This window comes from Phoenix dactylifera, chromosome 10 (genome assembly GCF_009389715.1).
Source record: "Phoenix dactylifera cultivar Barhee BC4 chromosome 10, palm_55x_up_171113_PBpolish2nd_filt_p, whole genome shotgun sequence".
Lineage (NCBI taxonomy): Eukaryota > Viridiplantae > Streptophyta > Magnoliopsida > Arecales > Arecaceae > Phoenix > Phoenix dactylifera.
In genome coordinates, this window is record NC_052401.1 from 4,130,266 (window position 1) to 4,201,472 (window position 71,207).

The window sequence follows — 71,207 nt, forward strand, 5'->3', positions numbered from 1 at the left end:
TAAAAGAATATGCAAGCATGGTAATTTTAGCCGACCAATCAAATATCTAACCCAACCTAACCCTAATGGTGCAGGTTTTATCTGTCCTATTTAAACTTGGGTGCAGATATAGGTTTTAGATATAATACCTGAAGCAAGTTTAGGCCGGATATAGGTATGCTCTGCCCCAAACTTGACCCGATATAAGATAACCTTAATCCAACCCCTCCACCCCTTGGTTCACTTGATAAATGATAGCCATCACGACCCCGTTCACCTCGGTCGTCCCTCCTCTCTTTACTTACAAAATTATTATTGTTTAAAACTTAGAAAACATATGTATTATATGAAGATCACAATAGTCAATTTTTTTGTTTGTTTTATTTTTAAGCCCTCAATAAATTGGAGTTATATATGAATTATTTTTTATTAGAATATTTTATAGTTATTGATATGCACTAAGATTCTCTCTGTTTGAATCAAAAATTGGGTAATAAGCGACTAAGCTATAAGCTTTTCCCATTTATATAACTGTTATAAGAGCACACATATAAATAGTAAATTTGTATGGATATATAGATAAAAGAGAAATCGTTTATAAGTATATACATACAAATAGTAAATTTGTAAGGATATTCATATAATTTTAGACATTTATAAGAGTATACATGCAAAAAATCTAAAACAAAAATAATGGTAAAAAAAGACGTATACTACAAATGTAACTAATAAATTTTATTGCATTTATTGGGATATTACTTTACTGCTTCTCTTAGTCTTCCTCTAACCTTCTAATTGATTCTCTATTATTTTGTCCTTTAGAACTTAAAAATTATATCTTGAAGTTCAATAGGCCATTTTTAACTACAGTTTGTTCTACCAATCTATCTAATATCAAAATATCATGCAAAAACAAGTCTAAACACAAAAAGTAATAGAAGAAAATTATTATTGCACGAAGTTGTTAGGTTAGGACAAGGGAGTGTATCAAAAATTGGGCAGAAAAAGGTGGAGTTAAGGGTTGCAATTTATGATCCAACTCAGGAACAACTCACTTTAAGCAAGTTCAGACTTAATAAATATAGATTTGGGTCATAATAGGTCAGCCTATCTAAACCTATTTATTAAATGATTTTGATTTTTGTTTAGACCTTTAACTTATTTAACCCATTTAATAATTAAATAGAATCATGACACACCCATTTAGCCTATTTGTGATATGTTTAATTAAGCTGTTAAAAATTTGCTTAACTTGTTTGTCCTATCTATTTCGACCCGTTTAATATGTCTAATTCATTTAAATTCATTTAATCTATTTAAAATCTATTTAACCTATTTAATTTAACTTAACTTATTTAATAAAAAGGTTTTGGGTTACTTGGTTAATCCAAAAATTAAGGGCACTGAAAATGGTTAAGAACTTGTGGTGCAGGTTTAAGAACATTAACGCAACTTCCCCGTCCAAGTGAAACCCGCAATGGGTGCCACCTTCGCTATGATGGCTGATGTGATATGAGCCAATCCAGGCCGTCCAATCAGTACTCCTTTTCCATTCCCAATGCTGTATACCCATTTTTAACGGAATTCACCCCGAAGCCGGCCGAAGCGGGATGTCCTGGTCTAGCCAAATAGGTCACGAGGCCCAGCTGTACGGCTCTGATGCACCCTCTCATCAGACTTTGATCGGTGCCGGTTAATCCCAACGAAGATCCTGAGGAACACCAGAACATACCATGGCACGTGCTCGCGGTCGTTTTCCGTCTCCGCGCCCCTTTCACGCTTATTAGCTGGTTGGTGTTCCATAGGAACGATCTAACACAACAACCGGATCCAATAAAGACAAATAAAATATCGGATGGAATTGTTTCCATTGGAGGTTAAAAGAGGGTGCCGGATAAGTTAAAGCGTGATGGGAGGTATAGGAGAACTGAGGGTGGGGGTGATTAAAAGGAGAACACCGGCCATCTGGTCTGATGGCAGCGGCCATGCAGTGGCTTTTCCTCTCCCACTTCCTCCCCTCGGAATTCACGGAAGTGGAGTTCCCCTGAAAGATCGAAAGAAACCAGAAACAAAGGGTGAGAGTCTCGATTCGGAGGTGGATTCCAGAGTATTGTATGTCAATCCTCCAGTTGTTTTCTTCTTTCTTCTTCCTCCTCTTTGATGTAGAGAAGTCTCAGTTTCTAATACATCTTGGATTCCGGGTGTAATCTTCAGCCTCTTCTGCTATTTTTCCGACAGAAGACCCTGTCCGATCTTCTTGGTTTTCTAGAAATGGATTCATATCAGCGATCTTTTTAGAGCCGAATGATATCTTTGTTGTTCCTTGTTTCTTTCTTTCTTTGCAGCTTTCCTTTTCTCATATGTTAGTTCTTTTGAAAAGGTTCGGCTTAGTATTTGTTTCAAGAAGTCGATTTCTTTCTGGGAGAAGGTCGGGAAATTTCAAGAAATCGAAGTCTTTTTCTTGAGTTGATATTTCGAACAGATCCGATTGGTTCTTGAGCATTTCCTTCGTTGTGATCTTTGCTTCATTACTTCTTTCTCTTCGCTGTTTTATCTGTTCTCCCTCTCTCTCTCAGTGTGTGTGTTTTGAATGAAGAAAAAGTTTAAGAAATACAATTATTACCTAATTTAACTTCATTTATTTATTTATTTATTAATAGTCAGGGAAGTTCTTTAATGTAGAATGTTCTGTATGACGCTAGATGGCCGTAATTATAGTCATCATATTTATCACCAGATTGATAACGAGAAGTTTTTTTTTTCTTCTTTTCTGAGAAAGATAACATAGTAGAATTTTTATAAAGTGGTTTTACAAGATAAGCTCTTTTCATTTCCCTTCTCTTATATCAATGCTAAACGTAGGTTTTTGTTCATCTACTGAAAAGAGAGAGTCGTTAAAATTATTTTTTGTAACAAATCTTGTTTCATAAGCTTATAAAAGGAAACAATTTTCAGTCGTTACTTATAAAGAATCCAGCAGAATCGCTGCTTTCTTCTTACTTGAGAATAATTAAATAATTAATTAATTCATCGTTTAATGCTCACTGTGCTACAGATGATCTGCTCATGAATATGACAGTTTAATCTAGCATGGGTTCAGAAGTTTGTTTTCTCCTTTTTTTTTTCTTTTCTTTTTTTCTTTGCTTTTTCATGTTTTCTGGCCATGGATTTAGCTAAAAGTGGCTGATGAAGATGCATATATTCTAACGTTAGCTCGTGGATGAGCATAAAGGAGGACATATTGGTTCTATTTTTGCTTTGGCTTCAGTTTTAATTTGGTTATCAAGATATGTGACAAACCCTAATTCTTCTTCTTGTCATCCTAAACACAGTAAAGAGTAAGGAGGTCATGGGGAGGGGTAAGATTGAGATCAAGAGAATTGAGAACACTACAAACCGCCAAGTGACCTTCTGCAAGCGAAGGAATGGTTTGCTGAAGAAAGCCTATGAACTATCGGTTCTTTGTGATGCGGAGATTGCCCTTATCGTCTTCTCTAGCCGTGGCCGCCTCTATGAGTACTCCAATAACAGGTGCGTTTATGTGGATGTGAGGTGATTTCTCTCATTTTCCATCTATATATTCCTTTTTTCAAAGAGATATCTTATGGTCTAAATTAATATTGAGTGATATAAAACAAAAGGAAATCTAATTAAGGATCACAGTATCAAGTTGAAATATTTTATTTATATTCCTTTTGGTTTTTGTTTTAAAAAATAAAGATTTGGTGAAAATTAATGCCCAACTCCAGGAGTATTTTCTCACTCTTTCCCATAAGTAATGTGGTGATAGATATTCTTCTTAGAGATAATTTAGCCTTTCTGTCAACATCGTTTTCTTATGTATTATTACATGGAAAAGAAAATGAATTGAAGTAGATATGGATCTGAAGTTGAGAAATCTTTCTTAAGGATTTTATGTTGCCAGCTAGTCTTGATTTAGTTTCCAGCCATGTGCATAACATTTACTTTGTGCCTGTTCTGGGGAGAAGAGAAAGGGAAAGCCAGTCATCAATCTTGATCTCATGATTCTTTGCAGGATTTCTTGTGGAAGCAATTGTTAGATAAAGAAGACATGATATGAAGTAAAAGTAGTTTGTTTCTTCTAAAGTAGAAAATATTTGTTTTTTCCCTTCTGTGGTCGTCTTAGACATCTTGCTCAGTTACGTATGCTTGTTTTGGCTGGAGAATTTTCTATATCTTCTGATGAGTGGAACCATTAATTGGTGTTTGTAGAAAAGGATTTTCCTTACCTTTTACCTTGCACAGTTGTTGTGTTTTCTTGATTAAGTTTGCGGCTTCTATGACATTTCCAACCTGTGCTTCAGCCGGCCATTTTAAGGTCTGGAAGTCCTCATACGTTTGGCAGTATCTTAAAGAAAGTTCTCGTTAGCATATGAAGAGAACCTAGCTCACCATTCAGGTCTAGAGCCTGGGCAAAAGAGAGGCTACATAAGGTGACATGTTTAGGGTTATCTTTTTCCCTTTCCTTCCTCTTTGCCCTTTCTCCTCTTGTGTAACTGTTTTAAACTTGGCCTGGTAAACTTTACTCTCTCTCTCTCCCTCCCCCCTCCTCCCTCTCTCTTCTCCCCTTCCCGTCTTGCATAACTTTGTGTTGGGTTTCAGTGGTTTCACTCATTTTCGCCATTTCCTCTTTTGGAAGTTGAATTCCTTCTGATGACATGGAAATCAAAAGTAATCCTATAATTTTTTTTTCCTATTTCAACAGGAAGTGATGGATCAGGTGTGATGCTTAGACTAAATTAGTACAGAAGGGCCTTCAGTAGCTAGATCACCCCTTGAATGGACCAGATACTACTTACAATAGCAATTAGTCCCAAGATAGATTCCAAATCAGAAACTTGTAGTTCACCCAATCATTTGGTTACCAACAGGGTTAGCTCACTTTACATTTTTAGCTTACACACTAGATCCTTGCTCTCCCCTTCGTCCAGATGGTTGTTTCAAATGTTGTTCTCACTTCCCAGCATCATTATCTCATCGAAACCTTCAGTAGTTTGGTGCTTCTCCGAAAGCCACTTTCTAGGTTTTCCCTAAAAACTCCTGCAAGGTTAGCTCCAAAACCCACCTTTTCCAACCTCTCCTCCAACTCGTCTTTGAATCATGGAAAACCCTAGACAGTTGTCTCTGAGCATAAACCCTGTTATTTTTGTTCTTAGGGTTTCGCCACTCTTAGCACCAAGATAGAAACTGTGGCCGCCTCCTGCCCGGTTTCTCTTGTGGTGCTAGAGTCTAAAACCTTTCCCATCCCTTCCGGGGACTCTCTTTTTCTCTCTCCATTTCTCTCCCTCCTTGTCCTTTCCTCTGGGGGGGGGGATGCATTGCGAGTGACACATCTGGGCTTAGTGATGATGATTGCTTTGAACGGAGAGAGGACTTTGCGCTTTGTGGTTGGGCAAATCACTGGGCGTGGGTTGTTTCTTGGACGCTGCGCCATCACGTCACTTCCGAGCTTGTGGTGCCGTCTGCCCACTTGTATTCTCCGAAGGCCGTACCTTGTCTTGTTTTCCTTTTGGCAAAAACCTTATCCCCGTCGCTGAGTTTTACGAGGGAATTATTGTAAACAAGACGGGTGACGGGTTTCAAGTTTTCTTCCACAGGGGAAGATACACATTGAAATATTTATTCTTCCCTGGTTTTAAGCATACCAATGTTATGTTTCTTTATGTGATATATATACACACGCATGTATTTGGATTATAATTAGTTTTTCTGGCCAGCAATCTTAAATCGACCCGCCATGTAAGTGTTTTTTACAGGCGAAGGTGAGCCCTTGATTTTTTTCGCCCCGCCCTTAGTTTGTGATTCTTTTCAAGGTTTTATTTCTGCTAAAAACCTCGTCTTCGACTGCTATCTTATCGCTACTCTTCATAGTTTACCTCAAAGTTATCTTCTTTCCTTAAGTTACATCCTTGGCATGAAATCTTTGTAATATATCAAGTTCCGATAAATTTGAGAGATGGAGAATGCATTAAAGAAATAGATTGTATTCTTAGGTGATTCGTGAGTCTTTGGAAATATGTCGTTCTCTTTCGACTTTAAGATATCTGCTGTGAGCGGCTGGGTTAAAGTCTCTAACCAACCTCATGGTCTAGGAAAGTTCAGATGTTGGGCACGATCGTTGGTATAAGAAGGATAGCATATTTCCGTGGAAGTCCACATATAAATGAATTATGATATGCATGGCTCATGACAAGGGTGAATAAGTTTCAAGCTGATATGCCGACAGGTCAAGTGCTTTACATAGATTCTTGCAAAAGAAAACCATTTATGGCTCTGTGAGGTGGTCGTCGGAATTGATTTGTTTGACTTCGTATTGCTTATTGTCTGGATTTAGACTTTGCACTTGGCTGCACGTAAAGTAGTTTGCAGTAGACTATCATGAAAATTTATTTTGCGTATACTGCTATTTCACATACTTTAAACATCTACTCAGGTAGTATGAAATTTAAATTCTTAATTTATTTTTTTTTGTTTTTTCTGATCTGCCTGTCACCTTCATATATAAAGTCATCCGCGTCTCCTTCTCAAATGTCAAAACCCCTTACACAATTAGTGCTTGGCAGGATATAATTTCATTTGGAGATTGATTTGGACTATTGACAGGAAGAATTATTGAAGATGGCATTCACAATGGATCTCTGGGAAAACTTAAGGATCTATAAATGTAGGATGATTCATGATCCTAAAGGTCATCGCTGATATCTTTTTGAGGCTTTTAGTCCCTTAGCCATGATGAAAGATATGACAGGGATATTGATCAAAATTTATTGTGGGAAACAATTTGGAAGTAACTGAGAGCAATGGAGTCTGGTGAGGTAGCTCTTGTCTCTTGGTCAGCTGTTTCCGCTCGAGTGAAAATGCTTTCTGGGGTCCTTGGATGAGGTTTAATAAAAAAGTCAAGTAGGAGGATACAAAACCGGAAGCGGTAAGGCTTCGCCGTTTGAGAGAGATGGGCTTTTTCTAATCCGGTTGGAGCAAGGATGACGAAATCCATTTAAGCTGCAAAGTCTTAAGTTCTTTCTTTGAATCTTAAGGCTTCTTTATCCCTGGCAGATTCGCTACCTGGACAGTACCGATGGACTAGGGACAATGTGAGATGGAGGAGGTATTGGTGTTTATTATATTTTTTTGATGTCGGCTAGTGTTTATTATATTTTTGTGATGAACTGTTTAGATATTGTGTTTTATAGACTGACTTCATAAAAAATGTGGAGACTTTTATAATAATTGAGAAAGCTTTAGCAGAATTACGTCTTTAATGACAGTGTCTGACAGAAGGAAAGGGTGGGGGGAGAAGTTATGTAAAGGATTAGCTGGAGAATGACCTAAAATTTGACAACTTTTAGGGCTCGTTTGATTTGCGGAAAAAGAAAGAAGGAAAGTGTGGTCAACGGAAAAGTAAAAAGATACCTCTTATTTGGTTAGAGTTTTCAAAGAAAAAAGATGGAAAAGTTGTATTTCTGTGAGAATATGATTCCCACGTTATATGAAAAAGTCTTTTCCATGAAAAACATGAAAAGTTACTTTTCTGTGATCTGGAAATCAAAACATTTTTATTTTTTTTCCAAAAAGCCTCTTCAGCATCAAATCAAGGATTCTTATTTGATCCAAAGCATTAAAGACCTAATTTTTATTAAGGGTATACTAGGAATTACACATAACTTTGTTAGAAAAGTGGATGGTCAACCAAACATAAGCATTTTGAAAATCTGTCACTTTTTCATAGTCAACCAAACGTGCCAAAAGTACTTTTCTAGGCATCCTTTTTTCATAAATCAACTTTTCAGGAATCACATTCCTATGAGGAAAAATGCTTCCCGCGAACCAAATAAGCCCTTATAGGGTTCTAGATGATGCCAAATGAAAGGTAATGCTAAAAGATCTAGGGACAAGATTTCCACTCATGCACTACAAACCAAATGTAAACCACTTCTTAGATGTCTTTTAAGTCTTAGTGGAATTTTAGATGATTCTAGTGATACTAGAGAGGTAGAAAATTTGAATGTTCAACCAAGAGAGAGGTGGAGGATGATCTGAATTATTCAACCCCAACCTCACTCCCAGTGGATAAGGAACTACAAAACTAAATACAACTAACTCATATCAAGAACATTAAGCCCCTGATCTAAGCAGTGGATCCTGCCAAAGGAGCAATATTTATACCACGGTCAAAATTCGAAAAGCAGTCCTCAAGAAAAGATAATGAATACCGGCCCAAATAAATTATACAACCCAAGTTCAAGGAAATAGATACACCCTTCATAAGTTTTCCCTTGTATTAAGTTATTGGTGGTAATACCTCCCTTCTAATAAAAAAAAAAAGTTTTCCCCACGTATTCAATGGGAGAAGGGTTCTTTCCGCAACAGTTTCATTGCTCTCATATGCCATATATTACATGTCATTGCTCTCACCAAACCTTCATTATGCTAGTGGCTCCAAAAAGACAAGTGCAAATTTAGAGAGCTCTTAGGAAGCAATCATGCCAGATCAGGACAATAACATGCAATAGTGAGAATGTAGATTAGAGCTCTTCTTCCATATCTCTTGATTCTTTCTTTCTGACATTCCAAAGCATTACAATTGTCATCTTTCCGCATACACTTTGATCCTAAGATGACCTCATGTTAGAAAATGAAGGGTCGAAAATTGTAGTTGTAAGAAAACTAGAAGGTATTTTAGTGGGGATAGTGTTTGGAAACTAGAGAGGATTTTTTCTTGGAGCACTTCTCTCCAATTTATAGTAAAATAGATTGGTTTTTCTCTCGGATAAAAGACACTACTTATGTAGGATATTTATAGGTAGATTTTACATGAATCTAGAAAACCCATTCGTGAACATATATTAATCTCCACATCTTCCTAGGGTGTCTCCACATCTTTCCAGGGTGTCTCCACATCTTCCTAGGTAGAGTAATACAATGTATAGTCTAGGTACATGATAAGATACAAACATTCATGTATTTAGTACATTCTAGAATTTTTGGAAAAATGCATCAACTTTAATACTCCTCCTTGATGCATATTTCGGTGACTCCAAGCATGCTTCTCAAAAATTGAAACTTGTCCCTTGGAAGTGCCTTTGTGAAGATATCTGCTAGTTGTTCTTCAGTTTCACAATACTTAAGCTCAATGTCTCTATTTGTTTCAACTTCTCGTGAAAAGTGATACTTTATTGCAATGAGTTTTGTTCGGTTGCGGTAGACAGGATGTTTTGCCATTGCTATAGCAGACTTATTATCACAATAGATCTTCGTTGGACCTTGTTGTTGCTCTCACATGTCCTCCAATATTCTTTTCAGCCATATAGCTTGATATGCTGCTCCGGCTGCTGCTACGTATTTTGCTTCTGCAGATGATTGTGCCACTGTATCTTATTTCTTTGAACCCCAAGAAAAAAATCCTAAGCCAAGGTTGAAGCAATAGCCTGAAGTGCTTCTCATGTCATCCACCGATCCAGCCCAATCATTATCAGTAAAGCCAATTAGATTTGAGGCGGAAGTGGACTTGTACCATATGCCAAAGTTCATTATTTCCTGCAAATATCTAAGTAATCTCTTTGCTGCTCCATGGTGAACCTAGCTTGGATTTTACATGAATGTAGATAACAAACTTGTAGTACACATAATGTCTGGTTTTGTGGCAGTCAAATAAAGTAACCTACCAATTAAGCTTCTATAAGCTGAAGCATCTGCTTACTTGGTCCCATCCTCTTTCTTTAGTTTCTCATTGGGAACTGTGGGAGTAGCAACTATTTTGCACCCATACATCTTGAATTTCTTTAACAAATCTTCCATATATTTTCTTTACGATATGAAAATACCCTCTTCTTCTTGGTTAATCTCCATACCAAGAAAACAGTGCATCAATCCCAAGTCACTCATCTCAAAAGTATTCATTATGTCTTTCTTAAATCCTTCAATCATTGCTTGATTATTTTCAGTAAAGAACAAATTATCAACATATAAAGAAACAATAAGAATATTAGTGTCACCTTGGGATTTGATGTAGAGAGTTGGCTCACTCTCTCCTCTTGAACCCTTGATCAATGAGGTAGCCATCGATTTTGCTATACCATGCTCGGGGTGCTTGCTTGAGCCCATATAAAGCTTTCATCAAGCATAAAACTTTTCCTTCTTCCGTCATGGTTTCCTCTTGTTGGTCAACATAGACTTGTTCTTTTAGGACTCTATTTAGAAAGGCCGTCTTCACATCAAATTGATAATTTTTTTTACTTCTTCTAAGCTGCAAGAGCAATAAGAGCTCGTATAGTATCTAACCAAGCGACTGGGGCAAATATCTCATTGTAGTTAATCCTCGGTTGTTGAGCATAGCCCTTAGCGACGAGCCTTGCTTTGTGCTTTTGTATCCAGCCATCAGGATTAAGCTTCATCTTGTAAACCCATTTGACCCCAATGATCTCCTTGCCAGTAGGATGATCTACTAACTCCCATGTCTTATTTTTTCAATCATTATGATTTCCTCCTCCATGGCTTTTACCCAAACTTCTTCCTTTGATGCAACTTCAAAATTTCCTGGTTCCAAGACAGTGAAATTGTGTGATTCATATGTATCTCTTAGAGCTCTTACCCTTCTAGGTGGAATTTTGGATGAAGAGACATCTTGTCTTGGAGTACTGGATACTGAGGAGGATGTTTGTGATGAGGTTGGAGTCGTCATTGGGCTTTCTGGGTCTTCTCTAGCTTCATCTTGAGCTTCGGGTCTTCTCATTTGAACAACTTCTTCTAGTATAGTGATTGTTCTTCTCTCCACCTTGTCTGCTTCCTAGTTCCAGGCGGCTTGCTCATCAAATTCCGCATCACGATTGGTGGCAAGCTTCTTGGTCATCAAATTGTACACCTGATACCTTTTTGATTGGGAGCTATATCCAAGAAAGATACCTTTCTCTGCCTTTTCTTCCAGTTTGAGTCTCTTTTCTGATGGAACATGGATGTAACATATACAGTCCAACACCTTGAGATGGCTGGCTGAAGGCTTCTTGCCACACCAAGCTTCAATTGGAGTCTTTGTTGGACATCTGTTGAGCAATAAACAGAAGTATAGACTGCCTTTGCCCAAAGCATCTTCAGCAATTCTTTCTCCATTAGCATCGTTCTCACCATTTTCATGAATATTCTATTCTTCTGCTCTGAAACTCCATTTTGCTGTGGAGTGTATGCAACGGTCAACTGACGCTCTACACTTTCATCTTTATAGAATTTGTCAAATTGGTTGGAGTTGTACTCCGTGCCTCGATCACTTCTCAACATCTTGACATTGTGGCTGCTTTGTTTCTCAACAAAATTTTTAAATATTTTGAAAATATCAAAAACTTCCGATTTTTTTTTGAAAGAAATAGACCCATGTCATTCCCGTAAAGTCATCAATAAAGAGAATGAAGTACCTATTTCGACTTAGAGAAGGTGTTCGCATTGGGCCACATACATCGGTATGAACAAGCTCCAAAAACTCCTTAGCTCTCCATGCATTTTCCAAAGGAAATGGTTGCCGGTGTTGTTTTCCAAGCATACAACCTTCACAAAGAGATTTCTCATCTCAGAGAGGAAGATCTCTCATCATCTTTTTCTGATGTAACAGTCTTAGTGCATTAAGATTGAAATGCCTAAACCTTTTATGCCATAAGACTGAAGCATCCACTTGAGCCACCATAACCTTTTTCTTTGGATAAGTCCAGTGAATCAGAAAATTTCTATTTCTCCCCATATTACCTTCAGCAATTTCTTGATTATTTTACAAATCTTATATTTTGCAAAAACTTCTCGCAAAATGTACAGAATAACCATTCTCCATCATTTGGCCAACATTTAGTAAATTTTGATCAAGACTGAAAACTAGGAGAACATCCTTGATAAAGCTCGTACCTTTCTTTGTCTCAATTGCAACAGTGCCTTTGCCTTTTCTCTCCACCAATTCGCCATTCTCCATCTTGACTTTTGTCTTGACAGTCATTTCTATATTGTAAAAGATACTTTCATCATTTTTCTCTTCCGTAGCAGCTTGGCATGCTCCTTCTCATCTTTATCTTCTAAATTGATAGCTTGATGATTAGTTTTATATTGGCAAACTTTCTCTTTATGCTCGAACTTCTTGCAATTTTTGCATTGTGGCTTTCCATGATGCCAGCAATCTTTCTCTAGATGGCTTGTCCTTTTGCATGTGCCGCATGGTGGGTAGTCACCTCTCTTCTCTTTTCCTTTTGAACTGCCTTCCTTTTAAGACTTATCTCCTCCTTTCGAGTTTCCTCAAATTTTTTTCTCGCCGTCCTTTGATTATGGTCTTTCACATTGAGCTTGGACTGAAAGGTGCTCTCAAGTGTGCCTTCATTTCGCCTATTCAATCTTTGTTCGTGTGCTTGTAGGGAACCCATCAACTCCGTGATTGACATTGCTAACAAGTCCTTAGATTCTTCGATAGCTGCTACTGCTGGATCATATCTCTTTGTGAGACTGATCAAGATCTTCTGTACTATTCTTTGATCGAGAATATCTTTCCCATAAGCTCGCATCTAATTGACGATCTCTATCATTCTTGAGCAATAATCTTTAGCAATCTCAGAATCTTTCATTCTGAGATTCTCCAGTTCTCTTCTCAAGCCTTGTAATTTGATAACTTGTACTTTGGTGTTGCCTTGAGACTCCTCTTGCAACATCTTCCAGGCTTGCTTTGAGGTTGAAGCTCTCATGATCCTTAGAAAGATTGCAACACTAACTGCTTGTTGGATAATGAAAAGCACCCTCACATCTTTTTGCTTGAGATCTTTTAGCTTTGTTGTTTCTGTTGCTAAAAAAGAAGTACCTTCTGCTGGAACGGCAACTCCTTCCACTATGATATCCCAAAGATCTTGTGATTGAAAAAACGTCTTCATCTTGATACAACAATAATCATAGTTGTCACCACAAAAATGGGAACTGATGGTGAAGATGATCCAAGAGTAGCCATAACGCCCGTTGTAGCCCAACCTGGCTCTGATACTACTTGTTAGAAAATGAAGGGTCGAACATTGTAGTTGTACAAAAACTAGAAGGCATTTTAGTGGGGATAGTGTTTGGGAACTAGAGAGGATTTTTTCTTGGAGCACTTTTCTCCAATTTCTTGTAAAATAGATTGATTTTTCTCTTGGATAAAAGACACCACCTATGTAGGGTATTTATAGGTGGATTTTACATGAATCTAGAAAACCCATTCATGAACATATATTAATCTCCACATCTTCCTAGGGTGTCTCCACATCTTCCTAGGTAGACTAATACAATGTATTAGTCTAGGTACATAATAAGATACAAACATTCATGTATTTAGTTCTAGAATTTTTGGAAAAATGCATCAACTTTAATACCTCAACTTCTTAGAAACACAACTCATTGCTCAAGATTAATTTTCAAGTGATGTCTAAAGCTTCTTCCTAGCCTTCTCATATTATGGACCCACGTTGGAGAAAGAAATGATCCACCTCAGAGCGATCTTCCATTCAAAAATAACTTCCCCGTAAGCCTCTTTGTAAGTTCTCAATGGCCAAGACTATCTTCTATATCTGCAGAATGCCTTATCCTTCAGCGGTGCAGAACCAGCTTTGGAGACTTGGGTAGCACAAATACTGATCCCACAATATTAAGAGACTTCAGATTACTATACAAGGAAGCACGAGAAGGTCCCCTTCCACATACTACTTCCATTAGTCGAGCACTTTTCGTGTTTTTGCTTCTCACTCATCTAATAAATCCACAAGTAAACTTACTTCTCACCCATCTAATAAAGCCACAAGTAAACTTGTCTAGTTCGTCTTCCACAATGAATCCACAAGTAAACTTGCTTCTCACTCGTCTAATAAATCCACAACTAAACTTGTCTAGTTCGTCTTCCCTAATCCGCTGATCCATCCGAACCAATCTGCACCTCACATAGAAAACTAATATTACTTGAAATATTTCACCTTTATGTCATGATCTATCATATGCCCTATCCTTGGAAGTCAGTCCCCCACTAACGTTTTCCAAGAGCAGAATCTCAACCTTTTTTGATTCCTTCTACTAACAATCTTCCACTTCCCTGATGACAAGCTATGACAATATTGGCATTAGCACAAATGTCATCCAGTAACATGGATTTATAGGTGGTGGAAATAACAGAATTCATCTGCGTACAATGACTTGATCAGATCTGTATTATATTGCATGAAATGAGAAATATACTAAACTTGTAATTATCCATGAATTACAAAAATAATCTTAAGTATTTGCAAGTGGCATACGGCTAGATCAAGAATGTAATTATTGTTAAGCTTCATTATCATTGAAGTAGGCATTCAATTATTTAGCGTAATACGTGTAAATTCTGTAAGGAATTTTACTTCTGAAACTGTACTGAATTTCTTGGAGCAATCACTTATTCCACCTAGGTAGACTAGCTACCTTTTCTTATATTACATGCATTTCTATACTTGTGTTCGAGTGAGATATCCAGAATACGTGTCAGATAATGTGACATGGTGACATGAACTGTGATATCCATTCTTATTCCTTCCATCAAAAGAATAGAAAACTCCAACCGTGTCCTATAGAGTCCTCAACCTCATATATCCACTAATAATTTAAACATGATAATGCATCATAAACAGTGAAAAGCATGCCCTAGTACTGAACACCAGGGGAAGAACACAAGCCTGCCATCTGATACTAGCAGATATAAGGAATTCAGTCCTCTTTCTCGAGAATATCTTGCATCAGAAGTTGTTTATCTGATATTCCAATCAGACTGAAGAGATGTCTGCCATGCTGCATATCTCCCTTCATAAATCTATATAATGGAAATTGATTGCGAGCGAGACTTCTTAACTCCTTTTCAGTATCACTCTTTTGCTTTGATCTGCTCTAAAAAATATTTTAGCACCAGTCCTTGTTATCCTCCTTCTTTATATTATATATATATATATATATATATATATATATATATATATATATATATATATATATATATATATATATATATATATTACGTAGCGAGCATCCCCAAAAAACATGAGTGAAACTGAAACATTACGTGAAACCATGTGTCACATCAGCCTCAACCCTATGGCCCGGCGTAGCAGTCGCGCGTATGCACGTGTGACGTGCTACTCGGCACGTGGCTCGAGGTTGGAAACTGACGTTAGACCTATCGTTTATTATATGGTGATGCACCATCCCTTACTAGTAGTATTACCGTATAGCATCTGGACTTGTACGTACCAGTATTATTCTCTGGTGTTCGTTTTAGGTAGCATGAAGGATAGCCTTTTTTAGGTGCATAAGATTTGAGAAACTAGAGTCTAAGGTTTCACCAGGATAGGTCCAGCCACATCTGATTAACTTAGACTCCAATAAAAATGTATGCTTATCTAAACTAAAGTCCCGTTGGTGGAATTAAGGAGCTAACAAATTACTTAACCTGGTCGGCAACAACTGTGATCTTAGTTTGTTGGCACCTCAACTGAGAGTTTGTCCTTGTAGAAAATTCGAGCTTCAACTAAAAATTTAAGTTCGAGTGCTAATAATTTCATTTTGCATGCGGTGTACCTCTGCTAATATGAAAACATTTGGTTACCGATGCAGATATGGTTGTTGCATTGTCCATAATGTTAATATTTTAACTATATGACTAAATTAGATTGAAAGAAACTATGAATATTAGTGTGCTAATAATTTCATCTTGGGTGCGATGTACCTTGCTAGATATGATGACCTGTGGTTCCAAAAGAAGGAAACGGTTGTTGCATTGCTCGTGTTTTAAACTTTTGAACTGCATCCACAAATGGCAATACTAGATATAAGAAATGTTAGATCATAGATGAAATTGATTTAAAGAAACATGAACTAGGCAGCCAAATGAATCACACCCCTCCTTCTATTAGGGAAGGTTGGTTTTGTGTTTGAATCTCAGCCGATGTATCTCGGATTATCTGGACTTTCTTAATATACCTCGGGAGGATCTTTCTCCCTTTCTCCACCAAAGCATTTTGTCTTCTTGCATTTTTTTTTCTATTTTTCTTTTTTTTTTGTGAAAGATTTATCGTATTACTATCAATTAGTACAAAAGCATTCCTTTTTTGAGAAATTTGGTGGCCCACCAACAGGTTCAAACATGTCCCCTTCCCTTGGGAGAGGGACCCCAATAATTAAGATAAAGCTATTGAGACATGCTTGAAATTTTTTTATGTGAGAGATGATTCCTAGCAAGGTTCAAATCCTAAGCCAACTTTTGAAGTAGAAAAAAGAGTTTAACAAAATGCTAGTCAGACTTGTTGCTTGTCATGCTCCGAACCCAAAACAACAATATCTAACCAACAATGATCTTAATTCATACCAAACAACAAAGTTGTTTCAATTATAAAATTTGATCATCCTATCAGTATCAGTAATGCTCTATCTAATCATCGTTCTGCTCGTAATCTCAATAATAGCTATATATTATGCAACTTGCAACTCTGAAAAAGAGAAAGAGAAAGAGAAAGAGATTGTGAGCTTTATAGCCCAATAAAAATATCCACACATCCACACCAACACAATAATAATATAAATTTGAAAACTACAAGAAATTGTTGCACATATCATGAATATCCGAATAATAAATATAAGTATGTACATCAAATATCAATAAAAATCCAGCAACTCAAGAATGATATATCATATGATATCTCATAAATCTTCATTAATACTTTCAATATTTTTCATTCCGTTTTTGTTTAACTTGATCCGAATCAATTATCTTTTCGACTTTGGGGCAAATTTCGATTACGTTTCCAGCCCGTGACGAGGCAACCAACAGAATAACATTTCCAGCCTATGACGGGACAACCAATAGTATTACATTTTCAGCCTGTGGCAGGGCAACTAGTAGTTTTACATTTCTAGCCAGTGACAGGGCAAATGGTAGGTTTATATTTCTAGCTAGTAATGGGGCAAACAATAGTTTCATATTTCTAGCCTCTGACGGGGCAAACAAGAAAGGAAGAAGAACAAGCTGCACCACCCACCTTCAAACTCTTCAAATTGATCCTTTACCGTGGCTATCTTCCCAACCACAGTCACACAAATACAGGGGTCCTCAAGGGCGCCGTAACTCGGCCTTTTTTTGTCGGCTGCTGCCGGCAGAACTCAGAGAAAAAGAGGTTGAACCACAACAATTCTCGACGATTTGGGTGGAGAAAATCAAAGGAGGAAGAGAGTTAAATAGGCAAAGTCCTTGAGTCCAATTCGAACTCAGACTTCCCTTGGAGAGTCACTATTTCTGCCAGACAAAAAAGGAAGATGAAGACTCTTAGCCGGGGGCTTCTTCCCCGATCGCCCATGTGCCGAGCATTGGTTGAGTTTTGGGCCTAGTCTATTCGGGCCAGCCTACAAGCCCACAGGTTGAGCCATGCTAGGTTGCTACATTCTCCCCCGTTAAATAATTTCGTCATTGAAATTTACTTACTTAAGGCTCAAAATTTGAAAGTACTCAACCATAATGTCATCCTCGAGCTCCCAAATTGTCTCCTTTTTAGAGTGCCTGCTTACAAGATTTTGAATAGTTATAGAATTCACAATACGTATTGAATTCTCTTGATTTTTACTAAAAGAAGACTAACATCCCAACATTGGATTAAGATGCCATAGTCCTTTGCCCAAGAAATTAATTACTCTTGATTAATTCTACATAGAAATCATAATCGGCTAAACATAAATAGAAGTAAATTTTAGCATCAAATGCTCCTCATAATCTATAATCCTCGTTCTTCTCTTAACTTTGCCCATGATTTAATGATCAACCTTTATCCTAGAAAAACCTCAAACCGTTTCAAATAGATAGATTAACAACGTGAGTAAGAGATCCATATTAAAACATTCCAAGTCTAAGCCTAACCAAAGAATCATCAATCTATTAACGCTAAATTAAAAATGCCCAAGATTCTCCCAAGAATTGTTAACAATGGAAGAACCCACTGGTGAAAATTATATAGCTACCTCCAGATTATTCGTAGAATCAACAATGTTCTCCTCTACTATAAAATTAACTCAAGTCTTCCATCCTAATACCTTTTGGATTAAAGTATTCTTGTTTCTAACTAGTTTCAAAATAACTCAAGCCACCACTCTTCCGCTGTGCACTCTGACCTAACCTAGCAGATCCTTTAAAACAGCTAAATAATTTTCGACCAAAATATTATTTCATATTAGGACTAAGAAAATTTAACTTTCAAATTTTCAAGTACAACTAGAGCAAAATCTCTAGATCTCTTTATTCTCAATTATATAAAGTGTACTTACTATAACTAACTCTCAAGCCATTAGTCAAGTTTAATGACACTACATGATCTCCACGACCATTTTAGAATCCAAAATATCTAAGTTTAATTTAAAGTGGGTTAATCCTAGGTTCTCTTAGCAATTTGATTAGATAAACTATATCGAACTTTCTTCCATCGAATTTACTTCAAATTCAATGGGTTAGGAGTCTTTGAGCCAATATCACTATGAGTAGAAATTAACTCTATTAACCTCTAAATCTTTTTTCACCAAGATTCTTAATATCCATCTTCAAACCTATATATGATAACTCATATAAGCATCTCAAAATTAAAGTCTCCACTCAATATTGTATTTTACAATGACAAAGATCCCTAGTCAGATCATAAACTTAGACTTGAAAAAAATCCAATAATCTCCCACAATTATCTCCCACAATTATGAGAAAAATCAAGTAGCCCGATCCAAACATGAAAATTTAAATTACTAGAATTTACCATCAATTTGCATACTCTATGGCCTTAGAAATAAAATTAACCCCACCAAAACAAATTCACCTATTTGCAGTATCCAAATTTGTCAATTCTAAATACAATCCACATATAGATTTAACCTCAAAGAAGAATCTGCTCTAATGCTACAAAAAATTTTTCTTAACTCACTCCAATACTATTAAAGATCCATGCACAAATTTCACTCTAATCATTAGCAGCAAAGCTAAAAGTGCTATAACATCTACACCTATATCAAGTTTGAACTTTCAAGTTATTTAACAATATCTGAACAAATAAACATGGTATAGTATAACCTACTAATACGACATACCATAGTTAATCTTTCTATACTTTGGTTAAAATTCTCTTATCATGATTAGAGACATAAATCATCCAACTCTTCTTTACTCATTGTATACCAAACCCAATGCATACATTTTATCACAATGCCTAGTGATCTTACACCTAAGCATTGATTTTTTTTTTGCTACTTTTTGCCATGTCCGAAATAATCACAATCTCAAGATCTGATGCATTTCTATCACAATCTCTAGTGATCTTAAATCTATACTTTGATTCCAATTTTGTCACAATCTCCAATGATCCTAAATCTCAAACTCTGATGCTACTTATGCCAGAGTCTCTAGTGGCATTAAACCTTTAATCTCTGATACTATTCTGTCAGAATCGCAAATGATCTTAAATCTCAAATGCTGATGCCACTTATGCTATAGTCCCTAGTGGTCTTAAATCTTAAGCTCTGATATCATTTCTATCACAATCTCCAATAATTTGAAACCTAAGCTTTGATAGTTTTACTATCATAATCTCCAATGATCTTAAATCTAAGCCCTGATAGTTTTCATATGACAATCCCCAATGTTCTTAACCCGAGCTCTGAAAATTTTTCTATCACAATCCCCAATGATCTTAACCTAAGCTCTAATACCTCTCTGTCACACCCCTAAAGATCATGACCTTTGACTCTGATATCACTCTATCATGACCCGAACCTAAAATTCGGGTTCGGCACGCGACATGGCCGCACCTTCCTTAGGACAGAGCCCTAGAGAATATGCAAGATCTAAAAATATATTATAACCTCAATATTTGTAACCAACAATGATCTCAATTCATACCAAACAGCAAAGTTGTTCTAATTACGAAATTTGATCATTCAACCAGTATCAGTGATACTCTATATAATCATCCCACTACCTGTGATCTCAAGTATTGTCACGTATTATACAACCTGCAACTCTGAAAAAGAAAAAGAGAAGAGTTTTGAGCTTTATAATTCAATAAGAATCTTTACACATCCACACCAACATAATAATAATATAAATTTAAAAGCCACAAGAAATCGTTGAACACGTCATGAAATTACAAATCAGCTATTAATAATGCTCGAATAAGCAATAAAAATATGTACATCAAATATTAATAGAAATTTACCCACTCAAGAATCATGTATCATACAATATCTCATAAATCTTCATTAGTATTTTTAATGATTTTCATTTCATTTCTTTTTAACTTGATCCCAATCAATTATCTTTCTGATTTTAGGCCAAATTTCAGTCATATTTCTAACCTGCGATGGGGCAATCAACAGTATCACATTTTTAGCCTATGATGGAGAACCAATAGTATTACATTTTCATCTTATGACAAAGAAATCAATAGTATCACATTTTCAACTTGTGATGGAGCAACCAGTAATTTTATATTTTTAGTCTATGATGAGGGCAAACAGTAGTTTCACATTGCTAGCTTGTGATAGGGCAAACAATAGTTTCACATTTCTAGCCTATGATGGGGCAACAAGCAGTATCACATTTTCGGTCGGTGATGGGGCAATCAATAATAATGAGATAAGCCCAAAGTTCTTGTTCATTTAATCTAGTTCACATTCACACATCAATTTTTTTTATTTTCAGCTTTAGACTAACCACGGTTACATTTTTCTGCCCATAATGGGGCAATCAATATAACATGGTTAGTCTAGAGCACCACATCCATTAGTCGAATTATGTAAATATAAGTTATGCTCATATATGCACCCATCATACTATCAATTACATGCAAACATGATCAAAATAAGATTTAATACTAAAATCATCATAAAACTATTCTTTTTTCTTACTTATCTAGATCATAAGCATATCATATATATATATAGGTACAAAAATATCTATATCATGCAATTCGATGTAAAAGAATTCTTATCTCTTTGCTGATAATTTAGACAGACTAATCACCTGCCCGCATTGCGATCTACAAATCGGGGTGTGCAAATCCTGCTCAATGTCCTCTTGTCCAAAAAATTGTTTTTCTACAGAACCAAATCAACATCCAAAATTATCTGGAGTATCCGACAATCCAAAATTCTCTACTAGTCCACTAAACAGTCAACCATATATAGTAATCTAGGACTACCCTTTGAGTCCCTTTAACCAATTTTTTTTTGGGATCAAGCTAAAGAAAAAGAAACAGAAAGAGAGAGAAACTAGAGTACAATATCTTGTTGGACTTTTTTCTATCCGGATGACTGTATCTCCATACAAAATTCGGGCCGACCATAAAAATGGATTCATATAGAAAGATATATGAGGCCAACTAAATAACAACACCCAACTGTTCGGACCAGACAGTTCAACGTAATCCAATTCATCTGATCAAGAATCATATATCAAATCAAGAAAATTGATTAAGGATTACCAGTTATGGGTCCAATGGTGGCTGACAACAGTCGGGTGCGGGACCAACAATATTACCTAAGTAGCAATATCTGCCATTCTGGGTCAGTCCGCTCAGGGCCAATCAAGCTAATCAAATCACGAAAGAAGGATCAGACTATGGTTCAGGTAATACATCATGATGATTAAGTCTACTGGTACTTGACGATGGTCGGCGTAAGGCTAGCACAACAGGTGGTCGCAGCGACACTGGTCCAGGACCTTCTACCAGGGTCGATATGGATTCACAATGAAAATATTTGGGACCCTCCTGCTGGATCCGTAGAACCACGCAGAGAGAGAGAAACAATCCAAGTAGAGAGAAGAACAAGAGAGAGAAAAGAGAGAGGAAGAGAGAGATAGGAGAGAAAAAGAAGAGAGAGCTCTCTCTTCTCCAAAATAGAAGAGAGTCCATCTCTTCCTTTCCTCTTCTTGGACCAGGGTTGGCGCAGCTAAGGTTGGTCGAGTTTTGGTGGTGGTAGCCAAGGGCAGCCATTAGCCGTTGCACCACTAATGATGGTGGTTAGCTAATACGAAAAAAGGAAGAAGATCAATATGCACCACCCACCTTCAAACTCTTCAAATTGACCCTTTACCATGGCTATCTCCCCAACCACAACCACACGGATACAAGGGTTCCCATGGGTGGCGTAACTCGGCCTTTTTTTGGTTGCCGATGGCGGTGGAACTCGAAAAAAGAAGACCGAAACATGGCAGCCCTATTTCGGATGCTCAAATCTACATGGTAGCAACTCTAAAACTAAGGAAAGAAAGAGAGGGCGAAAAGTTCTCACCAGGGTTCAGCGAGGTTCCGACGGCCCTTTTCGATGACAAATCAACGAGGAAGTTCGAAAAAGAAGAGCTTGAACCGCAGCAATTCTCGGCGATTTGGGTGGAGAAAATCAAAGGAGGAGGAGAGTTAAATAGGCAAGGTCCTTGAATCCGATTCGAACTCAGACTACCCTCGGAGAGTCACCGTTTCTGCTAGAATCAAGGAAAAAGAAGACTCCCAGCCGGAGGCTTCTTTCCCAATCACCCATCTACCAAGCACGGGTCGAGTTTCGAGCCGGACCTAGTCGGGCCGGCCACAAGCTGGGATGTGCCGTCTGACGATCAAGTTAGAGTGGGATAAATTTGATCCAGCCAAAAAAGTTCCTTAGAAGTTACCTAATCTGGCTATTTATAATCCTAGTGGCAGAGGCACTGTCCGCCCTCATCATGAGAGGGGGCATGGCTCTAAGCTGAATGGGGCGCAGCTAAGGCTGGCCGGTGGCATGTGGTGTTGTCCGTTCTCGAGAACGGTAAGATGTTGACAGTCGTAGCAGGATATGGCTGGAGTAGTTATGGTGTTGTCCTTTGACTGTCGAGGACCAGCTATCGAAACATTGCGCGGTGGCGTTGTAATGTACGACCACATAGGAGGGCATGGGCGCACACATGGGTGCGGTTGTTGGCGAGGCCGAATCTGTTGAGAGGTCGCATCATGCGTTTGGCGATGTCGGTTAGACGGGTGCTGAGGATAACTCGGCTCTCCGGGTTCCGAGATGTGCTCGGTGAAGCGCCCCGAGCTCAAGGATCGGGGCATACTACTGAAGCGATTGCCTCGAGATCGGTCGGAGCGAGTCGGTGAATATTGGAGGTCGATGGAGCTTTTGGCGGAGTCCGAGGCCGGGATGATTTTGGGCTGGACCGAGGATTCAACCGGTTGGTATTGGTATTTATTGGGCCAAAACTAGGTGGCCCTTTTAGCTATAGGCTGGACGATCCATTTCGCCCCCCATCATTTGCCCTCCACTTCCGAGGTCGAGTTGCCCTTCAGCTTGGGTGAAGGAAGTAACTGGACTATTGATCGTCCAGTGCTTCAGTCAAGTGGTCAAGAAGAGGTGTGTACCGAGCTGGATATACCTCGGCGCATTTTATAGCTGTGAGCTCTGAGTCGGGCTTAGGTGGCTTAAGCCGCCATGTTTTCCTGAGCAGAATCCGCCGTAGGAACTTTTCGGTGTTCCACGTGGGCATTCTTTTTTGAGGGGTTGCTGGAAAGGAACGAGAAGGGGTCGACTATTAATATCTTGTCCCTTGAAGCATCCCGCCTAACGGAATGCGAGAAACCGGCCATTAATGCTCCCTTCTCTGAAGCGTCTCGCCAGATGGAATGCGAGACGCCAGCTATCAACTTTTCAATCTCCGGAGCGCCCTCCATAATGACCAGTATTTAGTGCCGCGATTCGGAAAGATTTGTTGAGGCCGTTTTGAGGCCCGCCACGTGGCGGACCCCGGCTTGCTTGATCGCTTGGGCTATCCGATCAGAGTCGTTGTAGCGGGTTATATAAGACTTGAGGAGGGCCCTAGGATCGTTATTTGATCTTCTTCTGCTCCTGGTCCTTTTCTTTCAGCCGCCATTGCCGTGGTGTTCAAGCTTTCCTTCTAGCGCTCTGGGAGCTTTTCGTTGACCTCCACGTCGGGAACTACTTTCACCTTCCGGCGGTCATTCTCCTTCTTTTCTCGATCATTTTCTTCGGCGAGCTTTTAGGTAGGCATTTATCCCTTCTCTCGGTCGCTCGGAGAGTCTTTTATTTTCTCCCTCTTTGTAATCCTGTGACCAAGGCAATGGATTCGCCGACGAGGGCCTCGATGTTCGGTGAAGGTCCGTCCCGAGCCCAGGCCTCTTCTGGTGTGGGGGAGGCCGAGCTCGAGGCAGGCCTGAGCCGGTATGGGACCGGCTCGCTCATGAGTGATGAGGATCTAGGCTCGGTCCAAGCTCGATTCTTCATTTCTTCGGAGTTCATCCTCGATCTTCCGGACCTCGGAGGGCGAGTCACCAACCTGCCTAGTGGTTGGGTCGGAGTGCACGTAGAGACGCTCCGAGCAGGGTTGAGGTTCCCTCTGCACGGATTCGTGGAAGAGCTTTCGATGGCTTATGGCCTGGTGCCTACACAGCTCGCCCCGAATTTGTGAAGAATAATTATCGGCTTACTCACCCTTTGCCTTGCACATATCTGTCCCCCTCGGTAAACATCTTTAGAAGTTGCTTCATATTAAAAGGCAACTTCGTGGACAAAGGATGGGGGTATTTTTTCCCCCTAAGAGGCCGCAAGCTTTTTGGGGCATGCCTACTTCCATCCACGGATGGAAGGATGACTTTTTCTTTATTTCCTCCTAGTGGTCGTGGAAATTTAATCTGACCTGGAGCTTTCTGCTGGCTTCGGCGAATAACAGGCTCCCGCAGTTGTCGCAGTCAGAGCAGGGGATCTTAGATAGTTTGCTCGGACTGAAAGAAACTCCTCGGCTCCCTGACCTGCTCAGCGAGAAGGCTTTAGTGAATCTTGGTCTGAGCCCAGCTCGTCCCGAGGGTAAGAGTAGCTTAGCTTCTTCTTTTTCCTTCTCATGCTAGATTCTGATAAGACCTTCTGTCACCAGACATTGCAGGGATGATCTTTAACACTGAGACATTGATGGCTACGTACAGGAAGAAGAGGGCCGCCCCCGAAGGGGGCCGACCTGAAAGGAGGCTGAAGAAAACTAGAGTTGCCTTTGGCCTCGAGATTGAGCGGGGAGAGCTTGAGATCGCCGCCCCAGTTCGGGTCGAATTCAGCGAGGGCCTTGTGGTAGAGGTTGAGGTGCCCCAGTCGGCGGTTGGAAGGGATCCTTCTGACCAAGTAGCGGCCGCACCCGCCGATCAAGTCCTGGAGGTCGGAGCAGTTGCCCATCCATTTGGATTGAATCCTGAGCTGGGGAGCATGCCCGGGACTTCAATTCCCTCTATGATCTCGTCGTGTGCTGAGGCTACGACTTTCTCTGAGGTTCCGGCCTTAGCAGGAGTCGAGCCCATGCTTTCCGAGTCCGGTGGGGAGCGACTGCAGCATCAGCGTCGTGCATCTGAGGACAACTCAGCCCTCGAGTCCGAGGACGTTGTTCGCGAGCTCGTGCACAGCATCATGCTCCCGTGCAACCGTGCCTTGATGGAAGAGAAGCTTGGCGACCTTGTCCATCATGTCTACTCGACGAGCGTGCGGGTGAGTAATGTGGCCCTTCCGTTTCTTATTTATTTTCTTTGCAAATGTTAGGCCTTTGTTGACATTTTATCTTTTCGTGCCTGTCCCTTCATGTGGTCGACATGCTAATGTCTGGCATACTCGCCGACCGGGAGGAGTTGAGGGTGCTTAGGCCGAGGATGGAGCGTGCTGAGCTCCAGGAGCAGGTGACCAAGGCCTGGGCGGCAACTGCTGCGCAGCGGCAGCGAGAGGCCGCGGAACGGGTGGCAGCCATTGAGCAGCTGCGGTGCGAGGCCGAGGAGAAGGCTACAATCGCCACACAGTGACTCCGAAAGGCCAAAAAGAAAGTATGGGCTATCGAAGTTCTGATAAAGGATAGGCTCGTCCAGATCCAAGATATGGAGGCCGAGCATTCCCAGGCTCGCTCATCTGCTGCAAGCCGCATCTTTGAGCTCGAAGCCGCCCTAATTCGACTACAGGGCGAAGCCGAGGAACGGGAGCTAAAGATTGGGCATCTCGAGAATCTAGTGGAGTCGTCCGCCTGTGAGGCCGTCGAAAGATTTTGCCAGTCGGAGGAGTACCTCAATGAGCTAGCGGGAGGGGCTACTGCTGCCACGGTCCAGGGCTTCGATAATTGTCGCCTCTAAGTCCAGCAGTTCTTTCTTGAAGTTGATCTTAGCAGCCTTGAGCCAAACCTAGACGAAGTTGCTGAGTGGACAGGGATGCTACGGAGGCCAGTGCCGAAGTCAGGCCAAAGACACCCCTGAAGCCGCTACCGGGATGGAATCAGTAGCCATTCCCGATGCCGGCGTTAAAGCTGAGGCCGCCTCCGAGGTTAGTGGGGATGGCACTTTCGAAGTTACGACTAGGACGGAGGCCACACCTGACGCCAATGTAGAAGTCGTCCATATCAATTAACTTTCATTTTTATTTTTGTAAAGTCGGCCGTCTGGGCCTTTTATAGTCAACCCGACCTTAAAGTTGGGCACCCTTGTATTTGGCCTTCGGCCTTTATCATCAATGAAGTCTGCATTTCAGTTAGCATGTTGCGCCTTTGATCAAGTATTTGAGCTTGTCCCGCTTCATGCTCGGATATCAAGATCCGAACAGCGTAACTTAGGTCTGAACCTATCTCGCATAGCAGGAGCCGCATTTGGCATTTACAGAAGTCTTCGAGCTCGGCATATACCTCAAATTCGAAGATAAACCTCCCTTAGGACGAGCTCGCACGGGCCACTTTGAGCCCTGCTCAGGAGGGCGAGATCGGAGGAGGAAGAAACTGACTGGAGATTGGCTTAAGAATAGAAGCCCGCCCAAGGGTCAACGCCAACTCGAGAATTAAAACAAGCTCAGGGATAAGCATCTATCCGAAAGTAGAAATCAGCTCGAGGACTAATGCCAACTCGAGATTAGAAGTCCGCCCGAGGGTCGACACCAACTCGGAAATAAAGATGAGCTCGGGGATAAGCATCTATCCGAGAGTAGAAATCTGCTCTAGGGTTAATGCCGGCTCGAGATTAGAAGTTCGCCCGAGGGTTGACGCCAACTCGAAAATAAAGATGAGCTCGGGGATAAGCATCTACCCAAGAGTAGAAGTCCGCTCGAGGGCTAATGCCAGCTCGAGATCAGAAGTCCGTCCGAGGGTCGATGCCAACTCGGAAATAAAGATGAGCTCGGAGATAAGCATCTACCCGAAAGTAGAACAAACCTTGCAGTTGCAGGGCTCTTTGGCTCCCGGGTGTCCCGAGTCGAGCTCAAAGGAGGCGCCTTTATAGACAAATACCGTGATCGCCGAGCTTTTCAAGTTAAGCCTGCGCGATTCGCTACTTAACACAGTAGTTATCAGGGGAGATGCCTTCGGTGTGTATTCGACATAAGGTCGGACGTCCCGAATTTAACTCAAGGAATGTTGTAGTAGATTTCTGCGGTCGCGGAAGCTCTGGTGCTCGTGATCGACACAACGCAGGGCGTCCCTAGCCTAGCTCAAAGGACGACTTTATAGATGCTCCTTGCTTAGATCAGGGGTGTATTTGTAGAATCCTGCGGACGAGTGTGCTCTTCCTTGGCTACCCATTGACGCCGCAGGGCATCCCGAGCCGAGCTCGAGAGATGACTTTGTAGATGCCTTCCACTCAGATCAGGAGCGTACTTGTAGAATCCTGCGGACTGGTGTGCTCGTCCATGGCTCCCCATTAACGCCGCAGGGCATCTCGAGCCGAGCTCGAGGAATGACTTTGTAGATGCCCCCCATTCAGATCAGAGGTGTGTTGAGATTAGGGCTGGAAGTGGGCCGGGCCGGGTCGGGCCACACCCCTACCCAAGCCCGGCCCGAAATTATTTTCCGGGCTTCGGGCCGGGCTGAGGCCCGAACAATTTTACAGAAACACGACCCAAGCCCGGCCCGAGCCCGGCCCGAGCCCGGCCCGAGCCCGTTTGGGCCAGCCCAATTACGGGCCCGGCCTAGTTTACATGATTAAACAGTCAATTTTGTTGCTTTGAGCCAAGAGATTTTCGTACTGATAATTTTCCATGTATTCCATGAATGACAAGTTGGATGCCTGTAATGATCAAATAGGTTTTAATTCAGAAAACAAAAAATTACAAGAGGGCGCGTGCTGAAAGGAAAATTTGAATGAGAAAAGCCCACTTTCATCATAGTTGCTGTCTCCCCATGCATGATTTATGCAGTTATGCTTGGTCCAGTACGCCTGCTTCAAGCCATGGTTCTCACATCCCACAGGATGATTATAGTTGCAGGGCATCCAGATATCAAACACCATGGACTCCATGGGTCTACAAATCAAGCCATTAATAAAAAAAACAAAAACATATTATTGTATTAAGCAATCTGGCATCGAGTGTAGCAGAACCAAGTAGGCAATAATATCCACAAGCAAACAATATACTTAGCTTAAATCAAGTTCATTAATTGGGTGGATTCTAGTGCGGAACAAACCGAAAAATTTCTCAGTCTCTTCTTCTTGTTTTGCAATGCCTGATACCTTGTTCTGTTTGTCAGTATCATGAATCAACCCAGCGACCGACGACGAGCCGACAAGAAGCGGAGAAACTGCCAGCCGAAGTAACTGCCGGCCGAAGTGTAATCAACCCAGCGACCGGCGACGAGCCGACAAGAAGCGGAGAAACCCTAGCTCCATGCCTCCGCCGCTCGTCCGCTCTGCGCCTCGGCAAATCCCAACAAAACGAAGAAGATCCCAACCAAAACGAAGAAGATCCCAACCAAAACGAAGAAGATTCATTCGTAAATGGAATCGTACCTCAAAACCTAGCTTCGCCGATGATAGGGTGGTCGGGACTCCTCTTCGCCACTTCGCCGAGCTTGGACGATCGACGACGACGACGACCGGAGAAACTCTAGCTCCAGGCGGACCACGCCTCGTCGCCTCCAGGTTCCACCGCTCGTCCGCGAGATGGCGACGCCTCTGCAAATCCCTCGGGCTGCAAATCCCTAATGGCAACTTGGCAAGTTGGCAACTCGGCCGCGATTCGGGCCATTAAGGCATTCGGCAGTCGGGCTGGAAATGGGCTCGGGCTTGGACGGGCCCGGGCCGGGCCAATGAAATACCCGAGCCCGGCCCGAAATAGAAATGGGCTGAATAATTAAGCCCGAGCCCGGCCCGAAATGCAGTGAGCCTAGCCCATAGCCCGGCCCGCGGGCGGCCCGACCCGATGGGCTTCGGGCCGGCCCGAGCCCACTTCCAGCCCTAGTTGAGATACGCCCCATTCGATACGACGTTCGCAGCAGAATTTGAATGGAACATCGTTCATCGCATAAACGCGCCTCGGATCGTAGAATTCAAAAATTTCTCTGAATCCAAATCCAGAAGATCTTTGAACTCATTAGGAAGGGGAGAATAGGATCTGAGGAAGGTTGATTAAGATTCATAAAACTAAAACAAAAATCAGTAAGTTATAATTTTAAAGGTCTCATCTTCAAAAATTCTGCAGGTATAGAACACCGCAGCCTGATGATCTTTCTAGGTTCCTGGTTAAGCCGCATACGTGTCCGGCCTCTACAAGTATCCACACGTGTTCTGCAGCATACCTCTTTGAAGAAGAACACTTTCTTCTTCAACCTTGCTCGCAATTAAGGGAGAGATGGAGGTAGCTTTAATTGTGGATCTTCCTTACCTTGATGTCGTGGAAGAAGAGGATGTAGAGGATCCTCTTGTTGCCATGGAGAAGAAGGAAGAAGGGGGCTTGGCGTGAGGAAGAACTCCTTCCTTGCTGCCGTGTGGAGTGCTCTTCCTTTGGATCTTCTTCTTCTTTTCTTCCAACGCCTGGAGGAGGAAGAAGATGAACCTTCACCTTGCTGCCGTGAGAGAGGAGAAAGCTCTTCTCTTGCTGCCATGGGAAGGGAGAAGAGAGGAAGAGAGGAGGCGTGTAGAGGATGAAGCATGAATCCTAAGCACACGCCATCCCTTTAAATAGATGGGTCTAGGATTTTCAAAAGAGTTTATCTAGACTAAGAAATAAACTCTACATAACCATGCATTCTTTGAATGAATGCCAAGTGTCCAATCCATGTGCCCATGGTGCCATCAAATCAATGCATGATAAGTGTCCATGGATCTAGATTAAGCCTAATCTGATTAGGCTTGAACCCTATGGCACCATGTAGACTTTAAAGTCCGCATAGTGTGAACACAACTTAAGTCATATCCATTCTACGATGACATGTGGACTTTAAAGTCCGATATGACTTATGACATTTATATCCTACGATGCCATGTGGTCTTTAAAGTCCGCATAGTGTGAATACGACTTAAGTCATATTCATCCTACGATGACATGTGGACTTTAAAATCCGCACAAATCCTAGTTTGTAAAGACTCCAGGAGGTCAACTGTTGATAATGCTATCTTGAAAGAGCTCATTCTGTACCAAATTGACCCAATCATGAACCCAAATCAATTTCGATCGAATCCAATTTGATTTGGCTCATTAAATCAACCCAATTGCAATCTAATTGCAATCCACTTAATTCTTCTTCCATTAACTCACTAACAATTAGTGGGTTAATTCAATCATCAATCACATTGATAATTGACATGAATTGTGATTCCAAATCATAATTATGATAGTCTGACTAATTAAATCCTCTATGTGTGTGATCCCGTAGGTTCTATTCTGACTGGTAGTGAGACATATTGAGATCTCTATCTTAATATCACTGAAATTTTTTTCAGTGGACTGAAACAATTTCAGTTCTACTCTCAGGGTTTACTGATCACTAAATGAATGCCTTTGAGTCTCACAATCCACTAGTGACACCTAGCAATATGTGATGGCAACCTAGCAGAATGGAATGTCTGAACCTCTCAGTGTAGTTAGCGTATGATATAGTCCCTCTATCATGGATCCCGACGTGACGGACGGTATGGATATCTCGTCAAACCCTATCGTCCATCATATGTCAAATTTATTCGACTTTCTGTTTGAGATATGGAAAACTTCTTTTCCAAAATACCTGGCCATGAATTTATTGAACTCAGTCTCATAAATCACATAGGATCACTCCTAATCTATCAAGATCGATAGATCCCATCTAGATGCAACCCTATTTCAAAATGAACCTACTGCAACCAATCCGCATTATAAGGATCCGAATGGCTAGAGCCTAAGTTCACATGCTCGTTAAACTACAGCAACCTCACAGTGAATAGCTGAGGCATCGCAGATCAAAGGACCAGTCAAACAACTGCAGTATAAGTAGGCACTGACGAGTGGATAGACATCCATGTGACTACTTTCTTTGATCATGCTCAGTACCTTGTTCTTAACAAGTACTCACACAATCACTTCAGTGTCTCTTCACCGTAGACTTGAGACTCACCCATGTGACTAAGTGATCTGTGCACTAATCTCATCGGATCGATCACCGTCCCTCGTGATGGATCCATCGATCATAAGCATTTAGAAATTAATACCTAATGATACATGCCTCAAATTCTCAACTCCTTGAGAATATGTATCATCATCTATTAATTTCTTGGACGATTCATGGACACATAGAAACATGAATGAAAAATAAATTGCCCAATCTTGTTTATTAATAAGTGTCAAATTACAAATTTATGCCCCATATTACAAATATGCGTCAGCCACATTGGCTTCTAGGGCATACTTCTAACAGGGCGTACTTGTAGAATCCTGCAAATGGTGGTGCTCTTTCTTGTCTCCCCGTTTACGCCGCAGGGCATTCCGAGCCGAGCTCGTGGAATGACTTTGTAGATGCCCCCCACTCAGATTAGGAGCGTACTTGTAGAATCCTGCGGATGGAGGTGCTCTTCCTTGGCTCCCCGTTGACGCTATAGGGCATCCCGAGCCGAGCTTGAGGGATGACTTTGTAAATGGAACCTGCAGTTGCATGGCCCTCGGCCTCTCACTAAGTCCTGCAGAGCGCCCCAAGGCGAGCTCAAGGGGCGACTTTATAGATAGAACCTATAGTTACGAGGCCCTCAGGCTCTTGCTAAGTCCTGCAGGGCGCCCCGAGGCGAGCTCAAGGGGCGACTTTATAGATAGAACCTGCAGTTGCAAGGCCCTCGGGCTTTCGCTAAGTCCTGCAAGACGCCCTGAGGTGAGCTCAAAAGGCGACTTTATAGATAGAACCTGCAGTTGCGAGGCTCTCGGGCTCTCGCTAAGTCGTGCAGGGCGCTCCGAAGCAAGCTCAAGGGACGACTTTATAGATAGAATCTACATTTGCAAGGCCCTCAGACTCTCGCTAAGTGCTGTAGGGCGCCCCGAGGCGAGCTCAATGGATGATTTTATAGATAGAACCTAATAGTTGCGAGGCCCTCGGGCTCTTGCTAAGTCCTGCAGGACGCCCTGAGGCGAGCTCAATGGGCAATTTTATAGATAGAACCTAGAGTTGCGAGGCCCTCGGACTCTCGCTAAGTCCTGCAAGGCACCCTGAGGCGAGCTCAGAGGGCGACTTTGTAGATAGAACCTACAGTTGCGAGGCCCTCAGACTTTTGCTAGGTCCTGCAGGGCGCCCCGAGGTGAGCTCAAGGGACGACATTATAGAGAGAACCTGTAGTTGCAAGGCCCTTGGGCTCTCGCTAGGTCCTGCAGGACGCCCCGAGGCGAGCTCAAGGGGCGACTTTATAGATAGAACCTGTATTTGCGAGGCCTCGAGGCGAACTCAAGGGGCAACTCTATAGATTTATCGGCATATAACTCGTGCCGCCAGGGCATCCAAAGTGCGTCGAGCCCACTAGGGCATTTCAGAGATGCCTTGGAAAAGTCTGGAAGGATAACTTCATTAATTTACACAGTCTGAAAAAAGAAAGCGCTAACCTAGAGAGGCTAAGGTCCTTTCTTGGAGAAGTAATTTACATCTCGAGTCGCCAGTCCCGGGCCGATGAGAGTGCGGTCTCTTCCCGATCCCTTGGAGCCAGTGTGGTGTTAACGCATAGGATGCACAGATGGGGCATTGATGGTGTCCACGCTGGGACGACTATCGTCGGGCCCATCAGATGGCTTCGAAGTCTGTCCGTCGAGCTCTACCCTGTCGGTCGGTCCACCGACGAACCGGCTTAGCAGGCCTTGGCGGATGATCACTCAATCTAATCATGGAGCTGGTAATAATCCTCCGTGTCGTGATCGTGGTCCCTATGGAAGCGGCAGTATTTATCCAAACGCTTCTATGACTTGGACGGTCGCATCTTCGGCGGAGATCGGAGGTAGTCGCAACCCTCAATTTCCATGAGGATCTCGATCCGAAAGGACATGAGAGGAGTATACTCCTTAAAACTTCGAAGGAAGACATGCCTTTCGGACCTTCGAGAGGACCTGCTCCTCGATCGATAGCGCTCCTCGCAGAGTTCCGCAGCCCGATCCCGAAGCATCTGGATTTGCCGCTCCGCTTCCTCGACTTTTCTGTTGAGTTCGACGATTGATGAAGCTCCAGCCAGATGAAGGGTTTGAATAACCACGGAAAGAGCTTAGATTTGCTGAGCGAGCAGATAAAACTGCTTTGGCTGGATCTAAGAAATTTGGTCTGCTGGTACATGCGGTGCAGGGAGTGGACTTTGGAGGGAGCAGTCGGGAGTTGGTTTCGGGCTGCTCGATGCGTTTGAGGCTCCCTGGCTCATTATCCTTATGGTCACGACTCAGGCCCTTCCTTTAGCGCCAGAAATGTTGTGGTTCAAATTTGGCCCGAGGGTGACCACGCCAGTGGAGTCGAGGGAGCCACCGATGGTTGGAGAAAGAAGATGGGGGCCACCTCCTGCGCGGCGGCGACGACGGACCTGCACAAAGCCTCACCGGTGTTTCTGGTGAGGACCCTCCGACGATCAAGTTAGAATGGGGTAAATTTGATCCAGCCAAAAAAGTCTCTTAGAAGTTATCTGACCGGGCTATTTATAGCCCCAATGGAGAGGTTCAGGTGGCAGAGGTACTGTCCGCCCTTATCATTTGAGGGGGCATGGCTCTGAGCCGAATGGCGTGCAACTAAGGCTGGTCAGCAGCATGTGGTGCTGTCCGTTCTCGAGAACGGTAAGGTGTTGACAGTCGTCGCAGGGTATAGCCAGAGTAGTCATGGTGCTATTGAAGGCCAGCTATCGAAACGTGGCACGGTAGCGTTGTAATGTACGGCCACATAGGAGGGCGTGGGTGCACACATGGGTGCAGTTGTTGGCAAGGCCGAACCCGTTGAGAGGTCGCATCATGCGTTTGGCGAGGTCGGCTAGACGAGTGTTGAGGGTAGCTCGGTTCTCCGAATTCTGAGGTATGCTCGGTGGAGCGTCCCGAGCTCAAGGGTCGGGGCGTATTACTGAAGCGGTCGCCCCAATCTTGGTCGGGGCGAGTCAGCGAATATTGGAGGTCAATGCAGCTTTTGGCAGAGTCCGGAGCCGGGATGATTCTGAGCTGGACCGAGGATTCAACCGGTCGGTGTTGGCGTTTATTGGGCCAAAACTGGGCAGCCCTTTTAGCTCTGAGCTGGATGATCCATTTCGCCCCCCATCACTAATGAGTTAGGATGGTCTCTACTTGGGCCTACTTGAGCCATATGTACTCAATTTCGGCCTCTTGATTATTCTAATCGGAACAATTTGTCAAATATGCCAATCTAAAATTGTTTGGGAATATTAGACATAATATGAATACTTGCCGATCTAAAATTGCTTGGCTTGCCTTTCTGCCCCTGCATGACAAAAAATATTAATCATCTTCTCGTTCATTGTCGAATGCTTGCTTGCCGATTCAAAGCACAACTGACTTTATAAAAGCAATAAATCTTCAAGAAGGCACTTTAAGCTTTAGACAAACATGGAGGATAAGGGTTATAAAAGGTGTTATGCACCTGTGTTTTCCACTTTTGATGTACTTTTGTTAACCAAAACTGCAAGTTTGGAGGTAGGATGTTAATATCCTTTAGACACGGTTTATGAGGTTATGTATGGTGTTTTAAGATTACCATTGCTTGCAAATAGTTATAAATAACTGATTCGATCGGAGAGAAAGAAGATTTTCTTCAACCCATTCAACTCGAATCTCTCAAAAAAAAATTAGAAGAAGGTGGAAGGAATTGCGAAAGTAGATTCAAGTTCTTTTTTCTTTCATTGATTATCCACACCCTAAAACTGAGATGTATAGCTCCTATTTATAATACTAGCGAGGATCATCCTTTTCACAATTGGAATTAGATTCCTCTACTATTTCAAATGGGACCAAGTATCCTACAATAAATATGACTAATAGAAAAATTCTCGAAAAAGTTAAAATTTAAAAGTATTTAAAAAAAAGCTAAAATTTTTGAGGATGTACATCTCAACTTTTACATCAACTTTGCTTTTTGTCACTCCACTTAATTTTTCTCGGATAGAGAGCTACGTCGGTAAAAGTTTTACCCAAAAAGAAATCTTTCGGTTTGATTGGTCCATTTTGAGGCCGATGGAATTTCAACCCGATTCAACATATAATTATAGATCTCAAAAAGCTATCGAATTTCAAAAAAAAATAGTCTCAATCGGGCATCGTATGATATAACCTTCGAAAGTTTGACTTACGACTCGGCTTCCTAATATGGTGGATCTCGCTCCCAAACCCTATACATACCTGCTCGTAATGGTCAAAGTGGTACATATCGAGTCTGAGAATCTTCCTGGACCAATATTTATTATCAAATGAAAAAGTTCTAAATGTTGCAAACAAGGCTATGCTTGCGTAGCGGCAAACGACTACTAGAGGTAGAAGCTTTCAATTTCGAACCCTGGGAGGGTTTTCCAACGACAGAAAGGGCCTTGCACTCTATTTTGGGAAGCACTCCAGCTTCCAACTTTTCAAATTAAATTGGATTAAACCTAACCTATATTGATTAACATTTATAGAGTGATTTAAACATTTATGTCTGAAAAAATCCTTCATATGTGGGCTTTCAAAAATGTACCTGATGGAGGTTATTGTATGTAGACTAATATCAGCAACGCTAGATTTCTTGTTTACGAATAATACATGTTTAGGTAAATCCTAATAATCATGTCTATGACCTGTTCAGCAAATTTGAAAAGTGGATCTTATGTCCAAAATTCAATGGTGGCAAGAACTCCCAATGCTGCTCAAAATTTAAGAGAAGATTTCTTCTTTTAAACTGTGTAATGTAATTATTTGGAACAATACGACCATGTAAAACTTTAACTACTCTAGTCAAAGTCATCAGACAATTTCAGTAATAATAAAACTTAGACATATCCGTTCCCTATAGCTCTAGCATCTGGGCATATACAACTTTTATGTAAATAGATTCTCTTTGATGGGGGGGTGCGAAATGGATCGTCCAGCCCATAACAAAAGGGCCACCCAATTTCAGCCCAACAGCACCAACACCGACGAAGACGTGTCCTCGATTCGGCCCAGAATCAGCCCGACCTCGGACTTCGCGAAAGCTCCTTCAACCTCGGATATTCGCCGATGCGCCCCGGCTAAGTTCGGGGCGCCTTCTTGTTCGCTGACGTGCCCCGGCCAAGTTCAAGGTGCTCTTCTTATTCGCCGACGCGCCCCGGCCAAGTTCAGGGCGCCCTCTTTATTCGCCGACGCGCCCCTAACCGAGCTCGAGGTGCCCTTTCCAATTGCGCGCCTCGACTGAGCTCGGGACACCCTCTCCAATAAACGCTCCGACCCCTGAGCTCGAGGCACTTCGCCAGGCACACTTCAGCACCTGTCAAGCCGACCTCGCCAAATGCATGATGTGACCTCTCAACGAGTTTGGCCTTATTGATGGCCGCACCCATGTGTGTGCCCACGCCCTCCTACGTAGCCGTACATCATGACGCCACTACGCCACGCTTTGTTAGCTGGCCCACAGCAGTCCAAGGACAGCGCCATGCTACTCCAACCATACCTTGCTACGACTGTCAACGCCTTACCATTTCCAAGAACGGACTCCACCGCGTGCCACGAGCAAGCTCTGGCTGCGCGCTACTCCCTCTCATGATGGGAACGGGCCATACCTCCGTTACTTGAGTACCCCTACCGGGACTATAAAAACCTCTGACAGGTAATATTAGGGGGGATTTTTGGCTGGACCTTCTAAGCTCCATTCTAACTTGATCGTCGGAGAGCTTTTACCAGAAATATCGGTGAGGCTTTGTGCAAGTACACCATCGGCGGTGAGAGGTGGTCCCCTTTTGTCTTCCTTCGCACTCCGGTAGCTCCCCCGACTCTTCCGACGTGGTCACCCTCGGGCCAGATTTGAACCACAACACTCTTAGTGTTATGCAGGGCGTAATGTCCAATAGTGCAAAGGTTTTCTTCCCCATTATGTCATGCACATGAAAGAAACTTCATGTTTCAGTCAGTTATATGTACAAATATACTTACATCAATAAACGAAGTTGTTTTTAAAATAAAAAGAGTAAAATTAATGGAGTGATAAGATAATCACAATTAGAGAGCAACATTATGAAATTGTATATCAGATTTTATTGCATAGAATTGTAATCCACAAAATAGTAACCCTCTAAGAAACATTTACTCAGGCCTGTTATCGAGAAAGTGATGTTGTTTTAGTGGTGTGTCGGCACAAAGATGTTTTAAGTAATTTGAAAAGTTTGGGTGCCTAAAGATTCCTTATCCTTAATCACCTATTATGGTTTGTTGGCCTTTCTCCTCTAGGTTTCTTTGGTTATATCATTTATCACCTCTAACTTCATCATATGATACTTACTAAAAGCATTGGCTGCATAAAAATTTGCATAATAAGTGATGTTTTATTTAATTTTTCAGTTGAATTGTGTTACACAGAGAATTCTTTGTTACATGTGGGTTAAAAGTATATGCTTTTTCAGCATAAAATCAACCATTGAGAGATACAAGAAGGCATGTGCTGATACTTCAAATTCAGGTTCTCTTGTAGAGGTTAATTCTCAAGTAAGCAAAATTTTTCCCTTCTGATCTTATTTTTATCAATTCTTCTGCACCGTTATATGTTAACCGCTTTGCATCATAGAATTGGTAGGTGAGTTTGCCCATCTTCTGCATCAAGAAACAGCATTATCATTGGTAGACATTAATGTTTATAATTCTCTATTTTTTTCATCTTCAAATCTCTTTGTCAAATATCTTCAATTATATATCAAAATAACATGTTCATATCTATTTCTCTTTGATGGATTTGTCATCTTAGATAAGATTATTGGAATTGAACCAACAAACTTATCATATACGTATTTAATCTTCGATGTTTTTAAGAATAAATTATAGACAAAGTATGAGATGGCCTTGGTGGTTCACAAAGATTATAAGCAATGTTGTAACTATAACTTACGACTGATAAGAGTCCAGTTACGTTGGCTGATTTTTCACTCGGCAGTTAGAACGCACTACTTTCTAGATTCTAGTTGATGTTTTGTTTGTGAGCAATGTGATATACTATATGACCTTATGGTTGCAAATATCCTTGATAACCATTCAATTAAGGTTCATATAAAACTTGTATTGAAAGTTGTGTATAAGGTGCATAGATGCCTATATTTTGGTGGAGGCATTATAAGGATCATAGTTTGTAAGAATATGGAAAGCTTGGTCCCTTCTGCAAATAGTCGAAGCCTTAACAAAAAAACCAAAGTGTAAAATAAGATTATATTTCAATGATTCTTTGTGACACATCACTTCACAAATAAATGCTTTCATGGGGTATTAACAGTCTAGTATGATGAACCTTAACTAAGGTAGATGGGAATGAGGGCTAGGGAGTTAAAATTTAGGATAAATTGGGCAAAGATAGGCATGATCTAAGGTTTTGGTTAAAATTGAAAGGTGAGGATGAGGTAGGTGGGGGAATCCTTGTTTCTTAGGCAGGAAGAGCTTACCAGGTCTAATAGAAAAAACTAGGGGGGTGCCTGTGCATGCCTACAGCCTGTTATGGATGTATCAACATCACGAAATGCATACTAGAGAACATAAAAATATTGGTATCATTGGTGAGATAAAATTTATGAGGGAAAAAAAAATTGAGGTCATGGCCTTGTAAAAAAAAAAAGATGGTAGGACAAGGTTAAAATTTCAGTTTGCAGACAGCCTTGTTCTGATCTTGTATTTACTGCTAAACTGCAATGGCTGATGACAAGCATGCTTTATTAAAAGAAAATGTAAGATATGAAGGATGATGTAGAACCCTTCAGATATTGGTTATGTTATTGACCAACTAAAAAGAAATTGTACTGAACTAACAAACAATTGAAAAAAGAAAAGAAATTCTACTGAAAGGTGTCATAATATCCATGAGATTATATATTGTTCAGACAAAGTTAACAAGCTGAATTCCTAGTTCCCTACCCGGGCCAGCAGCAGTCTGAAATCCATCGATCTCAACAAAAAATCTTGTTATTATGTTGTGATTGACAAAAATATCCATTTATGGCTTCATAATTTGGTTCTTGTTTTCTTATTATTCAATTACCCCTATTGGATTTTTCTTTTAATCCTTAGACTATGAAGGACATGCCACCACGGTTTGAATCCAGGATCTCCCTGCAGTGCAAACATTAGGAGAGCGGTGCCAACCAATGGATCCAAGTCTTGTTGGCTGAGATGTGGCATTATAAATGCAAGAAATGCAACTATCTCTGGGCAGTCATCAACAGTATATTTGTGTTAGCTGTTGGAATCTATACCCCTTGTTTTTGTTTGGCATTAGGAGGTTCCTTGCAGCTTAACATCATATGGATGGCAAGTTCGATGATTTTCTTGCATTGCATCAAGCTCTTTAATTGAAGTTTGTGCTTTTAAGAAGCTAATAGTCCTTGTATCATCGAAGAAAATAGTAGATAGCTAGAGATAAATTAATGATGTAAATCAATGAATTGCAACATTGGAAATCAATAGCAGTTCACCCACATGCCTAGTTTTAAAATAAAGAGAAATGTCAACATTCAAGTTGGAAAATTTAGAGACGAACTAAGCAGAATACTGATTCCTAATTCTCTCCCACTTTCATCTCAGAATACTCCCTAATAATTCAGGTAAATATCTTCTTTATACTATATAGTCCCAGAAGAAAATAAACAAGGCATGGCTAGAGGTTTGCATGTCTACTATTTCTTATGATTTCTAGTTGCACTTCATTACAAGTACGCAAGAAAGAGAAATGAGTACATAAACACTAGCAATCCTTCTTCTTGAACAATGACCAGCTTTTATATAAAAAAAATGAAATGACTTTTAAGGTTCATCTGACTTTCTGTCCTTGGTGATGTGAATGCAGCAATATTATCAGCAAGAATCAGCAAAACTGCGCCACCAGATCCAGATATTACAAAATGCAAATCGGTAAGAACATTATCTTATAACCAATTTGAGTTATATATAAGTGGGAAAAAACTCCCCTGTTTTCTAAAGTGGAAGAAGAAAATCTCTGTCCAAACTAACGAGTGAATAAAAATAAGGTTGTTTCTAAGCAGTCGAGATGATATGGCACACGACTGCTAATTGTACACTAATTTTTCTAGGCACTTAATGGGTGATTCTCTGGGTTCTTTGACCGTGAAGGAGCTTAAGCAACTTGAAAACCGACTTGAAAGAGGCATCACAAGGATCAGATCGAAGAAGGTATTCTACATAAGATATGTTGGACCTTCCCATTCAGAAAGTATAAAGAGTATCTATAAGGAATCCATCTAAGCAACCAAAGCATGCATAATGATGCTATTAAACTATCAGTCAATTTGTTTGTGCATCGGTCGCGCAATTCTTTGAGTTATTCTGCAATCAGAAAACATTAAATTTGTTTAGAAAGATTACATGTGTGTTTATGTCTTCTCATATATTGGTCCTAACTGATCTTGTTGGATCTTACCAGCATGAGCTGTTGTTTGCAGAAATTGAGTACATGCAAAAGAGGGTAAAACTCTATACTCATCACTTCCCCATAAAAGATGGCTGTTTTCTTTTGTTTTCAGCTGTTCCCTCCTGAGTAATTTTCTTCTTTTGTTACTTCAGGAAGTGGAGCTTCAAAATGATAATATGTATCTTAGAGCTAAGGTAAGAGCAAAGGGAAGCCTTTTCTAAACGGAATGAACACAAGATTTTACATTAGCATTTGCTTTATCTTATCTAAATAAAAGAAGGGTTTAAACAAGCCTGAGATAAATGAACATTTATCTTTTTTCTTTTACATGCATGATATTCAATGCAATACTTCACTTTTATGTTTGAATCAATACTGACAGACAATGGCACATGAATTTGAATTCTTCTAATCAATTAACATAACACTTTGGTATGGCCTCAACCGCACAGCCAAAAAAAAACAATAAAAGAAAACAGCTGAAAGTGTAAAAGTTATGAATGAGATAGCAGAGGATTTCATACTTTTTCTCTGAATGAACTTGAGTTCTTCCAGCCATTAGCTGTTGCTTCACCAAACACGGTGATCAATGTTCATGCTAGATGGTCAAGCACCCAAGGCATCATCCTATCTTGACTGGTGCAAGAACTGACTTCACTACTTTCCGGTCTTCAGCATGAAGTCATTATTGAAATATTGGAGCCTTAAGGAAAGTGTATGTTTTCTTCAGATAGTTCCAAGGATCCACAGAAATTTTTTCTTTTCAAGTTTTCAGATCATGGAGAGTGTTCTAAGTAGAAGGCATAAGTAGTAATAAGTGATCTTCTATAGCCCTCAAATCTAACTATTTTGCTGTTTTATGAGCAAAAGCTAAAGTGAAGCCCTCTGAATCTTGTTAAGAGCATTAAACTCCAAGCATTGTTCACACTCCAAAAATTTAGCCCTTTTTCTAATCCTCTAATCTCTTCAGATTGCAGAGAATGAGCGAGCACAGCAACTAAGCATCATGCAAGCAGGACCTGAGTTCGATGCTCTTCCGGCATTTGATTCTAGGAACTACTACCATGTCAATATGTTGGAGGCAGAGCCCCACTACTCACACCAACAAGATCAGACAGCCCTTCATCTTGGGTATGAAGCAAAAGCTGATCCAGCAGCATAAAAAAATACTAAACTGTGTTTCCTGGCTAATGATGCTGTGTGTTTTGATCATATGATCGTCACTTAAGACTACCTATGGAGGGGTATCAGAACAGTCTTTTGGTAAACTGTCTTTGATGAAATCATATTTCATGACTTTCATCGCATGAGTTGATTGAATTACCATTATCAACCATATTAAATGCATCTTCTTGCCAAGCCACTGAGCCTTGGCAATGGCAAGAGGGTGTCCGTAAGGCAAGAGGGTGTCCATGGAGAGTATGCCCAGGACTGCATCCGCGAAATGCAGAGACTGAAGGGCAAAAGTCCCAGCACGTCAGATGAGCAATATAAGACACCCCAAGAAGTAGATAGAAATTGCATTGCCCTGAAGATGAATGGGAAAAAAAAAATCCAAACAGTAAAGGAACAAGCAGAGATAGAAAACAATCTTGTTCTGCAATTTAATAATTAGAGTACACACACAGTCATCTCTCAAAAGATATCTGCATAATACGCAATGAATCTATAGACATAAACTTCGAAGTAAGAAAACAGATACATGGATATGAATACATGGGCATGTTCTTCACGAAAGATGACCAAACAGGGGATCCAAACGATAAAAGCTTCAATGTGACAAATGAAAAATATGGAAAACTAAATATATGGAACAAGAAACTGTCATCAGCATATGAATCTGTTTTGTATGAATGAGGGATTGCTTTATGAATCCACCTTCCTGTAACGAAGAGAATGCAACCAAGGTGTCCAAGCCACCAAACAAATGACTGTTTGACTTGTGGAAAAACTTTTGGTAGTATCAAGATTGCCCATATTGGCGCATTAATATCACTGATTCAGGAAAAATAGCAGAATCAAACATATATTTATGGTCCGAAGGTGCCAAGTTACTGAGTTAGTAAATCTCTGTGTCTGTGCTAGAGACATAGGTCCAAACCCTGGCTTCACTAGGGTTTCAGGGGTTAGTCGTATCTGGTGGAGAGTTTAACCCCCTGTCGGCCTTCTTCTACCCTACACCCTACCCCACAGACACACACACAAAAATGATCATGTAAATTAATAGTGACAACAAAAAACTGTTAAGTTATCCTGAGTGACAAACAAAGGAAAGTTACTATGCATTTTCGCAAGCAGTAAAAACTAAGAGCAGATTGGTGGAAAGCTTATTAGCTATAAATATGGATATAGCTCTCACAAATTTTTAGCATTAGTAACAGTCCAGTTACAAAAAAAACTCCACTCATGGTGGGTTTTTTTCTGTTGTTGGTCAGTCATTAAAAAAAGGGCTCAAACTACAAAATTACAAATTGAAGTCAACTGAAAATGAATGAACATACATAACTTCAACGAAGCTTGAATCAGGACACATCATCTGCTTCTATCTTCACCAGTAATACTTGCAAGAACAGGTTCTGTCCCTGAAATTGTCGAACTGGTTCCAATCCCCAACAATTATCTCCCTCTGAAGTAACTTAGCTATAAATTTCATTGTTTCATGGCAATCGCTATACACTCTAAGGTTGTTCACCACTCAAATCGGGTTCTTTCCCCTTGTAGTCATAAGCCCGAAAGCAATTGCAATATTCTCAGTGTGATACAAAACCACATTCTCCTTCTCCTCATCCTCTATTTCGTAAAGTGCAGAATCTGCACTAGGCTGATACCCAGACTTCCTCAATTCCATTTCAAGCTCAACCAGAAAAGCATTTATCTGTTCAAACTGCAGGTACAAGGTATCACCAACCACAAACTCATGAACATGTTATTCACCTAGATAGAACTACATCCATGTACTTTTCGCACACCTCTTTCAATCATAATCTGCCTAACATCTCTCCACATCATCCCAGTGCTTTGACGATGCATATAAATTTGACAGAAATACATAATTAGCACCATCATTAGGATCTAACTCTAGTAGATAAGCACAAGCAGACAACAAGCTCAACATGGTGGTCACAGCAGGCCTCTTCTTCTCTACTTGCATCATCAAAACCACCATACTGTTTTTTCAGCAAAAAAAAAAAAAAAAAAAACCACCATACTGAACTCCCTATGATGAAGTAGCCTGAGATCATCATATGCCACATCACCGACTTCTTCGCCAACCCCATCCTATCGAACAACTTGCATTCCATCTCCAGCTGCCCCAACTGGATGCCCGTGAAATATTCACATGCAGCACAAATATCATACTGCCTGCTATAGCAAGAAACTGAGCACAGGTCTCGACATACTCTTTCTGTTCTCTTCGTCGGGCTAAGAATTCAAATTCATTCAAAATTAAATTATAAACACAACGATTAGCTCGTGCAGTGTTCTCTAATCCATGGGCCGAGTTCAATACTATTTGTAACAATCCAGTATCTCACCTAAAATGGCTAGCTGAAAAATATTATTTGGGTTCCTTGATTCTGTATAAGTACCCAAGATCTATTGAGCGAATAATTGGACTAAACACATGCCCGCACGGGTCTGACAATTGCAACTATTGGCAATAACATCTCTCTCAGGCATTTCTACAAACAGTTGCTCTGCAGCATTCAAGTAGCCTGTCTTAGAGCATAAATTCGAATAACCAGCGAGCAAGAACCGATCGGGAGCGTGGGCGAGTTTGATGATTTGGCAATGGAGGGCTGCAGCGGCATCGGAGGCGTTGGGGAGAGAGGGGAGGGGGAGGTGGAGGACTGGGCGGAGGATCAGAAGAGGTGGTTCCATAAAGAGAGTTGGTGGAGTTTGGGGAGGAGGCGTGGGTTGGGTCTGGGAGCAGCAAGAGATGAAGCCGAAAAGGAGGTTGGCGTCGGCGCGGAGGTCGGGATTTGTGAGGATCTGGGGCATGGATTTGTCGGAGATTTTTGAGGGATTTGGGGGATTCATTCCAGCACAAGACTTCATCAAGCAATGAAATGCATGCACTTTGGTCTTTGCAAAGAATCATGTCCATCCGGTGTGATGATATATGTATGGCAGGATTTAATCCGGGCCAAAAATTGACATGGGGCTAGCTTGAGCCTGTGCTGAAATGATTGGGTTTGATCTAGCTCCCATCAGACCGTGTCATGTGCAGGCCCAATCTGCAACCATCAAGGGCAAAGGACAGGAAAGTGATCAAGTTAAATTAGCTAGATTTGGGTCAAGCAAATTAAGATTTCTGGTACCAATTTACTTAAATCATTTTTATATGTCACTACTCCTTTATCTCTATTTCGCATTATTAGATATGTTGTGATTTTAATTCTAGTATCTATCGCAGCACTAAAGATTTTTTTTTAGCAAAGGGGATGGTAGATCCATCTACTTTTTTTTTTTTTAGGCGAACTGGCATCTCACTACATGCCGTGAGTACGTCCAGAATAATCAGAAGACAAAATACACTGGAATGCCACCAGCACATGCTCTAGGACCTCCCATGCAGCGACCCAGAATGATATACTGCAAAGGAGGCGATCCAGTCCGTCGCACTATTCGTCTTTCGAAAAATATGTGGGACTCGGAAGAAGTCAAACTGCCCACAAGATGACAAATATCATAAACTAGAGGGTGCAAGTCTGTCCTGGTACGTCCGTTCCGAATCCAGTCGACCACTGTAGCCGAATTACCCTCAAAAAGGACCCGTCCAGCACCTAGATGCACTCTGGCCTGAACGAGGCCCTTCCACGCCGCACGCAGCTCCGCCACTAAGATAAACTTATCAAAAATACGCCATCCTCCAGCTGCAATCAGCCGATCCATCTACTTTATTTCACTATTCTATACTTGGTATGATGGTATGGTGCCCCATGCAATACACTAGCCCAGCTTCATCATGGCCATCTCGCGATAAACAAATAGCAGTGATTATAGAGCAAAACTACGTTTCAAACTCAATTCATGTTGGATAGGATTCAAGGAAATCAAAAATATAGCATACTTAATGTATATTATGACTGAGTCAAGTTGGATTCTAGATGGAAAAACTTTTAATAGACTTAATCCAAACTTAACAATTGAATGGATTTATCTTTGGACCAATACCTGACAGATAGTTCAGATCAGCCACATATTTACAGGTATCACAACAAAAATCTATCCCAACTCTTGTAACTGGAGTGGTAAATCTAATTATTGTCTCTATCATGTTAAGTTATTAACCCAATAGATCATATTAAAATTAACAACAGTCACACCTTCCACCTCCCTTCAAATCAAAAGGATGGAAAACCCACCATGTACCGGCAGTTCCCTCAAGCTGATGCTCTCTCGCTCGCCAGTAACATTTGGTCCACATTACAACAAACAATAATTTTGTAATCTTTGTAGGCTAACTTTAATTCTTACTCCAAGTTTTTTAAAAAAATTTAATTTCTGATCCCTAGTAGCTATACATGGACGCTTATTCTCTAATATATATGTAGTTACTTTGAAGGCCTGTATGGGTGTGTGTTTAGCTCCATATCCTCCATTCTCCGAAGGGATCTTGAATACCTATGTAAGACTAAGAAATCCAAAAACTTTGGCTAGTTTTTTCGAGCGAGGTCTTCGATTGTGACATGGTATCAGAGCGAACTTAGCTCATAGTCTTTATAGACGAGGACATCAAGACTTGAATAGAGGGAGTATATAAGGACCACGACAAGAAACAATTTATATGTGCAAATCTTGTATGAATATGTGTTGTATTAAAGTCCGATCAAAGAAAGAACATGGTGTTAAATTCCCATTATATTTAAGAATCTGAATTTACTTGCCATATCCCCACAAATCCATCTCACCACCATGTTGGCCGGAAACCTGATTCATCTGCTGCACAGCGGCACCTCCGACGCTTCCAAACCTCCTATCAACGCCGCCGATCACTGCCCAATCATTCAGGCTCTGATCCCTGATCCCCTCCCCCACAGGCTGCATGGCCCCGGCCTGGAGCTCTCCTTCGTAAGGCCTGACCATCGCCGAGGACTCGCCGGGGAGCACGGAGAAGTTGCAGCCCGTCGGCCTGTGGTTGCTCAGCAGGTCCTGCACCTGGGCATGAGAGTAGGATTGCAGGGGCAACTGAGAATAGTAATGGTTAGAGGCTGGGTGTGGATGGATGCATTGAGAGCTTAATGGCCAAAGCTGGCCATGGCTGGCTGTGGTCATCATGTAGTTCTCCGAGCCTTGGCTTGCTCTGCTCTCGGTCCCAGGCTTAAAGAAGCACTTCTTCTTGAACACCCGGCACACCACCCAGCCTCCCTCCTGTTAGAAGACAATCATGTATATTAGCATGACATCTATGGTGTGTGTATGGATAAAACAACAAAGGCTTGTTTGGTTTCACGGGAAGAGTAGGAAAATATCTCATATTTGAGAATAAGATTTCTACGTTTCACTTTTTCTAAAAAAAATTATATATGGCGCATGAAAAAGTCTAATTCTCACTTATTGAGAATTTAGATATTTTTCGGATAATATATATTTTATATATTTTTTTAGAAAAATATATGCTCAACCAAATATAAGTTATTGAAAAAATTTTAGTGAAGTCCAAAGAGAATCGGAGAGGAGGGGCTTACGGCATTGCTGCTGCTGCTGCCGGCGGTGGCACCGGAGTCTTCTTCAAGGCGGTATTCATGCATGATCCAATGAGTCTTTTGGCCATGGGGGGCGCGGCCGCGGTAGAACACGAGGGTCTTGCGCATGCCGATCTTCTTGTAGCTGGTTCTGATGCACTTGTCCCGGCCGGTGGTCTTCCAAAAGCCGGCGTTGGTGGCGCGGTTGGTCCTCGAGCCGGTGGGGTACTTGCAATCCTTGTGGTTGAAGAAATACCATTCGTTTTCGAGTGTGGATCCAATTCTACATCTCTCTAAGCCAGGAAATTGAGAGCATGTGAGAAGTTGCATTCATTTAGAACAATTTTGTGATCTCTTTTAGTAATTTTTCTTAGACGCAACATTGTTCATGCTAGCATTCCACGTGTGCGTACATGTCTAAACTTGTTGCGGTAGGTAAAAAAAAAAGGATAACAAAACAAGAAGGCAAATCAGAAAAAAAGAAAAAGAAAAAAAAAACAAAGTACATAATATTTGTATGATTCTATCTATTAACTTTCATTCATGGATAGAAAAAAAATGCAAAAGTTTACCATAAAAATTTGGAACTTTCAGAATACAAGATTTCTTCACAAATTCTAATTCTCAGTACATCTAATATCTAAAACACTTAATTGCTTTCTTTTTTTAGAGTTATAGAAGATATATATAATAGAATAGATCGATTAGATTCAAACCGGTATCTTACAATAATAAGCAAATTAGTCTGGCCCGCAAGCTATGATCAAGAAAAATGTTCCTTTTTGGCTCTCTAGGGTTTATTATAGACTCAACAAAAGTTTCTCCTTCAGTATGCTATGATCTAAAAATATTTTGTAAATACGTTTAGCCAGTTCTATCTTAACATTCACCCAAAACATTAGATATTTAAAGGAGAATGACCCTTAAGAATAGGAAATAGTAACGCCATATTTCTTTTTTATTGCCCTTTAATTTCCTAGAGAATCAAGTGTATAATTAGATTTTTTTTTTTTCCCAAAGAAATACAAATATACAAAACATCACTACTGAGACTTCTATTTTTCACCGGGAAAGACATATCCAAGGGGATTGGGGTGGGCCAGAATCCTGTAAGTCCATTACTTGGAAGAGGTCAAAAGGTACGAGAAGTACTATAACATTCATCTATCAAACAAAGTAACAATGAATATCTCTCTTTTATCTTTTATTTACTAATTCTAATTAATTCAATAGATCTCTGCTGGCAAAAAATGATATATCAAGGGATGATATATTTTAACGTAGATAAACAAGACTCCAATTTCATAACAAACTTTAACGGTCGATAATAGTGAATGCAAGATGACATCAAATGAAAGAAAAAAAATTAGTGTAAGGCAGATCTTTCCATAAATAAGGATTGCCTGTATGTGATAAGGAGTAGACGATAAAACATATGACCTGCAATTTAAACCCTGAAGTAGAAACTACAGGAAAAAAAAGAAAATAAAAAGATATAGAAGAGAATTAGTAGAAATAGAAGATTGACAACTTCATGTATGAAAATTTATCATACCAAGTATGTATTTAGAGCAAATGGAGTCGCGGACTGGGTGGCCTCATATGTGGCTAATCACTCCGGAGATGTCCTATGGGTTGGAAAAAGAAAGTTGCTCAGAGCTCTCCATAATTTGCTATTTTTTAAATTTTTTTTTAATGTGTTCGTACTAGAACTGTATAATTCATTCGGTTTAGCAAAAAAAATAAATTATCATGGTATAAACATATCACATACTTCCCTCAAAAAAACATACTGCATACATACTTTGAGAAAAATCGCATTAAATATCTAAAAACAGAGAAATTATAACACATCCCTTCATGGACCAAATTCCATTTTACCTACTGAAGCATAACGGGATAAGGTGCCGCTTCACAACGGTCGTAATTTACCTTAATTTAACCACACCTGGTTCAGATCTGAATTTTCTTCAACTTAAACAGAAGAAAAATTGTTTTGCTGTAAACACTTTGGGTTGAAATATATCTTCAAAATTTACAATATACAAACAAAGTACCTGAAATAATATTCGAATCAATACATGCTTCCTAATAAACATAAGATATTATGTGATGCAATTTAAACTATTATGTGGGGAGAGCATCAATTCAGTGGCTGAAAATTTATGTCATCTTTATCTTCCGAAGAAAACAAAGTTTACATCATTTCGCCACTGCAGCTAACAAGCTTCAATCACCAAAAACCATTAACTAGATGAGCTCCTAAATCACAATTCATTTATTACTCCATATAATGCTTAAATAAAGCCCACTTTTTATAGATAAACCTAGACTTCCAATATTACCTTGCAAATCCCATGGCTCTATCTTATTGAAATCAATCTCCCTAATCACCTCCAAATCGAACTTCTCAGATGAGACCTTCTTCTGTAGATAGTAGAGGAGGAGCTCCTCCTCGGTTGGGTGGAACCGGAACCCCGGTGGAACTCCGGAGTTTGACGATGACGACGACGACGCCATTCTCCGGCCAAGCCCCCCAGAAACCTTAGAACAAAGTCTTGGACGTTGGTGGCGCCGGTGCAGTTATATTATGTCACGGGTGTCAAAAAGTTGACGCCGGCAGCTACGCCGCCGGGTTGGGATAGAGTAAGTAACGTAGAAGACAAGTCGAGGGAATGAGACTTGAGGGAATTCGGGGTTATTCTACTAGCTGCTTTTTATTCTAATCTGTTAACGATCCCGAGGAATAGAATAGTAATTCAATTATGAGGTTGATTGATCCCAAAGCAAGTATAGTTTAGACTTCAGCGCTCTTATCCCTGGAGCTTAGCATAGGAACGTTGAAAAGAAGAATAAAGGAGTTATGTGATTGTCTCAGTTGGACCTTTAGTAGTTTATGAATGAAATAACGCTAATATACCCAACCATTGCATGGTATAAAAAAAAATTGCTATAACCACCATGGCATGATTCACTGAATCAGTATGATTCATAGGTCAGGGCAATATGCAGTAAGATTGTGGTATAAAGTACCAATTTTCTTGTAACACGTGGCAGGCCAGTAGAGGTTGAGCTTCTTCAAATTCGAAACAAATCAATAGGTGGTTATGCTATCTTAAAAACATAGTGCATGCTATACATAAATTTCTCCATTTTTGGTGATTCTTATTTTGTCCATAAATTTTATGCAAATCCATAATATGTGAACTTCCCATTTCCATAGCGTTCTCAAAGGCATGCTTCATAATCTCATTTCTCTCATCAAAATTGGACGAATGACGATGTAAATTTTATGGTCATCATCACCGTCACTACTATCGCATGAGACCCTGAGTTGTTACAAATGACCATCATTATTGTCGCTACCGTATATCATTATCATCTTGTTAATTTTTTAAAGGAGCTAATGTCTCATCAAGTTTGGATCCTCTCCAACTCAACCTGCCATGTTCTATCAACCACCCTTGAGTTTGGACTTACATGCACTCAAATACGAACCTGAATTGGAGAGAATTAGGGTCTCATAATCTGCAGGTATGCTTCGCAAGGATAGCATGTCAAGCATCAGCTAGATTTCAATTAAATTATGTTTGTAGAGTGCTAAATGATGTAATTACAAAAACTATAGGCTGGCATATGAGACTGGAGATCCCACCATCCTTGTGATTCGAGTCACTTTCTAATGGATGTGGTTTATATATGCTACATAATGGAATCATTGTAGCAAATTTTAGACTTTTAATCTGTCCCATTTTTTTCCTTGAAGAATAACAATTACACTGCGCAAGCCAAGATATATATGAAACATGCGTGAATATCCTGGAGTATTTTGGCATGCAACAGAAGTGGCTAAAGATGAGATTAGGACACTATAATCCAACTAGAAAATGATATTCCCTTGTTTGCTTATGCTGGGATACCTTGCATGAGATGCAAGGACGTCTAAAGAGCCCCCTTAGCAACTTTTGTAAGGCTTCATTTGATAACTACTAGCAATTAATTACATATAGCAAGGTCTCCCTCCAACATCAGTTTAGCTTTGTCTTGAGGCCAACCAGTTTGCCTAATGATATCCGTACAAGTGTATAGCTGTTTGGTAATTTCTGCACCACTTCTTTCAGTGCATTAATTCTACTCTTAGCTGCCATTACACTCAACTGGTATACAGATAGGAGTAGTGAGAACAAAGGTATCACCAGTATATCTGGATTTTATTTTACGAAAAGAATATATATTTGGACCATTAATCTCCACCATCCATGTGGTTGAAGATATGCAAATTCTTTGAGCAAAGAATTCAGACATTGGCCTAAGAATAATTCGCGCTCTCCTAATGAAAGATTAGGATCGAAGAAGCTCTTATCCTATGGTATAGATCTTGTCTTCCCTGAATTAGAGCTCATCTTCTTATAAAATTGGCTGGAATTTTAGATTAGAGTGGGAATTGTTCGAGACGAAGCTGTCACAGCTAGCTTGGGGCATAACATGTGCAGTGGACTTCTGGAAATTCATGGAGCACAGCCCTGCTTGATTGAGATGCACTCTTCCATCAATTCCATGGCGTCCATTTTTCATCAAGCATGTGTGATCATATATTGGTTATGATTCGGGGGTCGGCGCAGATCGATGAAAAGGTCGAGCGAAAACCATGTGCACCAAATGATTAGGTGTGGAAATTTAGGTTTACAGCAAGGAATCAGTGATTGTTAGGTGATTATCACAGTCACCAGCGTCACTTCATGCAGCTTCATGCATGGGGTTATTCTGACATTCTGTGGCCACTAAGCTGGAGTTCTTAGTTTCAGTAAATGTAAATTCTTCATGGATGGTATCGGTGGGGAATTGGAATTGACTTCTAACCAGCTCCTAAATTGTCTTCCTGATATTTTTCTTTATTCCTAACCTGGAATTTGATTTCTTTTTGGGGTTTCACCCCCTCTTTGTACTCTAGAAAACAAAAGACTTGTGAGAATAGGCTGGATGGGAATTTGATAGCCATTCTCACTTTCCAATTCCTGTCAACCATTGTATACGCTTACTGTTATTAGGTGAGTGGTATGCTTGCCATTGTTCTCAAAGGAAAAAAGAAATATATCGAAATATGTGCCTAAGGCTGGCTAATGTGCCATGTAACGTTGAGCTTACCTGCACCAAATTTTGTGTCACCAGGCTACCAATTGATGACTTGCTGAATTACATGGTTGAGCACTGAGGGTGGAAAGCGAGCATTCATTGTCATCGCTTTCTTAATCTGCAAGTCCCTTAGCCTGGCCTTTGTTGAGAAAGAATAGGAGGACCATGTTGTCATGCATGCCCCAAACCTGGAACATAATACGACCATGCTACTGAGGGGTACAACCCACAATAACACAAAGCCAAATATTTCATTTAACTTGCAAATTCATCTCAAACAAAATATAATAAATAAAAGTCTAATTTTACCATCCATTAAATAAAATTAATACTAGTTCAAAACATCTAAATTCAAACATAAATACCAAACCTATAATCCTCAATATTCAAAAAATTATTAACTATAAATTCATAGTCAATTTAAAATACTAAAATTTTTCTACAAAATTATCGAGCTTGCTAGCGCGAACTCCAAGCCTGCACCATCTTTTGTTCCCATCGACCCTATTTGTCTGAAGAGAAAAAAATAAAAATAGAGATTCGGTAAGTAAATCTTACTCTACCTTACTGAATTAAGCATAAGTTTTTTCACGTCAATGCATTATTTAAGAAAAATAACAAATATTACAAATTAAAGCATTTCATAGTATAGTATATTAAAACAAGTCATAAATTCAATCATGCATGCATAAATCATTCATATTTCAAAAATATGGTTCTAAGTTTATTTTGCAAATAAATTCATAAATCATTCCTTTGCCATTGAGCCATATCATAGTTCAAAATATTGCTCACGGATATTCATGCTACAGTCACTTTAGACCCGTATCAAAGCACGTGTTCATAATCGACAAAGATTCTTGTTTCATATGCCAACTTTATACCCGCTGGCAGGGCCTGTGTTCGTATGGATGCTTTACCCGCTGGTAGGGCATGTGTTCATATGGATGCTTGCTCTAGATGTTGATTTTCTCAGTTTTATGGATCATACTCAGCTATCTGAGAGCATTTCGAATACTTATATCTTTTTCTTAAACATACACATAAATAGATAAAAAAATACTAAATGGTATGATCAGATTCATCTTTCATAATAAAATTATTTTTATTAAAATATTCATAGAACTATTTTTCATAATAATGCTTGATTTTCGGAAAACATATGTTGATCCGTAATTTTAAGAAAAGCATGATACTTCCACAAACAAATTTTATGCACAAAAGTATGATTATTTAAAAAATTATAAGGAGTGTAAGATGCACTTACCTCTTCCGTCTTAGATAATAAAACTTCGCTGGGCTAATCTACTAAACCTATTTAAAATATTAAAAATAAAATTAATTTCTATTCAATTACTTATATAAAATTAAAATAATAAGAAACAAAGAAAATTAGCTGGATGATAGCATTCGACAGTTCCAAGTGAGTCAGGCCTGGGCAACCCGAACAATGAGTTATAGGGCACAAACTCAATCAGGGTCAAGGTCGTTCGATAAGGCACAAACTCAATCAGGATCAAGGTCGTTCGACAAGGTTCATCATCAATGGGCTCCAGGGATACTTAACAAGGCCAGGGTCATTGATCCAATAGGCTATCTAGGTTCTAAGACTGATCAGGACTCTTTGTAGGGGTCAACTCAATTACGTAGAATAGGTAGATGGGATCTTAGGATTTATGGGCTCCGTTTAGAGAGAGAGATAGGTAGATAAGAGAGAAAAAAGAGAGAGAAAGAGAAGTATGGGCTCTCTCCCTCCACACCTTCTTCTCTTCTTCTTTCTTTCTTTCTTCCTTTCTTTCTTTCTTTCTTTCTTTCTTTCTTGGTAGACAGGGGAGAAAGAGAGGAGGGCTGGTGGCCGCCATAGTTGTGGTCAAGCAAGGATGCAGCAAGCACTAATGAGAGGTAGTGGAGAGCGGCCGGCGGTGGCAGCTGGCTAGCTGAAATCAGCCCAAATAGGGTCGAACAAGGGTACACTTGGCTCGATCATTGTCATGTTTTAGGCCGCTCGCCGATAGTAGGGAGTCTGACTCCCACCAGAGATGTAGGTAGGAATTTTGGACGACTTAACCAAGGCCGCGACATCAAGAAACGGTGGTGCCGGTGGTCAGAATAGAAGGAAAACTTTAGCCAAAAATAGGAAAAATTAGGTGGTCTGAGTTTCGATCGACTTTTGGCCAATTTTACGGTCGTGTTCCAGGTCATGGGAAGAAGAACAAAGAAAGGGAGAGAATATCACAGTGTTACCTTGGCTCCGGTGGCGTCCGATAGCCCTAATTTTTGGCAAGCACAATGACTGGCAGTTGCGAACTCAGTGGGAGAAAAGAGAGAGAAGGGAGCTCGATAATCGCCGATGGAGGTCCATAGGGGGGGAATCATTTATATAGAGGAGACCTGGGGCTCTGGTGCCCCTAGGTCTTCATAGCAAGTTCAAAGAAAAAATATATATATTGTAGCGCTTCACTATCCTAAACCAACCACAACCCCCTCCTTGAAAAAGGATTGTAATGCATTATAATTCTTGTCCATCTTTCTTTTTATGTGCATTGTAACTAAATACATGTGATATTTATGAACACTTGAATTCAATTTATACAGGTCACATATGAAATTTCTTGCTACTAAATCCAGGAATTTTGTGGTCCATTGTTCTGAGTGGCCATTGGGTTCGTAGATTTCTTTAGAGGGAGTTGGAGGAGAGGATACTTTCTTTGGTGATATATTTTTCAGATTCCCATTTTCAAAGAGCAAGAATTATAAAAAAAAAGGGGATAAAATCAGTTCAAGCCTTTGCTCTTTTGATAACTTAAACTGTTTATAAAAAAATGAAAGGAAAAAAACAGCATATGGAAATCAGAATTCTAGCCCTCTTTGACCGTGGAATTTTGTGTATTTCATCTCTATGCTTGTTTCAATCCATTTGGAATGTTTTTCATAGGCAAACAAGAGAAAGCAGTATATTTGACCCAAAAGGGGCACATTGGGGCACCTAATCGCCCTATACATGATGAGAATTGCTAAGCAGAGAAAGGAAAAGTGAGATAAATTAGCAAGAGCTGCTCCTCTCCCAATTCCGGGTTTCTTGAAGCATATGAATTCACATGAAAGTGTGATTCCTGTTTCTCAAAAAATTTAAATTATGAGGTGTATGGATTCCAACAGCTTTCAAATTAATGGACTGGCCAGTGTTGGAACTGGGTTGGTCCAACCCTGGACATGTGAGCAAGCTTGCCACCATTGCGAAGGCAATTAGAAAGAAAGTCTCACAAAATCCATCACATCTCCTCCAAAAGCTTGGTCATCCAGAATGAGATATCAATCTCAATTGCTTGCAAAAGTCTCATGAAAACAGGCATAGTACACAGACATTTTACAGAGGCCTGAATGATCTCACAAACTTAGATAGCATTGAATTCGAAGGTGGCAAGGAGGCAAGGAAAAAGTTAAAGGGTTGGAGCTCTTTCAGCTGACCCGGCGATCACGGTAAGCAAATTGTTTCCAAATGGATCACTCAGGTGTTTGGTGAGATTCTCCACAGGACCTTCACCAGTCACGTAGGCCTGGAGGAAGAAGCCGAGCATTGCGAACATAGCCAGCCGCCCGTTCTTGATCTCCTTTACTTTAAGCAATGCTGCTTGGTCAGGATCACTTGCCAACCCCAAAGGATCAAATGGACCTCCTGGATGGAGCTTGTCCTCGAAATTCTACAGAACAACCGAAAAAAAAATGATCAATTTGGTCTCATTGAAATTTTCTGACAACTAACAAAACTAATTTATAGGTCTCAAATCCTTGTTAATGCCATTCCATGGGCTTCCTAATGTTACTACCAGTGGACACAGCAGCTAGAAGAAGAGCCTAACAGTGAAGAGTGCTTAATTTGTTATTAGAAGTTGTGGTGCTTGTGTTAGTAGTTATAATGTGATAGAGGTGTTTGGTAACTTACTGTATGCAAATCAAAGCTAGCAATTGCTGTAAAATATTTGGTCAGAGTAACATATGAGAGTAATAACAAAAATTTTCACACTGAAAGATGAAATTTCTCTTACCAGTTCATTGGTGATTCGGTAATATTCAGCACCTCCGACAAGGACAACCTCAGCAATGACAGCAAAAACAAGGTTGATTGGAATGTTCTTTCCAAAGTAATTTAATGTGTTTCCATCTAGGAGAAGAGCACCAGTCTGCAGACCAGTATGTAAATACTAACTGGATAATGATGACTATGCAAATATTATGACTTAAGCAAGTGAATCATGTCAAAGAATGAGAAAAAAAAACCCAGATATGCACTATAAACAAACTTGCAGCCTCACTGTTCAGAAAGATTGAGGGAATGTTGGCCAATATTATGTATTTTCTAAAACCAAAAACAGAGGATTCTAGTATCTTAATGAAAAAAGAGCAATCTACCGATATAAATTTGGATTGCCTGAAATCAAAATGAATAGCTTGTGTACCTTGAACCAAACAGCCTCGGGGCCACAATTAGCACCAAATTTGTTGCAAGCCTCAGGGATAATGAAGCCTGCGGAACCGAGCATGGCCCACCTTGCATGAATGAGCTCATAAGCTTGGTATCTGCATAATAGTATGAAGTTGTAAGTGTACAAGCAGAAAGAGGGTGGGTTACCAAGTTTAAGCACTCCACTTGAGTCTTGCAAAGGCTGGCCCCAATAAAAAAAAAAAGCCAAATTGCCCAAATGCTACAAGATAGAACCAAAATGCCTAGATGCCACAAGAAAGTTGGAGAATTTTGCTAGTTTTCTGCTAAATGAGTTGTTGAAAGAAAGAAAGCTAAATTGTGGAGATCTCAGAAGGAAGGAAATGCCTACATACTATCTCTGTGAAAAAAAATACTGGAAAATAGATAATTTGCAAGATAGTTCACCTACTTGCTGAAATTTTCTGGGTTCTTGCTCAGCCCAAAAGGATCATAGCCATAACTGCAAGGAGAAAATGGCACAAAACCCGTTACCATGTGATTTATAATTTCAACATGGAAAGCCTCAGTGAGTAGTTTTCAGCACTAAATTGAACATATCATGTTATTTTCTCAACACGTTGGTCTTGAACTTCATGACTCTTCAAATATTAGGGCAATATAGTATATGTTAACAGCCCTTTACTTTGATACTCGAAAACATTACTCAATTCTAACAAAGGCACATATGCAGCATTGCTTCTACTGTCTTGATTTCTAAAATTATATAACCTTCACAAAAAAAAAATGAAATTATATACGTGCTACATCAAACTATATTCTTCAAAGATCTTAGTAACTCAATTAATTTAGAGCACTAAAATGTACAAAAGCAATGATCCTGTGCTTCGTAGCTGGAAGGGGATCAGTTGTGGATACAGGGAAGTAGGTTTTTCCAAAAGATTTTAGTAAGAAAATACCTAGGAAGCAGGTGAGCTGATGAGTTTCTAAGGAGATTAGGAAGCAGATGTGCTACCTTAAATGGAAAATTTCTTCCACTAAAATCATGTATATTCTTATGGCACAGAGAAAAATACAGCTTTCCATATTTCCAAAAGAATTCGTATAAAATACTTTTTGGTCGATAAGCTTGGGTTATACAGAATATCACAACAAAACCAACTACAAGTAATTTTTTTGGGCAAGACATCAACAGTTGCTGGATATAAGAGATGATTTATGATATCTCACTTTATTCATTCAACTAGAAAGCATTTCTTCCTTCTATTTTTTGTGGATCAGGTGAAAGCCATTATAAGATTTGTTGGTTTTGTTTCGAGTTTTAGAAGTTTTTTGTTATTGCAAGAATAATCTATAGCTTTATAAACGTCTAACGAGAAATAGCAATCTCCATCTTTCACTGGCTTTATCATTGTTTGCTGGAAACTGATAATCATTTTGTTTTTCGCTTATATTTCTTCATCCAAAGCAATTTCAACTTATCAATGCTAGATTGTTCATGACTTGAGAAAATCCAATTTCTTGTGTGCAGTCTACATAATAAACAAAGCATCAGATTCAAAATATGTAACATATCAAGTGCATTGACCTTGTCCCTTCATTCTTCTTTCATTTATTTTTATTTGTTTTCCCTTTTTCCTTGTTCGGGATGGTTGATCTGAAATAGTTGGAACAAGGCTTGACAGCTACGACTACAAATCCAACAGAGGGAGAGGAAATATCTGGCAGATCCCTATCGGTCCACTAATAGCAGGCATAACATTGACCATTACAACATTAGGATCCATAATCTATAGTTTCAGCCACATTACACAGATATCCTTGCAATAGTTTTAAGTTTTTTCATACGAGAGAGATAAAGAGAGAGGAACTTCATATTCCTTACAAATAAACATTGAGAAATAGTAATAGATGCAAATCGGATATTGAAATCAAATGTCTGAGCAATATGAATCTTTACACCATTAATAAGGCTCCAACATTGCTCAATTCATTGAGAAACCAAAAGATTCTTCATTTAAATGTGATGAATTAAGTTGTAAGCCAAAAATTAGGCAATCAGGTCCTTGTGCAAGCATGCAGCCTCTACACATACATAGTAGTGGTTTGTCAATAACTTACTCTCCGGGTACTTCTCCGGTGAGGTACTCTGGAACCTCTGAGCGATCCAACAAGCCTTCCGGCAAGAAGATTCTTCTGTCAGGACCTGTCGCCCATTACCGCATGCACCATATATATACTTAGTCACCAATTCAATATCTCAAAGTATAATTTCACCAAGCAGTTAAAAAAATTATGAATTCAAACACAGACTGAACTCAAAACCAATCATGAGAGAAGGAAAGATGAGAGTCACTCACCATACCACTTGGCGAGCTCCTCGTTGGCCGGAGAGATGGAAGCAGGCTTTGTCCTCGGAGGGGGAGCGGCGGCCTTCTTCTTGGAGAAGAGCGAAACAATCTTAGAAGACCCAGCGCTCGATGGCGCCGGAGCCGTGCGGGCTGCGGCCTTGGAGTTCAGTGGTGTGCCGAGAATCTCCGACACTCCCAACGAGGCCGGAGCGGTCGCTGCTGCAATGGATGCCATGGTCTCTTGGCTAAAGAATCCCGGCCGGAAGAAGACGGTGGACTGGTGGCCGTCGAGGAGGGCGCGGTGTGTGGCGGGGAGGGGAGGGTGGTGAGAGGGACATAAATGGTTGAAATGGTCGATGTGGTGGGACCGCTTGGGAGTTAGATTCCAAGGCTATGATTGGTCGGGACTTCAGCCGCGTAATCTATTGTGAGGATATGGTTGGGTTCATTTTGATGATGTGGCAGATGATGGTGCTGACATGGAACAATGCTGGCCACAGGTACTCCTTCGGTTTGGGTGGAGTGAAAAGTGACAAGGAAACGGGGAAAGAGGATGGCCACAACCAAGGAAAGCTGAACTGCAGCTTACCAATTGCCTCAATGTTGTCCTGATTATTGAAGTAATCCCTATTCCTTCAACCCATATAGTTGAAGAAAATGTGCCAGCAACTCTTGAAAGTCACAAACTACATAGATTCTTTTTCATTGATGTCTTCATTTAGAGAGTTCTTGGAATATTATCTGAGTATTGAATAATTAATATCCTATGTTCCGATCATCATATATAATTTTATATGATATGACTTTGAACCAGATGTTTTTTTAAATAAATTATAAATATTTTTTTGAAGTTTACATATATTATACTTACACCCAATAGTTATAAAACATATATTTACTCATAATTAAATTAACAGTATTAGTAAAAGCATTTATCTCATATGAAAGTTGAAATTTTTTTGAGTAAATTACAAAAACCATCTTGAGATTAGGGGTAAATTATACTTATACTCAATAATATAAAAAACCTATACTTACTCCCATGAGGTTTATTTTTATCTAATACTTCAACGCATAACTCAATAGAATGTTAGTCAAACCGTTAACTTTTAATAGGACCCAAATGCCACGCCAAAAAAATAAAAAAAGTTAAAAATAACCAAAATAACTTTACAAAAATCTTTCTAAGGTTTATATTTATTACACTTACACACAAGATTTTGTAAAAACCTATACTTACACCTATTTAAATTGACAGCATTTGTGAAACTGTTTATCTGAAGTAAAAAGTCAAAATTACATTTATAAGAAATAAGGCTCTTCTTTCACTTTTCCGACTCTCAAAACTCTTCGAAGTATTGCATCTTCAAGAGTCTTCTTCTTTTCGAGATTAAATGGCTCGAGGTTCTTTCCCACTTCATCACCCCACCACGAGCATCCCTTCCGACAACAAGCTTTTTTCCCCAACCAACATCCGATGATGAGCATCATTCCCAACCAGCCTCCGTCCTTCCTGATCAGATTTTGTTCTTCCTTCCCCACCCACCACTTTATAGAGATCAAGGATGCATATGTATTATTTACTAAGTTTGAGTTTTACTTGTCCAATACTATATACATTATTCCTTAACATTATCGTTGTGAATGAGGATTCCTATATCTATATATGGAGCTATAATAGCTCTGACAGCCTATCATCAAAAAGATCCAAATCAGTACATGTGTAAGAATTTATTTTTTTTGAGAGTGCATCAGTTACGGTTCCATAGCCTGGCTTAGACCATGAATAGGCTGGCTCAAGCGACAAAACTCTTGATGTTAATTTCCTACAACAAAAAATTTTAAGAGCATCCACTTGCTTGAGAAATCTAGACTTTTTTTCTCTTAGCACATGGCTCTTTTTTGATAATTCATTAAGATCAAGCTCAGACCCATAGCGCCTCTCAACTATTCTCCTTCTTGAGTGGATGTTATATTACTTAAGACTAATTTGGCCCTTTTTTTATTTTTTTCTGATGATCCATTTAGTCCCATTTAAGTTACTGATTTGGCTAACATTTTATTAATGTTATGAGTTAAAGTGTTAGATAAAAACAAACCTCGGGGGGATAAACGTAGATTTTTCAAACTATTGGATGTAAGTATAATTTATCCCTAATCTTAGGGATTTTTTGTAATTTACTCATCATGCAGGAGCAATTTTGATATTTCATATGAAGTAAACGGATTCGCTAATATCATTAATTTAACTAGGTATAAGTGTAGGTTTTACAAACTAGTAGGTCTAAGTATAATAAATGTAAACTCAAGAGGTTTTTTATAATTTACTTATTTTTTAAAATGGAGATGAGGATGTACTTTTTTTTTATACCGTGGGATGGTTGTTATGTCACTTAAAATTATTTTGGTCATTTTTTGAAAAAAATTATATAATAATATTTAGGTTCATTTAAGATTAACAGTTTAATTAATGTTATGTTAAGTTATACATTAAAGTATTGGATAAAAATAAATTTCATATGGTGAATATAATTTTTTTAAATTATTAAGTCGATATAATTTACCTTTAATTTTAAAAGATAGTCACATTTGAAATATATTTGATGATCAAAATTTAAATTTCTCATGAAAATGTTTTCTTTCAAGCTCCGTCACCAGTTTTCTCAATGTTGCCGGTCAGATATTGAATTGACATGATTCCAAGAAATGACGAACCGGGCCATATCGCACAGTTCAAGCTGAATAGAGTCGATCCGGTTTCTGACCGCGTCGGTTCGGGTATATAAAACGGTTCCGGCTTTTATGGGGCCAAAGCTAGCCGGTAGAAGAGTGAATCGGACGGAACTAGACCGGTTTCGTCCGATTCGGCCGGTTTGCACCAAGTCCGATTAGATTTGCCACACAGCACGCTGTGGCATTTGGCTAAAGTGCGCGCTGCAGTATTTTTGGCTACCGGCTGGTAGTGAATAGGATTGGGTGCCAATTGGTACGGCATCCGGTACCATTCCGTTGTCCTTGCATGATACAGATCTACACCTGATCGTACACTTAGGATAACAAATGAATGGTTCCGAAATAGCAAGAAGAAATTACGAAGAAAATTGAAACATGCTCAATTTTATTAAAGAAAGAAAGAAATAAAAAAAGAGGAGAGAGACTTTGCTCTACCTTTCTGGAAAGTCGCCGATGGCGAGCCCTATGATAACCAATCGAACTCCAATTTCTTGCTCACTTCTCTTCGGAGCCTCCTTCCCTTCTTCTTCTTCTTCTCTGTCTTCCCTTCAAATACCAGCGCGAGCACGGAACAGGAGGGCATCGGGTTTCAGGATCAGAGCCGAGACGATGGCGACGGAGAAGCTGGGGATCAAGATCGAGAGGAACCCTCCCGAGTCCAAGCTCGCCGAGCTCGGCGTCCGCCAATGGCCCAAGTAATCATCAAAACCCCCTTCTTTCCACCTCTTCTCTCTTTTGCGGGATTTTTTTTTTTACTCTTCATTTTCAGTGTCGATAATTGTGAGAATTTTATTTAGCGCACTTTTAAATCTGAAAAAATGGAAAAAGAAAAAAGTTTTGTGTCCATGATTTGTTTTTTAAAAAAAATGTTCGATATCAAGATAACAAGATCATCTATTTCTAGTTCCAATTTCTAGGCCCTCTTTTGGCACCTCTCGAGATTGGCAGGTTGTTATATTGGGCACATGTACACAAAAGATCTTTGAGAATGGATCGAGCCTAGATTTCACCTTAGATCGAGTCTAAGAATCAAGCATACCTTTGGATTCTTAGTCCGTATAAACTCAAACTTGGGTCGAGTCTATAAACCAAGCATACCGTTGCATACCGTTTAGGATGGGACACAGCTTGGAAACCCTTGCTCCACCTTTGATAACATGTATGACACGTAGGAATTGAGACTTACATTGGTACATCGTAGGATTCGGTAGTTGGCCCTTCTGCTTCTCTGATCTGGCACAGAAGGGGTCGGCGCACTGAAATTTATGATCATATAGTACTCTTGTATTAATGACTTAGAACTAATAGAAAATATTATCAATTTTTTTTTATTCTATATAACTATGAAAGATTTATCTAATACATAGCTGATATGAAATTTGATTCTTGCACATATTTATGCTAAAATGCATGTCAGTAGAAAGATGGGCTTGCTTCATAGCTGCTGTGGGGATGTCTTCATGATGCCATTTTTGCGTGCTTTATGTATGTAGGTGGGGATGTGCTCCTAGTAAATTCCCATGGACATACACCGCAAAGGAGACGTGCTATCTGCTGGAAGGAAAGGTGAAAGTATACCCCGATGGGCATGGTGATGAGTTCGTGGAGATTGGGCCGGGTGATCTGGTGGAGTTCCCCAAAGGCATGAAGTGTACCTGGGATGTCTCAGTGGCTGTGGATAAGCACTACAATTTCGATTAGGAACTGGAAATGATGAACTACCAAACTTTTTCATGGACCAACATTGATCTCTCTGTAAACTGGGATGGGTGTCTCAATGTTTTGAGATGCCAATGCTTTGCAGTACCCTGTTAACTGATATAATTAATAGTGATGGTATTAAAGAGACTAGTTCTTTATCATGAGGTTGTTCGCCTTATCCTTCGTTCTGCTCCTGTCAGCTGTCCATGCCAGCGACTTTATTCTGAGCAGGATGGTTGTTCATTTGGCAGCCATGTCTATTATCGTGTTATGAATCGGCTCTCTCTCTTTCTATCTATCTATCTGTGGTTTTACTCATTAATTTTAGCATGATGAAAGGACAAAGACAACTCATTCTTAATTTCATTGCTTTCGTATCCTTGCTGTAACTGCTTCAGGTACTTCTAATCGTGACATTTTGAAACTCATTGCACATCTTGTGCCACAAAACTTGCGAATGTAATGGCTTTTGAAAGCGGAATAGAATATCACCACTTCTAACCTCTCACAGAAAAGAAAAAAGTTTTTAAATTTCGGACTTCTTTTTTGAATTAATGTATGATTACAGTATGCAAACACAAGAATGCAATCCTGGTTTCATTGATGGACAAATCACAAATGAATTATAACAGAAATGTCTCGCGTCCATGTCCACAGAGAACTAAAAAACCAGAGTTATCATATGCCATATATCGAAAGAAACTTGGTTACTGAAAAAAAATTGAGGATAGCATGCTCCTCTATGGATCCAGATCCCATAATTAAACTTTTCCGAGAAGTAGATCACATAATTAAACTTCACCTACATTGTCTTACGATCTCTAGTTTGACAACAAAGAATGGAAGAATAGGGCACTATAATTCTCTTATCTGCCATGCACAGTTCGATATGCCAGAAATATATGACTTGGACAATGTCCTGATGCCTAAACTAGCATGAAATATTTCTAATTAAAAAATAAACTTCATATACAAGGATTATAATTACATCAATAAAAATGGAGATTTTACAATAAATGTAGTCTGCTAGATATTACATGCTCATGGCTCTAGATGAGAGTTCAGATCCCCCTTCCAGTTCACCCTCTGACCCATCAACCATTGCCTGCAGAATTCATCAATTAGACTTGTGCATTAAGTATTCGAATTCTTTGTTTTTTATTGTTCCCCAACAGACAAATGATTAACATGTGGAATTCGATCAGCCGTTCCACACAAATAACAGCCAGATGTGAAACGTCTGCACTTAAGTGTGTATCCACCCAGAAATTGGTAAATTTTAGGCCTTCATTTGTGCCAAACAGCAATTGCTGTATGTATAAGTGGAACAGCTGGTTGACAATTCAACTGGAAGTTCAAATTCACCCAAGTAAATAGTGTAGTAGAATCTTATCAAAAAAATGTGCGGTAGAAACGGTGCAGCTTCTGTTAAGTAAAAGCTTCAGATGTGCAATGTTTGGAGTACAGAAATTTAACAGGAATTCAGAGCATATGTTGTGGCTTAGAAGAAGTCAAAACCCTTTTCTGCATTCATTTTGTTCCAGCTATCAATCTATATGTTTTGCAGAAAAATAGAATTTAGTAAGATTCATGGAGTAACACGTACGTACCACTCGATCCTTTATCTTGTTTTCTTTAAGGTACTGTTCCAAAGCTCCATCGCCATGAAGAATTTTAGCTCCACTACCTGGTCTGTCAACAGAGCCAACAGCCTCTTCATCCACCACTACTGCATCTATTTGCTCATCGCCTGTCTTTACATCTGGAATCTGAAACCAAGTGAACCCAGAATTTAGAGTTATTAAAAATTCATAACTAAAAGGGCAATAGTTAACATGCGTTAATCATGTGAGGTGAGATCCTACTAAGTCAGATACTGGAATACATTGTACACCGCTCAATCAGATCTCTATTTTCTGGATCATTTTGTTTATGTTGATTATAAGCAAAGGAGACAAAAATCTGCCAAAAGTCAAGAAACATACCTCATACATGGCATCTGTAAGAATATTTTCCAATATTGCTCTTAAACCTCGTGCACCAGTATTCTTGGCCAATGCTTTTTTAGCAATCAGCCTTAGTGCAGTGTCTGTGAAATGTAGTGTCACCTGGAAGAGGCACCCACATTAAGGCACAAAAATAAACAGTTTTTGTCAAATAAAGGCACCAAATGATATCAGTAGATCAGGGACACTCACGTTGTTCATGCGAAATAATTTCTTGAATTGTTTACCAATAGCATTCTTTGGCTCCATCAAGACCTAAAGTTAGCCATGTCACTTCATTAAATTTTGGAAAAATCAAGCACTAATTTAAAAGAAGAGCTTCCACCAAGTAACATGATTGTTGCATTCAAAGACATTAAAAGTTTGAGCTAAATAATTTTAAAATTCAAGTTAAATTAAGCCTCCCGAGAATCAAAATAAATTCTATAAATAAAAAGACAGGTACAATAGTTTCATTCACCCAACCTTCTGTTAATGCAACAGCCAAACAAACTTGACCCACCCACCAAATTAAGGGATAAATATTAAGTCGGCAAATTACTAAATTAACATGATACATAGTTGAGAAGATTGAAACAAATCTCATGAAAGAACAAAAGAGAGAAAATCCAGACTAGGTAATACCTGAACAAGTTGGTCCTCGCTCAGTGCTGACAAACTAACCAGTACTGGAAAGCGTCCAACAAATTCCGGAATGAGGCCATATGCTATAAAATCACTACTTTCAACCTGTGAAAATAATGTGCATATCATGTTAATTGTGTCATTTGTAAGGAAAGAAGTCCACGTCCTTGTGCAAGGTAAATTTATTATGTTGTCAATGATACAAAGGACATCAATCGATTTCCAGTCATGGCCTTTTAATTTTTGGATCCTTACTGATTCCAACAAGGATGACGTCACTGCAGCATTTGTTAATCCACTAGCTCTCATGTTTGCACGTATTGGTGCTCCAAAACCTATAGAAGAATCTTGTCGTCTGTTCCAGACCAAAAAGTCAGGTCACCCACAAACAGCATGTTCAGCAATAACTATTTGAGGAAGATTATTACAAATATTCGACATTATTACCTTTCAGAAATTGTCTTTTCCAAATCAACAAAAGCACCGCCACATATAAAAAGAATATCTTTTGTGTCTATCTGCATATCAAACTCGTGTGAAACTATGATAAAAGAAATAAAATTGCTAAAACTATTGTAAGTCCATAAATATAAAAGTTCTGTTACAAAGTAACTTTATATTATATACTAGATCAAACTTACATGGAGTAGCCAATAGAAAGTAAATGTCAATGTAGACCTACAGAATACCCAAAGAAAATTTATACTAGAAAAGGATTCAAATGGTGACACCCTGGTCAATTTCTTATCTATTTACTAAATGAACAAGCATGCTGCAGCAGAAAGTTAAGTGAAATTTGTACCCTAATTATTTATCCCTTGATTATGTCTATGATAGTTGCTATGTTGCAATTTCACAAAGTAATGATTTTATTCTCATTAGTTGGAAGAGTACAGTTAACCTTCTAGAACAGTCAGCCTGAACCATGAATATTCCTTTCGCCAATGCTGCGTAAACCATAATACATGTCACAATCAAGTAGCAAGGAAACAACGGCATATTATTCTCCAACGACAAAGTTTACACGTGCTTCAAATTTGCAACAAAAATACTTGAAAAGGTTTTATATTTTGAAATATGTTTACAGTAAGGAGTTTATTTATTTAATTTGTTTAACCTTTATGGATGATTTATATGCAATTTAACCAGATGAATGAATATACAGGAGATGTTAAAAGGAGACCATTAAGAGATTCATGAAGAGGAAATTCTAAATTAGCGCCTTCCATAAGGAATCTCGAAACTGCAGTATTGTTTTATTTCATGGTTTACTTCAAACTTCTCAGGTGCAGTTTCCTTTTTTGCGCCAAATTTCCAAATCGTATATAGATATCATGACAATAGATTAGTAGAATGAAATGGAAATATGTCTGTGCTATGTCTTGTGTCTTAGTGTATGAAACAATTTTGCATGCTCCATCTACTTTTTTAAAATACAATAGGCATCAAGGTAGAGGGAACTTGGATGACTTCAACTCCAGCAGCATAAAACTTTCTGACTAGAGTAATCTAGCTGTGCAATGGCCTCAAACACAGCATGTCGGAGAAAGTAAAAAAGAAAAGGTTCATAGGCCATGGTTACTCCGTAAATATGAGACTCGTAAGTTGATATACTGTGATGGGTTAGTGTAATAACCCCAAAAAAAAAAATTTATATATATATAAAAAGGGATAGAATAGTCAATTGATATAAGGGATAAAACTGGAAGGAATCAAAAGATAATGGCATAGTTGTAGATGCGTTGAAGTGGAAAGGGTAAAATTGGAAGGAATCAAAAGTTAATGGCATAACAGTAGATATGTTGAAGTGTTAGAGGCAAAATGGGAATTTAATAATATTAAACAAAGGGTGAATAGTGCTTGATGTGACTTAATTAGGGGGTTTGGTGCTGTGTCCGTGGAATGAAACAGAGAAGGAGAAGGGGAGTCTCAGGCGGTGGAATCAAACAGAGAAGGAAAAGAAAGAAAGAAAAGAAGAAGAAGAAGAAGAAAGAGGAAGGGGATTTGAGGTGGAAAGGAGCCCCGGTTGCGCTGCCAGCTAAAGAGAAAAGCGTAGGTCTCCTTTCCCTCTACGCAAGGATCCAAGTTTCAGAAGAGAAAAAGGTAAATACCCATCTCTACCTAGTCTTCTAATGAAATTAGGCTATACAAATGGTGGATTTGGTCTAGAGAGGTTAGATAGAAGTGTTAGAAGTGGTTAAAAGAGAGAAAATCGGATTTCGACAAGTTTTTCCGAGGCTACGGAACAACTGTGTCGAAGTCCCAACTTCGGCGAATTGTTTCGGGGGTCAATCGACCTCCGATAGCAATGCATCTTACCTCTTTGGAATCCCCCATGAGTGTAGAATGTTAGGTGAAATTTTATAAAATTTGGAGTTGGAAAGTGGATCAAAACCGGGATGAAGTAACCCGCTGTCAGTTCAGGTTACTGTTCATCCGAGATGAAGAAAGTGAGAAAAATGATGGGAGTCGCCTCAAAACGTGCCGGAGTCGACTCGGGGTCAACTGGAGTCGACTCGGGGCAGATTGGGGTCGACTCATGCCTCAGAGGGGTCGACTCACGAGGTTGCGGGTCGACTCTCTGAGAGTCCAGAAAATGAAGTTTTGCGGCTCTGTGGTCGGGGTCGACTCATGAGGTTGGGGTCGACTCACGCTTCAGTGAAATTTTTAGTGAAAGAATTTTGACTCTTTCTCGCACCTTGACCCTATAGCAGTGGCCTAAGGTGTGTGTGTGATGCTTTTGCATCATAATACATATAAGGGGAAGATTAATTGATAGGAAAAAGGGAAAAAGAAAAGAATTTAGAAAAGGGGGAAGTTGAATCAATTAAAGTTTCCTATATTTATGATTGGCACGTAGATTATGGCCCTTAATACAAGACTAAATGTATTGTAAATGCATGTATCAGTTGGGCAAGAAGCTAGAGAACAAGAGGAGGAAGTCCCGTACTGCCTACTGTAGATTTTTGGAGGTATATCAGGGCTGTGCCAGATTGACAGGTGAGTGGGAGTTTGTACTTTGCACCATGAGCACATTCCTTATTCATTTTCATGAATGTTGCCAAGTGTGACTTGATTCCACTTGTGCATATTGATTGATATTGTAGTAGATTCCTCTATAATCTTGTTTCTCCATGCTTGATTATTTTGTACATGCATTTGAGGGAACATTGAGAGGAATTACAAGGGTTAGATGAGTAGTTAAATTGGTTCCAAATTGTGAAATGACTTCTTTTGTAAATTGATTTCATTTTCTCTATTTCAAAGACTTGTAGAGCCTTTTCAGTGGTATATTGAGTTGCATTGTACTCCCTTGACCCCTCACTCCTAACCCTGATGTTAGTTTATAATTGGATCGTGGTCGAGTGAGTGGTAGTCTTGATTATACTCCTTTTTAGTAGAGTATTGGGAGAGTGCATTATGGCATTTATGCATGGCTTGGCAGTATCTACAGGACACCTATAGTCGATGGGGTTAGACATCGGCCTGTGTGCACATAGTAGCCTTCTGGGTGGGCGGAGCCCAGTCCCTTCCTAGGGGGGACACGGCCCTAGGCGTAGGATCGGCCGGTCCTACGACTTATATTCTGCTTACCGTCGGGCATAGTAAGACCCCGCGAGGTGCAGTATGGCTTTCCGCGGATGTAGAATTCCCGCGAGGTGCCGTTTAGTATACAGATGTAAGATGTTTCTATGGATTTATGTTCTGGATACTGGCCAGCATTTACATGATCAGTGTGGTGTCTTATCCTGCATATGCATGTGATAGTAGGGAATTGTTGTGGTTCGCCTGGGGCATAAGACCCACCTCCCGACAGCTGTCTAGTGATGACTTCGCATATTGACACCCAATTTGTATGTTCCAACATTATAATCTGTTGAGCATATTCATGAGTAGCATATATGTTTACTTGATTATTCCATATGTATTTCAGATGAGTTGATATTGATTATGGTGATATTGATGATTTACTCCATATTCTTTATGTTGAGTTCAAGTTCATCTTGCTATTGATCACCATTCATATGCTCTTGAGATTTCATCTCGAGCTATGATTATATTGTCTCATATGCATAGTACTCTCTACTCCACTCATTGAGTATTCATATACTCACTCCCCAGTTTGATATTTTTGTTGCAGGACAGATGTTGTATAGAGAGGAGCAAGGTTAGAGATTGCCTGCTATCTGTGCCGCTCCATAGTATAATGTAGATAGAGGTTTATACATTTTGGAGTAATATAAACCTCTAGTTATATATAGTGTATAGTTATAGTCATAGATCCTGTTGTGGATATGGGTTGACCATGGAAGGATTGGGAAGCAGGTATATATATATGTGTGTGTGCAGATCAGTTGTGTGCCCGTGATAATGTATTGCTATATATTGTCCAGGTTTATTATGTGATAGATTATGTGATTGCTGCTCTGACAGGTAGAGTTGTTGTATGTATTGATATAATCCTGACAGGTCAATATAGGAAAGATGATCATTTTGTGCATGTATCATGCCAAAATTTTCAAGATTTATTGATGATTGATAGGTAGTAGGGTTCTACGTGGTGGCTGGTGGCCTTATGCCTATCCGCACCCTAGGACTGTCGCAGCGGCCCGCCGGAACGGGGCGGGGGTCGTGACAGTTAGTCATTACAGTTTTGAGATCATACAATATCACAAGCATACATAATCGAAATCCAAAAGATGAAGCAAGACAAGC

The 71,207-nt window shown here is 39.9% G+C and overlaps 5 protein-coding genes across 6 annotated transcripts in view; 2 read left to right on the top strand and 3 right to left on the bottom strand.

Annotated features, from left to right (window-relative positions):
- Positions 1 to 1,965: 1,965 nt before the first annotated feature.
- On the top strand, positions 1,966 to 42,120 carry LOC120112144 (agamous-like MADS-box protein AGL11). Of its 2 annotated transcripts, none has more exons than XM_039130810.1 (8): positions 1,966 to 2,091; positions 3,312 to 3,510; positions 37,815 to 37,896; positions 40,232 to 40,296; positions 40,476 to 40,575; positions 40,826 to 40,867; positions 40,966 to 41,007; positions 41,784 to 42,120. In XM_039130810.1, the coding sequence occupies exons 2-8, from the start codon at positions 3,329 to 3,331 to the stop codon at positions 41,973 to 41,975; spliced, it is 705 nt and encodes a 234-aa protein (XP_038986738.1). In that variant the 5' UTR covers positions 1,966 to 2,091; positions 3,312 to 3,328; the 3' UTR covers positions 41,976 to 42,120. The 2 variants fall into 2 exon arrangements, with proteins under 2 accessions (XP_038986738.1, XP_038986739.1); XM_039130811.1 differs by having other exon boundaries at positions 1,966 to 2,054.
- Positions 42,121 to 46,613: 4,493 nt separating this feature from the next.
- On the bottom strand, positions 46,614 to 50,044 carry LOC120112255 (protein BEARSKIN1-like). The gene is made up of 3 exons (XM_039131125.1): positions 49,848 to 50,044; positions 47,506 to 47,795; positions 46,614 to 47,188 (listed from the first exon to the last, which is right to left on the bottom strand). The coding sequence occupies exons 1-3, from the start codon at positions 50,020 to 50,022 to the stop codon at positions 46,697 to 46,699; spliced, it is 957 nt and encodes a 318-aa protein (XP_038987053.1). The 5' UTR covers positions 50,023 to 50,044; the 3' UTR covers positions 46,614 to 46,696.
- A 5,882-nt stretch (positions 50,045 to 55,926) lies between these two features.
- Positions 55,927 to 59,747, bottom strand: LOC103701619 (chlorophyll a-b binding protein CP26, chloroplastic-like). Its single transcript, XM_008783755.4, has 6 exons — positions 59,437 to 59,747; positions 59,198 to 59,282; positions 57,528 to 57,578; positions 57,093 to 57,213; positions 56,682 to 56,816; positions 55,927 to 56,336 (listed from the first exon to the last, which is right to left on the bottom strand). The coding sequence occupies exons 1-6, from the start codon at positions 59,660 to 59,662 to the stop codon at positions 56,076 to 56,078; spliced, it is 879 nt and encodes a 292-aa protein (XP_008781977.1). The 5' UTR covers positions 59,663 to 59,747; the 3' UTR covers positions 55,927 to 56,075.
- A 2,776-nt stretch (positions 59,748 to 62,523) lies between these two features.
- Positions 62,524 to 64,022, top strand: LOC103701618. The gene is made up of 2 exons (XM_008783754.2): positions 62,524 to 62,855; positions 63,654 to 64,022. Exons 1-2 carry the CDS (start codon positions 62,614 to 62,616, stop codon positions 63,859 to 63,861), a joined length of 450 nt encoding a protein of 149 aa, XP_008781976.1. The 5' UTR covers positions 62,524 to 62,613; the 3' UTR covers positions 63,862 to 64,022.
- Positions 64,023 to 64,654: 632 nt separating this feature from the next.
- Positions 64,655 to 71,207, bottom strand: part of LOC103701617 (CLP protease regulatory subunit CLPX1, mitochondrial-like) — an 18,799-nt gene continuing 12,246 nt past the window's right edge. Inside the window, exons 9-15 of the mRNA XM_008783753.3 lie at positions 66,939 to 67,009; positions 66,747 to 66,846; positions 66,492 to 66,596; positions 66,060 to 66,122; positions 65,847 to 65,969; positions 65,472 to 65,630; positions 64,655 to 64,966 (exon numbers count right to left, since the gene is read on the bottom strand). Coding sequence (XP_008781975.1) covers positions 64,895 to 64,966; positions 65,472 to 65,630; positions 65,847 to 65,969; positions 66,060 to 66,122; positions 66,492 to 66,596; positions 66,747 to 66,846; positions 66,939 to 67,009 — 693 coding nt within the window. The 3' untranslated portion in view covers positions 64,655 to 64,894. The remainder of the gene's footprint in view (positions 64,967 to 65,471; positions 65,631 to 65,846; positions 65,970 to 66,059; positions 66,123 to 66,491; positions 66,597 to 66,746; positions 66,847 to 66,938; positions 67,010 to 71,207) is intronic.

Excerpts from the sequence above, each read along its gene's own strand:
- LOC120112144 (XM_039130810.1), top strand. The coding sequence starts at position 3,329 with ATGGGGAGGGGTAAGATTGAGATCAAGAGAATTGAGAACACTACAAAC. Across the intron at positions 3,511-37,814 it reads TATGAGTACTCCAATAACAG|CATAAAATCAACCATTGAGA; the intron begins GTGCGTTTATGT and ends ATGCTTTTTCAG. Across the intron at positions 40,297-40,475 it reads ATATTACAAAATGCAAATCG|GCACTTAATGGGTGATTCTC; the intron begins GTAAGAACATTA and ends TAATTTTTCTAG.
- LOC103701619 (XM_008783755.4), bottom strand. The coding sequence starts at position 59,662 with ATGGCATCCATTGCAGCAGCGACCGCTCCGGCCTCGTTGGGAGTGTCG. Across the intron at positions 59,283-59,436 it reads GGAGCTCGCCAAGTGGTATG|GTCCTGACAGAAGAATCTTC; the intron begins GTGAGTGACTCT and ends AATGGGCGACAG. Across the intron at positions 57,214-57,527 it reads AACCCAGAAAATTTCAGCAA|ATACCAAGCTTATGAGCTCA; the intron begins GTAGGTGAACTA and ends ACTATTATGCAG.
- LOC103701618 (XM_008783754.2), top strand. The coding sequence starts at position 62,614 with ATGGCGAGCCCTATGATAACCAATCGAACTCCAATTTCTTGCTCACTT. Across the intron at positions 62,856-63,653 it reads GGCGTCCGCCAATGGCCCAA|GTGGGGATGTGCTCCTAGTA; the intron begins GTAATCATCAAA and ends TTATGTATGTAG.
- LOC120112255 (XM_039131125.1), bottom strand. The coding sequence starts at position 50,022 with ATGGCGTCGTCGTCGTCATCGTCAAACTCCGGAGTTCCACCGGGGTTC. Across the intron at positions 47,796-49,847 it reads AGAGCCATGGGATTTGCAAG|AGAGATGTAGAATTGGATCC; the intron begins GTAATATTGGAA and ends TTCCTGGCTTAG. Across the intron at positions 47,189-47,505 it reads GCAGCAGCAGCAGCAATGCC|GAGGGAGGCTGGGTGGTGTG; the intron begins GTAAGCCCCTCC and ends GTCTTCTAACAG.